The sequence below is a fragment of the Stenella coeruleoalba genome, assembly GCF_951394435.1.
Source record: "Stenella coeruleoalba genome assembly, chromosome: 7".
NCBI lineage: Eukaryota > Metazoa > Chordata > Mammalia > Artiodactyla > Delphinidae > Stenella > Stenella coeruleoalba.
Window position 1 is genome coordinate 114,150,538 of NC_137153.1, and position 71,921 is coordinate 114,222,458.

At 44.5% G+C, this 71,921-nt stretch overlaps 2 protein-coding genes across 3 annotated transcripts in view; both read left to right on the top strand.

Moving 5' to 3' along the window:
* The first annotated feature begins 25,702 nt into the window (after positions 1–25,702).
* On the top strand, positions 25,703–49,181 carry ZBTB43 (zinc finger and BTB domain containing 43). Of its 2 annotated transcripts, XM_079927345.1 has the most exons (3): positions 25,703–25,798; positions 29,499–29,622; positions 43,774–49,181. In XM_079927345.1, the coding sequence occupies exon 3, from the start codon at positions 43,797–43,799 to the stop codon at positions 45,198–45,200; it is 1,404 nt and encodes a 467-aa protein (XP_079783471.1). In that variant the 5' UTR covers positions 25,703–25,798; positions 29,499–29,622; positions 43,774–43,796; the 3' UTR covers positions 45,201–49,181. The 2 variants fall into 2 exon arrangements, with proteins under 2 accessions (XP_079783471.1, XP_079783472.1); XM_079927346.1 differs by lacking the exon at positions 25,703–25,798 and having other exon boundaries at positions 29,125–29,622.
* An 18,794-nt stretch (positions 49,182–67,975) lies between these two features.
* ZBTB34 (zinc finger and BTB domain containing 34) overlaps positions 67,976–71,921 on the top strand; it is a 21,396-nt gene continuing 17,450 nt past the window's right edge. The window contains exon 1 of the mRNA XM_079928063.1: positions 67,976–68,152. The gene's annotated coding sequence lies outside the window, so the exon portion shown is untranslated. The remainder of the gene's footprint in view (positions 68,153–71,921) is intronic.

The window sequence follows — 71,921 nt, forward strand, 5'->3', positions numbered from 1 at the left end:
TGGCTATACAGATGAGAAGTTCAAGAGAACTATCTAGGCTAGGAGTAAAGATTTGGGAATGGTCAATGTAGATGGTAGCCCAGGTCATGGGAGTGGATGACCTCATCAGAGAGCATGTAGCATGAGAAGAAAAGATGGTGCAGGGCAGACTCTTGGAACACTGAAGGGTGCCCAGCCAGAAGAAGAGGCACAATAGTGAAATTAACTGTTAACCTAGCATTAACATTTAGGTTGTATCTAGTTTGGTTTTTTTTTTGTCACTGTTGTTGGTTGCTTTGTTTTTTGCTAATATAAACAACACCATCAGGAATATCTGTGCAGAAAGCTTTTTCTGAGTATAGGATTATTTTCTCAGGATATATGCTTAGAAGAAGAATAATTAGATTAAAGGATAAGAACATTTATGACTATTGATGTATTCTGCTACATTGCCTTCCAAAAGGTTATCAATGTGCTTTCTTGTCACCAAAGTGTGAGAGCGTTCTCTCATGGACACAGGTAGTCTTCAGTCTTGTTCTTTTTAATCTGTGTTAATTTGACAGGAAAAAAAGGAAGGGTGGGAGGGAGGGAGGGAGGGGGCAGGTGATGGAATCCACAAGATTTAGTGACCGATGAGACGTGGAGGGTGGTAGCCACAGAGAAGTCAAGGATGAGTCTTAGATTGTCCATTTGGGCCCCTGGGTGGATGCTGGGATGGACAATTAGGAGGAAAAACAGGCCGGCATAAAGGTGATGCGTTCCGTTTTGGCTTCTTTGAGTTTGAGGTACGTGTGGGGCATCCAGAAGGTCAGAGGTTAGAGGGTCAATTGTGTTTGCAGAGCTGAAGCTCAGAAGAGAGGCTCTGGTTCCAGAAGGGAAGAGCTGCAACTGCAGTTCCTGATCCTGAAGCGGAGGCAGCGCTGCAGTGTGGAGGACACATTTTGGGGAGCCCCCAGGATCCTGCATCTCGTGCTCTCGGCTCACTTCTGATTTCAGCTGCTGCTGCGGTGGACAGTTCCATACAAGCTCAGACTCCCCTGGCTGGCAGGGTCCTACCTCAAGCACACAGCACGTCTTTTCCCCTCTCCTGTACCATGGCTGTGTGCTCATCCTGTACTCAAGTGCCCCCTGGAAATGCAGGGACTTAGTGCCCTTGTGTATATCCTCCCCCCAGTGGAGGCAGGAGTCAATGGATCTGTGAGCAGGGGGACTCTGCCTTTAACAGGCTGAGCAAGGTTTATCTGCACAGTCCTGGAATCCTGACCCTAAACCCTCTCCATGGAGCCTGGATCTTTGTAAAACAGTCTCCTGGACGATGTGCAGTCTGGCTCCTCCTAATGGGAGGGAGTGAAGGATGGAAGGCAGGTTTCCAGTCCAGGATGACACTCTACCCTCTGGCCGTCAACGCCCTGCCTTCTTCCCTGATCTGTACTGCCTCCGGAGCTGGTGAGCAGGACCTCCCCACAAACCTAGGATGGCCCTCTATCATCCTCTGAATGTTCTCCCACCCCCACCTCGCAGGCTCAAGCGGCTCACCTGTCCTGGATCAACTGCAACAGCGCCACCTTCAGGTCACCCTGGAGTATTTACCGAACCCCACAGGGAGCCTGGATTACAATCCTTTTGGCTGGGAGGTGGGATGGCAGGGGCAGATGGTTTGGAGCAACTCACTTCCCCTCTCTGAGCCCTGTTGTAAAATGGGCACGACAGTACCTCAAGGGGAGGCTCTGAGGATAAAGCGAGATAATCGCATAACACACAGAGAATGGGCCTGGTGTCCAGCAAGAGTGCAGTGACCATTTCCATTATAAGGTTGGATGACATGCTTGTTAGCCTGGTTTGGAAAATCCCCAAACAACCAACAACCTCTGGGTTTTATAAAAAAAACAAAAACAAAACCAAAAAACTTATAGAAGCCCTTGGCCCCTTTTTCTTTGATTCTTTGCTTTTTCGCTTTGGACCTCAGAGGTACAGGATTCAATTGCTCACAATTGTCAGCTCGGCTCAGTCATCGTCAGCCACTCACAGGTCCTCTTGTGTTTTTGTTTGCTTTGCTTTTATCTCTTCCATCCTCCTTCTCGAACTCCCCTTCCCTCGCCCCTTTCCCTACAGGCAAACATTCTTATATTGTCAATGTGTGAGCGCGTGCAACCATGAGAATATATACTGCAGCATATATAAGTAGTACCTGCCAGGCACCTTGTTCGGCATTACCTTTTTACGATCTGCCCACGTTAATACACATCATTCTCATTCAGTCCATTGAACCCTGCGTGGTGTTCATCATTTGCATATGCACCCTGTGATTTATCTGCTCCCTTAGGAGTAGGCATTACGGCTGTTTCCAGCCCTTGGCTATTACCAGTAGATGCTCTGAGCAATATCCCTGGGCAAGTCTCTTTGTCTACCTGTGTGAGAGGTGCGCTGGAGGATGTGCCCAGAGGTGGAATTGCTGGAGTGTGGGGTATATGCCCTCCACACCAGCCCCACAGCTCACACTCCTGCCAGGACAAGGGTTCCTGTGTCCCCCCCAGCACATGCCCATCCAATGGCTATCAAGTGGAGCTCAGTGTCACCTTCCTCTCCTCGTCTACCCTGGCTGTCCCTTCTGGAGGTGCTGCAGAAGGAATCGATGATGCCATGTATTCTGTTACCTTTTAAGACAAGTGGCTCCAACTGCTGGATGTCCCCATTCCCTATCACTTGCTATCATCCACTCACAAAAAACCAACTTGGTCTCAGCCAGCTGGACAAGGGATGGTGCAGGAGCCTAAAGATGTACCAACCTTGTATGTGGCCGGCCCCAAGGTGGCCCTGAAAACTCTATCCATACCGAGAGTCCCAAATCAACCCATCAAATGCAGCTTGTGTGCCCACCACCTCTCTCTAGGAAGTAGAAATTCGGGGCAAACAATAGCGGTGTGGGTGATTTTGTTAGGGCTGCTGTCCTGAGCCCCCATTAGCAATTTTCTTGGTCGTCTCTGAAGCATGAGGGGCCATGCAGCTTGGATAAGCTAGGGTCTGGGACCAGGTGGCGGTGAGCCCTTCAAGCCCACATTTCTCCAGATCTCTGCAGTACATTTGCCTAGAAGATTTCAGAGTCACAGGCTGTGGAATCAGAATGTCCTGGGTTCCAGTCCCAACGCAGCCACCTCACAGGGCCACTGCAGATGACAAAGGCATAGTACCTGTGAAGTGCTGAGCTGGGCTCCAGGCACATCCTAAGCCTCGAAAATGGCCATCCATATTTGTAACAATCCGTAACACAGCAAATACATTCTCCACTTTGCAAACTATAAAAGCGACTCCCAGAGAGGCTGAGCCACTTGCAGGAGAGCAGAATTCAGACTCAGGTCTGTCTGTCTCTGTTCGTTTCCATCTTCTCAGGAAACTTCACTGATTCCCGTCCTCTGGCAGGACCTTGGGCTAAGTCCAGTGCTAGACAGAACTCCAGGTCCTGGATTCAGTGGGGAACAGGCCTCCTGGGCCGTCTTGGCAGGAGTCCCTCAGGCAGTGGGTGGCCCAGGGCAAGCCTGGGCCCCGGCCAGGCTGCAGGAGGCCCCCAGGTGTGGGGGAGGGCAGCAGCCTGGCCCATCTCCAAGCACATTCAGAGCCAACCCAAGGGAAACCCTGATTCTGTCAGTGCCGGCATGCCTGGGGCACAAGCATTGGAGACATTAAATATTAAATGTGTCGGCTGGCTTCCAAGCTTGGTAATTAAAACTCTTATTTCATATTTTACACAGGATGGACAGGAAGGTCATGGGGCTGTTCTAAGAGGTTTCATAGCTCCCTTGTTCACAGATGAAGTGGCTCTTCTGAGGAAAACCTCGCTCTCATCCGGGACCCACACTGCCCTATTTATAAAGTTATTTCCTGGGAGGGCAGGGAGTGGAGGTCGGGAGGTCTCCCAGAGTGTAGAGCCCATTCAGGGCTCCCAGCAGTGTCTCAGGCTTTCTACTTCTCCAAAATGCGTCTGCGCTCCCGGGAGCCTGCAGAGGGCCTGGCCTCGGGCCCCTCACCTCTGCTGCAATGGCAGCCTGGGAGCTGGAGCTGGCTCTGGAAATGGGGACAGAGAAGGAGTTCCAAGGCAGGTCTGGAAGGAGGACAGGAGGGAGGGGGGAGCCTTCCCTTAGCCTCCAGCGCCATCTGCTGACCATATGCTGAACTGCAGCTTCCCCAGAGACCAGCTGGAGACCACATTTGAGCTCTAGGCTGGGGTGAGAACAGGGGATCAAGGAAAATCAGGACTGATGCTTCCGGGAACACTTTAAAAACACAATTTAGGTTGGTGAAATTTCCACTCTGTCATTCTCGGGGGTCAAGAGATAAAGAAGACTCAGACTTGGATCTCTGGGGACCCAACCCAGCATGATAACCAGGATGTGTGTGATAATTAACACGCAGTGAGCCCGGGCCTCCACGATTTATGGTAGGTATCTCATTGTGGGTGCCTTTCTCATGCTGCAGGCCCATTTGACAGATGAAAACATTCAGGCTGCAAAAAGACCGCAAAGCCAGATGACTTCCCTGCCCTCACCCCCATCGTCAATCTTTCTGCAAGGCCTACCATTTTCACCTCCAAAACATACCACGAGTTTTCTTCGTTGCCCCCATCGTCATTGCTACCTTCTCAGTCCAAGCCATTCTCACCTCTTCCCTGGACAAAAGCTTTCCACCAGGATCTTCCCAAGAGGATCTTGTCACCTCCAGCCTCGCCCTCTACCATCTATTCTTCACAAATAGCCAATGGGATCTTAGGACACGAATCAGATCACATCCAACCCTTGCTCAAAATCTCTGATGGCTCCCATTGCCTTTAAAATAAAATCTAAGCTTCTTGCCAGACTCAGAAGAGCCCTGTGGGGTCTGGCTCTGGGGTTCTCACCAGCCTCATCTCATGCCCCTCTCTCCACCCTCCATGCTGCAGCCATGTGGGCTTCCCCAAACATGCCGAGTTCTTCCTGAGCTCAGCTCTTTTGCAGAGGCTGTTCACTCTACCCAGAATACTGTTTCCTTTACCTCTTCTCTCCTAATTAAAAGTTCTCCGTGTCACAGAATGCCTCAGGCTTTTCTTGACCACCCTCTCTAAAGAACACCTGCCCTGCCATTTTCTAACCTAGTCTTTCATTTGTTTTCTTCCTAGAACTTCTTGGCGCTTGCAACAATTGTTTTTATTTGCTCATAAACTTTTTTTTTTTTTAATTTTTTGGCTGCGTTGGATCTTCACTGCTGTGCGTGGGCTTTCTCTAGGTGTGGTGAGCGGGGGCTACTCTTCATTGCGGTGCGCGGGCTTCTCATTGCTGTAGCTTCTATTGTTGCGGAGCACGGGCTCTAGGTGCACAGGCTTCAGTAGTTGCAGCACGCAGTCTCAGTAGTTGTAGTGCATGGGCTTAGCTGCTCTGCGGCATGTCATGTGGGATCTTCCCAGACCAGGGATTGAACCAGAGTCCCCGGCATTGGCAGGTGTATTCTTAACCACTGTGCCACCAGGGAAGTCCTTTGCTCACTAACTTTTAAAAATTGTTCCCCCAACTGGAGTAAATTCTGAGCAGGCTGGGAGCATGTCAATTTTGTTCATCACAGCACAGGGCCTGCCAAATAGTAGACACCAAAATGAATATCTGGCACCAGATGCAGATATAAAGCATCAGAGAAGGTTTCCTGAGAAAGTGACGTCTGCCCTGAGACCTGAAAAATGTATAGGAGGAGCTCTGGAGAAAGGGGAGGCGGCAGGCAGGAGCAATCCAGGCAGAGGGTGGAGCAGGTGAAAGTGTTGTAAGGCAGGAAGATGCTTGGCACCTTCCAGAAATTAAAAATGGAAAGAAAGCTGGCATCACTGGAGAGGAGTGAGAATGAGGAGAGCCTGAGAGTAGGCTACGGCAGAAGGCTGGGGGCGAACGGGCTTGGATCTTCTGCCTCAGAACCTGGGACACCATTGAGAGATGACAGGAGAGGGGGGAGGTGAGCAGAGTTGTGTTTTTACGATATCCCCCAGGCTGTACTGTGAAGCATGCAGGGGGCAGGCTGGAAGCAGGGAGACCAATTGGGAGGCCATTGTAGCAGTCAGGTGGGGGATGGGAGGAGGTGTGTTCCAAACTAGGGCAGAGGAGACCGCGGTGGAAGTAAATGGATAAGTCCAGAGGCCTCGGGAACATATCAGATAGAGAGTTGTGAAGGAAAGAGAAGTATTCACCGACCTACATGTTTCTACAAAACTGGACCTAAGGAAGTAGCATTCATTGAGATGAGGCACAGGTTGATGTGTGGGGAGATAAATCAGCTGTGATTTTCTTTACATTACAGATCACAGAAAACCCAATTTAAATTGGCTTAGGGACTTCCCTGGTGGCGCAGTGGTTAAGAATCTGCCTGACAATGCAGGGGACACGGGGTTCGAGCCCTGGTCCGGGAAGATCCCACATGCCGCGGAGCAACTAAGCCCGTGCGCCACAACCACTGAGCCTGCACTCTAGAGCCCGTGAGCCACAACTACTGAGCCCGTGTGCCACAACCACTGAAGCCCACGCGCCTAGAGCCTGTGCTCCACAGCAAGAGAAGCCACCGCAGTGAGAAGCCCGCGCACCGCAACAAAAGAGTAGCCCCCGCACGCAGAGAAAGCCCGCACGCAGCAACTAAGACCCAACACAGCCAAAAATAAATAAATTAATTAATTTAAAAAAATTGGCTTAAATTGCTGCAAAGTCCAGAGATAAGGGGAGCTTCAGGGTTTGTTTTGTTCAGAGGCCAATGATGTCATCAGGTACCCTATTCCTTTTTTTCTTTTGGTTTTGCCTTCCACAGTGTCAGTGTCTCCCTGAGGCTGCTCCCCCTGTGGTGACAGAATGGCTGCAGAAGCTCCAGTCTTCACATTTGTACCTACCCAGCCCAGAAGAAGAGAAAGGGCCAGCTGTGACTCCCTTGGGAGAATAGGAATAGTCTTTCCCTAAGGTGTCAGTAAACTTACCCTCATGTTGCATTGGTCTAAAGTGGGCTTTGTGCCCAATTCTGTACCAGTGGCTGTGGCCTGGGGAATGTCACAGCTTTATTACTTCAGACCTGGCTGCTTGAATTAATTGCTCTGGCCAAGGAGAGATGACTTCCTTGAGTGGATTAGACCAGGTTCTCCATCCCGTTTGCACATTCGAGTCTCTTGGGCTGAAGCCTAGGCCAGGGCATTTGGAGAGCTCCCCTAGGTGATTCTAATGTGCAGATAGGGTTGAAATCCACCAGAGCCTGTTCCTAGAGCCCGGAGTGGTGTCAATCCCACCCTCTCCAAATCTATGCAATGGAGGAAGATTTTGGCCATGTTGAATTCGAGTTGTCTTGGGTACCCATGGCAGGTGTTGTGTTGGGCACAGGATTCAGGGCTGGGATGTTTAGCCCATGATTTGACATCTCATAACCACAGATCATTAGCTATTAATACTTTAAAGCTTTTTCAATGACCATAACCTTATCTTATATTTGAATCAATACTGTGTTTGCATGCCCCCACCCACCTGCACTCACGGTCTGGTTTTTTGGTTCTGACTGTTGACAGAAGGAAATAATTTTGTATGAATGGCTGTTTGGGGATCAAGGTATCACAGAGCCCTGAACATTAAATTCACCTGTGGCCCCAGGTTGGTGAGGCACATTCCCACGATGCAGACTGGGCCAGCAACCCCCGTGGTGATATCCTCCCACATCCAGTCCATTGCACATTTTCCATTTTATCCTGTACCAGTTTGTCACTGCTCCTTAACAGACCACCCTAAAATCTTGTGGCTTTAAACAACAGTTGTTCGTTATCACTCACACACCCACAGGTCGGCTGGGTCTGGCTGAGTGAGGCTGGGCTCCCCTGGGCTGCTCTGCTTGAGGCTGAAGGGGCCTCTGTGGTCCCTCCACATGCCTCTCATCCTCCTTGTTTTTTGTTTTTTGGGTTTTTTTTTTGCGGTACGCGGGCCTCTGTTGTGGCCTCTCCCGTTGCGGAGCACAGGCTCCGGACGCGCAGGCTCAGCGGCCATGGCTCACGGACCCAGCCGCTCCGCGGCATGTGGGATCTTCCCGGACCGGGGCACGAACCCGCGTCCCCTACATTGGCAGGCGGACTCGCAACTACTGCGCCACCAGGGAAGCCCTCTCTCATCCTCCTTGGACCAGCAGGCTATGGCTGCCGAGCACAACAGGGTAAGGGGAAACACAAGAGGCGTCTTCCACCCTCGTATCACGTGGCCAAGACCAGGCAAGGATGGAGAGTAATCTCTCCCCTTAGTGCGAAGGACTACAAGTTAAATGGCAAAGGGTATGGATACGGGGGGGAGGGCAGGATTGGAGCCAATGAAGCATGGTTTTATTTATTCTAAGTAATGAACAGTGTCCCAGGATAAAATGATTGATGTTTGTGAAGATAATCCCTCCCACACACCCCCCCTCTGAAAGGGGGAGGAGTCTTGCTTGCTGGGTCAGCTCCTGGCTGCCCTTTTCTTGTGGAGGTTCTGAGTAATCGGCAAATCTCACAGAAAGTAGCCAGAGGGGGAAGTTGATCTCTATAATAAAGACAGGAGAAAGAGGGGAAGCTGGAGAGAGTGGAGCTGCTTGGGTGTGGAGAAAGAACACCGCCGGGTTCCAGCAGCAACTCGGGCCCTTTTCCCGTGCTTCCTGACACCCGGCTCAATCCCCGGCCTCAGTTCCTTTTAAGGAGCCATCGAAGGAGTCAAGGCTGTGAGTGACAAGATTTGACCTGCATTTTCTGAAAACCAAGACCAAGAATAGCTAAGACACTCAAGAACAGCAGGCATCAGCTGTCAGGACTTATGACAAAGCTTTTATTAATTATTATTATTTATTATTATATTATTAATTTTATCATTTAATCATTATTAATTTTATTTAATTATTTTATTAATTAATTAGGACGGCATGGTTTCAGCCCAAGGACAAAGACAGCAGAAGGAGGGCCCAGTAACAGATCCACACACACACACACACACACACACACACACACAGGCATGTGATAAATGACAAGGTGGCCCTGCAGAGCAGTGGGAAAAGGAGCAAGTTTTCAATAAGTGATTTTGAGGCAATTGGGTCTCCATAGGGGAAAAAATGAAACGGGACCTCTAATTCCACCATTTACAGCCATACGCATGGTGTGCAGGCCTCAGAAGGATCTGGAACCAGGAACTGGAGGACTTTGGGGAACCTTGGTGGCTCCTCTGCCCCAACCCCCCTCTCCTCCCCTCCTGATGTTTACTGAGCACATTTTAGGCGCTGGGCACTGTACTGAGGGCTTTACAGGCTCCCTTGTTGAGTCCCTGAAACATTGCTCTGAAGCCTGTGTTATTATCCCCATTTTACAGCTGAGGAAACTGAGGCTGGGGAATCAAGCTGTTTGTCCAAGGATACATGATGCATGTGCAGCAAGGCTGGGATTTGAACCCAAGTAGGGCAATTCCAGAGCTCACTGTTCATTCTTCCTCCTAAATAGCCCTTGAATCTGCCCCTTCCTCTAAATCTCCACAGCCATCCCTTAAACATCTCTCACGTGGACAATTGCAGTAGGTGGAGACCTCATAGGTCTCTCCCCCCTCAGTCTTAAAATACAAAATAGGTGTGTCACTCCTTTGTCTAAAATCCTTCAGTTACTGGTACACAGATAGACATACAGTTCAATGGCATAGAATTGAGAGCCCAGAAGTAAACTTATATATTTATGGTCAACTAATTCTCAACAGGGTGCCAAGACATTTCAATGGGGGAAAGTTTAATTTTTTCAACAAATGGTGCTGGGATAACTGGATATCCACATGCAAAAGAATATCTCACACCATATACAAAAATTAACTCAGAGTTGATCTAAGACCTAAATGGAAGAGACCTAACACTCTTAGAACACACATAGGTGTAAATCTTCATGAACTTGAATTAGGCAATGGGTTCTTAGATATGACACCAAAGCATGAGAAACCAAAGGAAAAATAGATAAATTGCACTTTGTCGAAATTAAAACCTCTGTGCTTCAAAGGACACTATCAAGAAAGTGAAAATATTTGCAAATCACATATTTATTATGTGTCTAGTATTCAGAATATAAAGAATTATTATTACAACTCAACAATAAAAAGGCGAATAAACCAATTTCATAATAGCCAAGGATCTGAACAGACACTTCTCCAAAGAAGTCTACAAATGGCCAAAAAGGCTATGAAAAGATGCTCAATATCATTCATCACTAGGGGAATGCAAACCAAAAACACAATGAGACATTTTACGCCCACAAGTCCGGCTATAATAAAAAGGACAAATGTTGGCGAGGTTGTAGAGGAATTAGATCTCTTATACATTGCTGGTAGGAACGTGAAATGGTGCAGCCACTGCAGAAAAGGTTGGCAGTTCCTCAAAAAGCTAAACACAGAGCTACCACACAACCTAGTAATTTCACTTCTAGGTATATACCCAAGAGATCTGAAAACATATGTTGCCCACACAAAAACTTGTACACAAATGTTCATGGCAGCATTATTCATAATAGCCAAAAGGTAACAAAATGTCCATCAAGAGATGAATGGATACACAAAATGTAATATTCCATACAATGGAATATTACTCAGCAATAAAAAAGAAACACCAGTACATGTGACAACATGGATGAACCCTGGAAACATTATGCTAAGTGAAAGAAGACAGACACAAAACGCCTTCATGTGTATGAAATGTCCAGAACAGGCAAATCCAAAGAGACAGAAAATAGGTTAGTGGTTTCCAGGGGCTCAAGGGAGGAAAGAATGGAGAATGATTGCTAACGGTACAGAGTTTCTTTTGGCGGTGATGAAAATGTTCTGGAATTATATAGCAGTGATGGTTGCACAACCTCATGAAAATGTTAAAAATAACGAGACTGTACACTTTAAAAGGATAAAGTTTATGGTACGTGAATTATATCTCAACTTTTTTTTTTTTGGCTGTACCGTGTGGCTTGTGGGGATCTTGGTTCCCCCACCAGGGATTGAACCTGGGGCCACGGCAGTGAAAGCACCGAGTCCTAATCACTGGACTGCCAGGGAATTCCCTATCTCAACTTTTGAAAAAGCAAACACATCGATGACCCCAGGACTTTTCACCATCTAACTAACCCCTGCCTACCCTTCCAGCCCTATCTCTTGCTCAGAGAAGCATTAATGACTTTGCTCAGAGAAGCAGAGATTCTAGGAGCAATTTTATTTTAATTACTTTGCTCAGAGAAGCAGAGATTCTAGGAGCAATTTTATTTTAAGGGATTTAACATAGAGATTTGACCTTGACCGTAGGAGCTGGGCAAGCAGTTTTTCTAAGTCTGTTGCCCCTGCGTCTACATGTGTGAGCTGCAACAGCTCCTGACTAGCCAAGGCTGCTGCTTCATCTCTGCCTTCCTAACCTCACCTAAAGCTCCCATGGAGCCAACCCCATCCCAGGGCACATGGGGAAGGGCATTCTGGGAAATGTAGTTCCAGCCTAGCTACGTTGGCACAGCACAAAGCCATCCATGGCTCTTCTCACATGCCCCTCCCTCCGCCTAGAGCACAGTCCCCACTCCTCACCCACTCATTCCTACTCAACCTTTGAATCTCAACCTCAAGCAGGAAGTCGCTCTGGCAGTTTTTCCAGATTTGGGCGGGCACTCCCCCTAACCTCTGGCCACCATGGCTCACTTTATGTGGCCCATCACATACAGTTGTGAAGGTGGTGCACAGCTTGGAGGGCAAGTTCGAATTAACAGTTATTATAGATGCGCATCTTTTTTTTTTTTTTGGCCACACTACGCAGCTTGCAATCTTTTAGTTCCCAGACCAGGGATCAAACCTGTGCCCCCTGCAGTGGAAGTGTGGAGTCCTAACCACTGGACTGCAGGGAATTCCCATAGATGCGCATCTTCATATAACTGTTTTCCCACAGATGGCGGTAAAGCGACTGGAGCAAGGAGCATCTTTTTCTAATTCTAACAGCGGTGTTCATAGGCTGTCTCAGGGCTGTATGCACTTCCTTTATCTCAAGGGCTACTTGGCTGCTGGGCTGTGTCCCTTTCTACACTGTGAACCCCACTTGGCAGGGGCTATATTGGGACAACTCAGTGTGGGGTCCCCAACATTTAGCACAGGACCTGACACACAGCAGACACTCAGTGTCCATAAAACAAAAGAGTAAATGAATATCTAAGGGATGAGAGATGGGGAGCAGGGGAGAGCAGAAAGATGAATAAGCTGAGGGCTTCAGGAGCTGGTCCAGAGGCAGAAAGAAGTGACACAGCTGGGTAGTTCAGAGTATGGACTCGGGAGCCAGGCTCCATCTCCATCACTTACCAGCTGTGTGACCTCCCACAAGTTACTTCACCTGTCTGTGCCTCGATTTGCTCATCTGTAAAAATAGAGATAAGAATAGCACCTCCTGCAGGGAGTTGGTAGGAGAATTTGTGGGACTAATGTTTGCAAAGCACTAACATAGCAATATACAACAGTTTGTTGAATAAATAGATTGATAGATAGAGGATAGATAAAATGAAGGAAAGATGAATCATTTTGTTTCTCTCTCAAAGCCAGGGTGAAAGGCAGTCCCTGTAGAGAAGCTGCTGCCGGGGTTCCCCATTTGAGTGGCTGGAAGGTAGTGTAACATTTCTACTCTGAAAACATATAGGTTTAAGAGCATCAAGACAAACACCCCGGCTGGTAAGGACATCTAGACTAGAGGGTAGTGCATTAGCATACTGTTAGTTAAGGAATTACAGCTTGTAGGATACCAGCTTCTGCACAATAAAATGATTTTTAAAACAACATTTTAAAAACCCGATTAAAACATAATGCTCTGTTTAGTTACGGCCACAAAATATTTCATTTGCAAATTACAGCCTAGTGGATTTAATCTATTTTCTGCTTACACCGTATTAGACATGATGGACCAGGCAGGCACTGCAAGGCTGTAAGCTCCAGAACTTAGAAGCTTTTGGGCTCCTCTGCTAAGCCTTTTTGGTGGACGGGGCATGGCCAGGCTTCCTGCACACCCCCTGGGCCCTGAGGGTCTCCTGATGGCCTGCAGGTAGCGCTTCTCCCCATCGTCTCTTCTTATCAAGTAGGGCTTGGGACTTGGCAGGATGCTGTGTGCTGAGTACAGACTGAAAATTGGTGCTTCTTAGGGCCAAGTTCAGCCTATTGATTGTCTACCTGCCTCACATCATGATTTCTAAATATTCAAGCCAACATTTAAAAGTCAAGAGATCTCACTTAAAATCCAGATGCTTTGCTACTTTTGAAAAATGGAAAAGGTGGCACAGTGGTTAAGAATCCACCTGCAAATGCAGGGGACACAGGTTCAAGCCCCGGTCCAGGAAGATCCCACATGCCATGGAGAGACTAAGCCCATGCGCCACAACTACAGAGCCTGTGCTCTAGAGCCCGTGAGCCACAACTACTGAAACCTGCTCACCTAGACCCTGTGCTCTGCAACAAAAGCCACCGCAATGAGAAGCCTGCGCACCGCAACAAAGAGTAGCCGCCGCTCGCCACAAGAAGAGAAAGCCCGTGCACAGCAACGAAGACCCAGTACAGCCAAAAATAAATAAATTTATTTTAAAAAAAAAAGAAAAGAAAAATGGGAAGAATTGACCACATGGAACTGTCGTTGTCACGGAAATAGAAGACTGGAATTTTGAGAGGTCACGTGCTTTCCAGTTTGTCACAATGCCTACCATTCCCTACTGTCTCCCTCACAGTCAGGAGTTTGAGACTTACTCAAATCCTGTTTACTGTTGCAGGTGAGCTGTTGCTTTCTTTCTTTCTTTCTTTTTCTTTTTTTTTTTTTGGTAGAGAAACATTCCCTGATTCCATGTGCATCTTTTTGTGTACCAGCTGGAAACAGATGACACACTCAAAGCTGGGTAGTTGAGGAGAGTTTAGTAATGGGATTATTTACAAAGGTATGGACAGAGTTTAGGAAAAGCAACAGAGAGTGCTACAGCACCCAGTGCTACGAACACTGGGGAGTGTTACAACCCTAAGTCTGAAGGGATGTGGGGAGGGGGCCTGGAGAGAAAGCGCTGCTGATGGAGCTGAGGCTGGATCACGGGCTGCAGTCAGCCCAGGGTTACTCCACATAGACAGAGCCTGGAAAAGACTCCTCCAGTGTCTGTCCTCCCTGCCTCCATTCTCCTCTGGTGCTCCCCATAGGCCACACCATCTGGAAGCCAGAAGACAAAGGAGTCCTCCCAGACCTCCCATATAGCTCAGCCTCCTGGACACAGAGTTGGGGAGCATGGGAGGCAAAGAGAGGATCTGCAGGAAGGACCAAATGGAAGAGAGCCAGCATGCCATGTGTCCATCAAAAGCAGCAAAACAAAACATACACAGAGGAGACCAAATATTTAAGGAAAAATAAGAGGGTGTATACATCTGTGTGGAAGTTAAGAATATGTATTCTTATACATTTAATGTGTGAATGCCTAGCCCGCTTCTGTTGTCTGCATCATCCTCCTGGTCCCCATAGGTACCCAACTTTGCATCACTGACCCTGGGAAAGTTATCCCTGTCCCTGCCCCCTCCCACCCCACCACAATTTCTTTTGGCTTTATTTCCATTAGGGGAAGGAGATTCCCATCCATTCCCCAAGGAGGTAACAGCATTAGAAACAAGACCCTTCCCATTCTCCTCTCCACTCCCTCATCTGTGTGGTGAGGCAGGGTCCAGGTCAAGTTCAGACACAGCCCTCCCCCTGGCCCTGCCCTCAAGAACAGCTCATCCTTGTTTCTGCTCCTGTTGCCATGTGGTATCTCAGCAAGGCGGAACATCCCTGCCCTTGGGAAAGGGCTGCCTGGTCTAAACACTCCCCCACAGCTGGGAGAGACAATTAGTCAGTTGAGGGAGGGAGGAGTCAGAAGCCCCATTTTGACCCCAGGATGGAGCTGCCTTCTCCAACTCAGATTTGCCACTAATGTAGCTAGAGCTATTGTTCCCATTTGATCTCAGTTCCTTATGCCCCATATTGAACATTTGGCCTATTTTTTGACTGCCCAGCATGGACCCCCATCCTTTCTGTTCGAAGAATTCCCCACTTTATGAGGCTTGGAGGAAAAAAGATCCCATTTCCCACTCAAGAAGCCCCAAAGGCCAGGTAGTCACTTTCCCGGCCTCCCTTGCAGATAGGAAACAGCCACAGGACCAGGCTCAGACAGCCAGAGGACTCTGAATCGGTCACTAGTGGCTCAGGTGAGGCAGCGGCAGCCATTGTAGCAAGATCGGCTTCCAAGGCAGCAAGGGCAGCAACAGCACAGACTGGGGTGTCAGTCAGCAGTGGCCATGGTGGTGGCCTTGGGGGGTGGCAGCAGCATCCTAGCCATTCCAGTTCTGTGATCTGATTGTGGGCACAGCTGCGTAGTCACCGAGCCTGATTTTCCAGCCCTCCCAGGGACTGTGTGAGCCGCCCATACACTTTTGGTGAATTCCTTTTCTGCTGAAATCAGCCAGACTCCATTTCTGTTCCTTGTGACTTTGAATTCCTGCTGATACATGTGCACACAGAACCCTGGAGGAAAGAAGAGATAAATGGCACCTCCAGCAGCTGCCCCCAGCAGCTCCCTTCCAGTCTGTGTGTCAGTTAAGACTATCTTGATTCCCTCCCAGTCTGTGTGTCAATTAAGACTATCTTGATTGTAAAAAAGCAAAACAAAATAAAAGCAAAGCCTCAAGCTGACAAAGAATAAAGAGAACGTATGAGTCCACAGGAGCCTGATCCCGTGAGGCTAAAAACAGGCTCTCACTAAGAAACTGATTTGTCTCTGGCTCTCTTGTATGTCTTTCTTGCTGTCAAGTTCATTTTCAGCCCCCTCACAGGGGCCCCTGCAACTACAGGCCCTCCTTTCATAGCAATAAAATGGCTACAATAGTTCTCGACCTCTCCTCCTCCCATACCACCCCACAGAAGAGAGTCTCTTCTGGGAACTCCCCCACAAGTACAGGGGTGTCCAGATAAGGTCACAGGCTTGCCCCTGCACACACCATGGTGGCAGGAAAATAGGATAAGCTGATTGACTTAAGGTAATCAAGGTGCATCTCTGGAGCTGAATCCCCTCAAACCATCGGGTGAGAATGGGGCAGGTGGTGAAGTCCCCAAGGAAAGTCAGCTTCCTGTTGGTGGGAAATGGGGGCATGGGTGCTGGGCACCTTTGGGAGACTCAGATATCTGGGTCGCATCTCAGCTCTGCTCCTGCCTGTCGGTGTGAACCTGGCTAGTCCCTTTTCCTCTTCATGTCTCAGTGGCCAGATCTGTACCACGGTGGAGTGGGCCACATTCTACAGGTCTGTGGGTCTTGGAGGCAGGGTTAGGTAGCATTACCTTGAGGCAGTGGTTAGATGGACTGAATTGTGTCCACCCAAAATTCATATGTTGAAGCCCTAGCCCCCAGGACTCAGAATATGACTGTATTTGGAGATAGGGCTTTAAAGAGGTGATTAAGCTAAAATGAGGCCCTTAGAGTAGGCTCTTCATATAATGTCCTTATAAGAAGAGGACGATAGGATATACAGACACACCAGGAGCACTTGCCTATGAGGACATAGCCAGAAGGTGGCCATTAGCAAAGCCAAAGAGAGAGGCATCAGGCGAAACTAAACCCGCTGACACCATGATCTTGGACTTCCAGCCTTCAGAACTGTGAGAAGATAAATCTCTGTTGTTTCAGCCACCAGTCTGTGGTAGTTTGTTATGGCAGCCCCAGCTGACTAATACAGAGCTCATGAACTTGGAAGGGGAGGTCCATCTGGCCAAGTTCCCATATCCACTCTGCCTCATACCAGTTGTGTAACCCTGGGCAAGTTCCTTCACTTCTCTGAGCCCAGCAGCCTAGCTGGGGGAACACATTCTCCAAAAGAGGATACTATTTCAAAGTTTTTAGTGGACACTTGCAGACACGGTGACTGTTAAGAGCATAATGAAAAGATATTAGAGGGAGGGCTTCCCTGGTGGCGCAGTGGTTGAGAGTGCGCCTGCCAATGCAGGGGCCACGGGTTCGGGCCCCGGTCCGCGAGGATCCCATATGCCACGGAGCGGCTGGGCCCATGAGCCATGGCCGCTGAGCCTGTGCATCCGGAGCCTGTGCTCCACAACGGGAGAGGTCACAACAGTGAGAGGCCCGCGTACCGCAGAAAAAAAAAATAAAAGATATTAGAGGGTGCAGGGGGAGAGCTGGGGCAGTCTGTTTATCAGGCTACTAAAGCATCAGTGGTCCGACCTTGAGCCTTACGAGAAGTAGTCAAAGGGCAGTACGCCCCCCACTGACCAGTGCCGGGGTCCCCTCTCAGCTCCACATGCCCCACCTCCAGACCCTGCCCTCAGTACCTAGGGGCAGAACTTTGGGGGGCTCCCTCTCCCAGATGATAAAAGGCTTGTGCTTCTGCCAGAGCTCCAGATTCCTCATGTGTAGAATGAGATAAGAGCATCACCTACCGCATGGAATTGTAAATATTTAATAGGATAATAAAGGTGACGTGCTTAGCACAGCGCCTCCTACAGAGGAAATGCCTGAAGAGTGAGTGTGAAGGCTATTGCAGGTGCTATTCCACTTCCCTTGGACTAGATATTGATCCTCCCAGTTATAACCCAGATTTCAGCTAGACTCCTAGGCCTTTAAAAGACAAATATGATCAGCTAAAACCACCACCTCTTCTCCTGTGGAGATCTCAGTGTGTTTCCAAGATGCCTGAAAGTACCCAGGGTGTACCTTTCCTAGTTACCCCTGGATCTAAATGCCAGCCTATGCTGAATTTGTTCTATTTCTGTCGTTGTCTCCAAAGGAACTTGACCCTTCCTTTGATGTACACACACACACACACACACACACACACACACACACACCACTCCTGCAGGGCTTTTGTGGGTCTAACAGCCATTATTGAAAGTCTAGGATGACAGGGGGTGGGGTTAACATCACAAGCATCCAAGCAAAAAACTTAAATTCACATATTAAATATCCTTTATCTTAAATGAACTTTCACGCTTCCTGCACCAGAGATTTTTTCACTGGCCACATCATAAAGCTCCCTGGACTCTCATCAACTTGCAGACCTCTCTATCCCTTTCATCCTTCCTCTTTACCCCCTCTTTCCTGGATAGGCCCCTCTGAGCTCTTCTCATTCCAGTATCAGAGTAACGATGATATATTGAGTTATCAGTCTTAATTCTTCACCCCTCCCTGTGTCCTTTTTCCATGTGACTTTGCATGTCTCCCTCACTAGAACTGGAGTACACCTTCCTACCCCTTGACTGTGGCTCAGCCATGTGACTTGTATGGCCAGTGTGATGTTAACAGAAATAACAGAAGCAAAAGCATGAAATATGCTTGCACAGTGAGGCTTCATCTCTTACATCTCTGTATTCCATGAGAAGAGCTTCCCCTGGGTAGCTACCGTCACTTCAGCTGGGCCGCAAAATGAAAACACATGGGCAGACCTGAGCCCAACCTGTCATGAGGAGCCAGACCCAGCTGGACCCACAGCTTGAAGCAGAGCTGCCCAGCTGAGTGCAGCTTAGCTGACCTGCAGACACGAGTGAAGATAAATCATTGTTGTTTCAGGACTTCCCTGGTGGTCTGTAGGTAAGACTCTGTACTCCCACTGCAGGGGGCCCAGGTTCGATCCCTGGTCGGGGAACTAGATACCACATGTCGCAACTAAGAAGTCGGCATGCCGCAACTGAAAAAAAAGATCCCGCATGCTGCAACGAAGACCCGGTGCAGCCAAAGTAAACAAATAATATATAAAATAAAATAAAATATTTTTTAAAAATCACTTTAAGAAATCATAGTTGTTTTAAGCTACTGAGTTTTGGGGTGAGTCGTTTTGCAGTAATAGCAGACCAATACAGTAATCGGTGCTGAAAGTGGGAGGTTGCAATACAAGTCACTGAATAAGCAGCAAGGAAACATTTACAGGAGGCTGGGAAACAGGGGGGAAACTGTTGTAGGAGACAAGAAAAGGCAGCCTGTGTTAAGTAGTGAGAAACATTTAACAAAAGAGTTGTGTATGAAGATATAAATAGCAGAAAATGTGTCTAATGAACTTTTAGAGTTGGGGGAAGACATCTAAAGACAAAATGTCAAAAATATGACTTTCTTGCTGCTGGATAAAGTTGAAATGTTACTACTACAGGAAAGAGATGTGCTCAGAAAAGAACTGGCCAGTTTTGGAAGCAAGAGTTAGGGGGAATACAGAGTCCAGAGCTTGCTAAGTTGAAAAATAAAACTCTATCTCCAACCTCTCCAGCCAATAAAAGATTAAAAAAATTAAGAATCTTAAATCAATATACAGTTTGTGGGCAATAATCAAATCAAGAACATGGATCATTTCACCTGACAAAAATGTTCCTAGAAAGAGTCAGGGTGCAACGCCACAAAATCATGATGTCCCAAAGTACCAGAAGTTAATTGAGTCTATAGAAAGAGGCACATGTCAGAAAGCATTGTGAGTAAGCATTTGCCACATGGAATTGACTAGAAACACACAAATTGAAAATCCAAAATGTTTTTGAGAGCTATGTATTGGCAAAAGTGTCATCATTCTAGGCAGAGATTTTCCCGACTATGTATGGGAAAGAGAAAGCTGATCGGCCACCAAAAAGCGTATATTCCTCAATACTCTCTGCAAGATGCTCTTCAAATTAACCCAGGGAGCTGTTGGAAAAGGAAGAATTTCCCAGAGAGCAGAATCAAGAACTGTAGAGAACAGACTGAGAGCCACTTCTAGAGAGGAGCCAGGAGCCTAATCAAGGAACACACTAATCCCAGGATGGGGATTTTTTTAAAAGGGGCAAAAGATTTGAACAAACTCTGCACCACAGAAGAGATGAATATGGCAAACATGCACATGAAAAGATGCTCAACATTGTTACTCATTAGGAGAATGTAAAATAAAACCACATGAGATATCACTACATGTCTGTTAAAATGACTTTTAAAAACTGTTAATACCAAGTATAAAAGGAAGGATGTGGAGCAATGGAATTCTCCTACATTGCTTGTGGGACTGTAAAAGGATATACTGAACAGTGTAAAATGAATCACTGTGGAAAACAGTTTGACAGTTTCTTTAAAAGTTAAACATATATTTAGGATACAACCCAGTAATCCCACTCATACGTATTCATACAAATGAGATGAAAACTTAAAACCTGTACATGAATACTTATAGTGGCTTTATGCATGATTACCAAAAACTGGAAATAATTCAAATGTTCTTCGATTGGAAAATGGATAAACAAACTGCGGTATATCCATATAATGGAATATCACGCAGCAATAAAAAGGAATAAACTACTAATACCACAGCAACATGCATTACTCTCAAATGCATTATGCTAAGGAAAGGAAGCCAGACTCAAAATGCTACATACTGTATTACGTACGATTCTTTCTGGAAAAGGCAAAACTACAGGGACAGAAAACAGATTGGTGGTTGCCAGGGGTAAGGGGTTGGCTACGAAGGGACACTGGGGAGTTTCTGGAGCTAATGGAACCGTCCTACGTCTTGATTGTGGTTATAGTTACATGACTGCATGTGTTTGTCAAAAATCATAGAACTATACACCAAAAAGGGTGAATTCTACTGTATGTAAATTGTACCTTAATTTAAAAATGGAAAAAAAACTGCACTAGTCATTTTAAACTATGTTATGCTAAAATAACAAACACTAACTTCAAACTCTAAGAAGCTTATAGCATCAAAAGCATATGTATTTATTACCCTATATTTTTATCTCTGGTCAGCTTAGGGCTCTGCTACATGCAATCTTCACTCTAGGACTCATTTTGATGGGGAGCCACTTTCTGGAACATTGCTGGTCTCCATGGCAGAGAGAAAGTAGAGAGAGGGAAATTACACATTGGCTCTTAAAGCTTTCACCTGAAAGTGACACGTATCATTTCAATTCCTTTTACATTGGTCAAAGAAAGCCACAAGGCCACATCTGTGTTCAAGGGCAGGCCTACCACGTATCCAGGAGAAAGACAGGAAATATTTGGTGGACAGCACTCATGAATTCCACAGTCTCCACTCTGATGGTGAATTTGTCGATTTCTCTTAATAATTCTATCAATTTTTACTCTATACCATAGTTTGAGGCTATTATAATATTACGTGGATACAATATAGACTTATTATGTACTCCTGCTGAGTTGAACCTTTCTCATTAAAAACTAGCCTATTTGTATTAGTCATCTTTTGTTAACTTATGCTGCAGTAGCAACATGATAGCATGAATCATGCACTCGCTCAAAAAGTACCCACTTGGAAGTGACACATTTCATATTACATTAGTCAAAGAAGCCACATGACCACACCTAGCTTCAAAATCTCAGTGGCTTATAAGAAGCAGAGTTGTAATACATCCTTTGTGGGTCATTTGTGGAACTACCCACTCTTCATTCTATCTTATTTTCATTCAAGGACTCAAGCAGAAGGAGCGGTCCCATCTGGGACATGATCTGCTTCCGGCAGAGGGAAAGAACAGTGGTTCTTAAGGCTCTGCTCAGGAGGGCACACATAATTTCATTCACGTTTCAGTGACCAAGCCTGAAGTCCATGGGGTGGGAAGTAGAGGCCTCTTACAGGGAGGAGTAACAAATTACTGAGCACAATAATAAAATTCACCACACTATTTTTAGCAGTGCTTTTTGCCTTAAAGTCTATGTCATCCAGTGTTAATACAGCTAACAGACCCAGCATGGAATCTCTTTTACCATTCTTTTACTTCAAATTTTCTTTGTGTTTTAAACAGTGTACAGCTAGGAAACTCCCTGGCAGTCAAGTGGTTAGGACTCAGCCCTTTAACTGCCGTGGGCCTGGGTTCAATTCCTGCTCGGGAGGCTAAGATCCCGCAAGCTGCACGGCAAAAAATAAAATAAAATCAATTAATTAATTTTAAAAATAAAGAGTGTACAGCTAAAAATTTTTTTAAAGCTGGTGCTATAATTTTTCTTTTAACTCGAAGGTTTAGGTTTTTTAAAATATACTTACTGTGATTACTGAAATATTTAAATTTATTTTTCCACTTTATTTCATGCTTTATATTTTTCCACTTTTTATGTTCTTTTGTTTCTGCCTTTATTTCCTTCCCCTTTTTTCCTTTCCTTCTTTTTAACAATATTACTTTTCTTCCTCTGGTTTGGTCTATAACTATTTTTATTCTTTCAATAGTAAGCCTTGAAATTTTAACATTCATATTTAATTAGAAGTCTAATGTTAATCAGTATTTTTATGGACAGTGGAACCAGTCAATTAGAGTGATTGAACTAATGGCTCCAATTCCTCACTTTCTCTGTATGCAAACCCTTTGCCATAATCCTTCACAGCTCCTTCCTACTACAGCCTTGGACTCAGTCATGTGACCTGCTCTGGCCAATGAGATGCTTAAAAAAAGTCTTGAAAAATGTGGTTGTACATTTCCATTGCTCTGTTTTGTGTCCCTGCCATTGCCATGAGAATTTATCCCAACATCCTGGCTGGTGGGTAAGAGACTCATGGAGAAGAGTCAAGGCTCCCAGTCAAAACCATACTAGATCAGCTGACCCCAGACATATAGGCAAGCCCAGGCAAGCTCAGCAAAGCTTTCTAACCAACCCCCAGCAGACACTAGACATGTGAGCAATAAACAAATACAGCTGCATCCCTCTAGGTTTTGTGGCTGTTTGTTATGCAACAGTTAACTAACACACACTTCATAATATTTTAACTTCAGTAATCCTCTTATACTTTATTACTATCGTTCCATTATTTTGGTTTTGCCGTTTTTAATCACACAAATTATAATTGTTCTTGTTTTTTGTCTCTGATGTTTGTTTATCTTTAACCATGTTTGCCATTTCATTTGCTCACTAATCCTTATTAGTCCTCAGATCTTCCTCCTGGGATCATTTTACTTCTTCCTGAAATATATCTTCTATATTAGCAGTTCCCAAATTTCTGGCACCAGGGACCGGTTTTGCGGAAGACAATTTTTCCACGGACCAGGGGTAGGGGGTGGGAGGAGTGGTTTCAGGATGATTCAAGCACATTACATTTATTGTGCACTTTATTTCTATGATTATTACATTGTAATATATAATGGAATAATTATACAACTCACCATAATGCTGACAGCAGGCAGAGCTCAGGCGGTAGTGTGAGCGATGGGGAGTGGCTGTAAATACAGGTGAAGCTTCGCTCCCTCGCACGCCGCTCACCTCCTGCTATGTGGTCCAGTTCCTAACAGGCTGTGGACTGGTACCAGTCCATGGCCCGGGGGTTGGGGACCCCTGTTCTAGATCCTTCAGTTAAGTTCTGTTGGTAGTAACTCTTAGTTTTTGTTGATCCAAAAAGTACTATGTTTTCATTTTTGAAAGATTGTTTGCTAAGTATGCAGTTCTAGGTATAAGATTATTTTCTCTCATCACAGTAAGGCTATTATATCATTAATGATATTATTTCATGCTATTATTGTTATCATTGTTCCCGTTATTGTACAGTCAGGAGTTAGTATCACTGTTATTCCATGGTGGTTTATCTGACTTCTGTCTGCTTTTAAATTTTTTTTTAATTTAGTTTTGGCTGCTTTGGGTCTTTCTTGCTGTTTTCTCTAGTTGCAGAGATCAGGGGCTACTCTTCGTTGCGGTGCACAGGCTTCTTATTGGGGTGGCTTCTCTTGTTGTGAAGCACAGGCTCTAGGCACATGGGCTTCAGTAGTTGTGGCATGCAGGCTCACTAGTTGCGGCGCACGGGCTTAGTTGCTCTGCAGCATGTGGGATCTTCCTGGACCAGGGCTTGAACCGATGTTCCCTGCATTGGCAGGCAGATTCTTAACCACTGCGCCACCAGGGAACTTCCCTGTCTGCTTTTAAAATCATCTCATGCTTTGGTGTTCTGCAGTTTCACCAGACTGAATCTAGGTTTTTTTTCCCCCCTATCCTGCTTGGTATTCACTGTGTTTCCTGAGGATGCTTATCTTTCATCGAATCTGGAAAATTCTCAGCCATCATTATTTGACAATTGCCTGGCTCATATTCAGTTTATTATCTTCTAACATAACTGATAAGCATGTGATAGACGTCACTTTTTTTCATTTCCTTGTCTCTGGGATGCTTTTGGGTAATTTTCTTCAAATCTATTTTTTAAATCACTAATTTCTCTTCAGCTGTATCTGTTATTTAACCTTTCCAATGAGCTATACACTTAAAATGTATCTGACTCTGCCACTTGTCTTCTCAGTTCATGGGTTTCTGTTTTTTGATTGTGGGTTCATATTCATTTGGAAGCCTATCCGTGGGAATTCTTTGAGACCTGGGTTGACAGTGAGTTCTTCTCAAGAGGACTTTGCTTTGGCCAAGTACCATAGGTACTATCTACCCAGATCTATTTTAAATTGAGATGTTCGGCTTGTGGGCTTTTGGACCATGCAAATAGTGTGGCCATGTGATGGCCAGATTTTGGCCATGCATCCACTAGGAAAATGTTTTACCCTTCCACCCAGAACCAAGCAGAGTCAACTTTCCTTGCTGCCTGCCTCTGCAGGGCAGTATTTTGTTTTTTCTCTAGTCTATCCTTCCCCGAAGATATATTCCTTCTTGGGTTCCCAACCTGATGTTCCAGTTTGGCCGTCATCCTGCCTGGACCCACGTAGATGCCCCCATAGCTGGTAGTAGCATTATTGTTAACCTTCCTCCAGAGATGATTTTCAAAATATTTGTCAGTATGGCATATGCACCAAGCCAATCAGAAAAGATACAGACTGTACCTGTGCATAACTTCTGAACATTAATTCTAACTTCCTAGGCTTATGTTTCTGCTCCCTTTCTGGCCTCAGATGATTTTCCTGACTTTCTCGCAAGGTTATCTATACATTTAAAAAGTGTATTTTCAATACTTCTCCTAGCAATTTTATGTATTTTGTTGCCGTTATATTTGGAGATATGTAGTCTATAATATTGCTAGAAATAAAGTCCAAGTAAGTTTATTAGGCTCATGCAACAAACATCCAGGAGTAAGCAGTCCAAAGCTGAGACTGTAGCTTAACGTCATTTGAGACCTAGGCTCTCTCAATCTTTCTGCTTTGCAGGCCATGGCAAAGCACTTAAGGAGCACACTCAACTAGAAATCCTAGTGGACTCCGTAAAAACAAAAACAAAATAAGCAAACAAGAACTTTTCCAGAAGCCCCACTCAATGACTTCTATAATACGTAACATGGGCTAGAAGTTGGTCACACGCCTATGCCTAGTCCAACTACTGGCTAATGAAAATGAGTTTACCACGAAGAGTCTGGACCAATTATGTCATTCCCTCCAGTTGGGGTGGAGCTTCTCCTAGGGGTTCCCGGCATAGTGCTTGCCACACAGAGGGCACTGGTCCTTTCATTGAACACTTACTGAGCATCCACTACGAGCCAAAGGCTCTGTGGAGGCACAAAAGGATTTGACACAATCTCTGCTAGACAAACTGAGATAGGTCAAAGGGTTTAGGACTCGGTATCCGCTCAATTCTCAGCGGTGGCCCTAGAGTCCCTAATGCAGATTGACCTGCTCCAGGTTATACTGCGCAGCCGCCGGCTCTCTCTGAGCACGCTCCTGACGCCCCGCCCCAAACGCGAGTCCCGTATGCGCACATCGCTTTCTCTCTGACGCACCCCCGGAAGCACTGGCAGTTTTGGTGGGGGCTGGACCGGGAAGCGTTTCCGGGGGCGGGAGGCGCAGGCTGAGGCGGTTGCGGCGGCGACGGCTTGAACGGGCCTGGCGCCGGCGGCGGCGGAAACTATCCCACCGGTGGGCTATGTGAGCGTCGAGGACTTGGCAGGTATGTCGGAGTCTGGACAACGGGTACTAAGGGGGCAGGAAGGGAAACCGGAGAGGTATAAGGGCTTCTCTGCAGGTCGCGGCGCGCGCACCTCTGGCACCGCCAGGCCCATAACGCCGACCGGGATGCTGAAGCCGCGCGCGGGCCGTTGGAGTCCCGGCACCCCGGGTCCAACACCTACTGTCTCCGGCCAGCCCGGCGCGCGTACAGCGACCCGAAGGCCCCTGAGGCAGCATTTCGCCCAAGGTCACCCCGCGGCGGCGGACCTCAGCGGGCCAGAGCGCTTAGAGATCCTGCCCCCCCGTCAGTCCGCCCGCCGGCCTTTCGGGGGCGCCGGGTAGGCGCGGCTTGGCGGCCTCGGAATCGAGTCAAGGCCGGGAGAAAGACTACACCGGGACTTCGCTGATACCTGCCTCTGTTTACCTCTGTGTTTCACCTTTTTTGTTGTCTGTGTCACCTGTGGTCACCTGCCCTTTTTGCCTCTCAACTCGGCTCCTGTCAACTTTGTATTTCTCTCCACTTTGGCTCTCTCGAACCCATCTCGGAGTATCTGGACCCTGTCTTTATTTCTGTTTCCATCTTGCTTCTGTGTCTCCTGACCCTGTGTTTCCCTTTTAGTCCTTAACTTTCATTCATGGCCCGCTTGTCGGTCCAGCTCTTTGCCCACCTGTGTTTCTCTCTCTCTCTGCCAATCGTGTGTCCTTCTGTCTTGTTTTTGCCTCTCCTAACTGGGTTTTTCTGGGCGAGCCTGCCCTGACCTCTGAGCCATGGAAGGTGACTCATGAGCCTGTGAAGCTTCCTGCACGGGTGACAATGTCAGCGACTAGACTGCCGTCTGACCTCAACTCTGACAGGTGTCGCCCAACCTAAGTGTCAGGGTGCAGGAGCTCCTGGAGGACAGAGAGAAGGCCATCTCAGGGCCAAAGTAACTGGATGAATCCTTGCTTTTTCTTACCGTGGTTTTTCAGGCCTGCCCAGCTCCCTACTTCCCTTGCTCCATCCACATGGCCTCCAGGGTTCTAAAGAGCCTGCTTTCTGAGTTACAGCTGCTTAACCAGGCCTGTCTCCAGGCTAAGGAAGGGTCTGAGATCCTCTGCCCCTTGGGGCTCATGGAACAGTAGCAGAATTTCTGGGAGAGCTGTATGCTTAGTTCAGAGATTGTGTCACTGTGTACAGTTAAATTATGAGAAACATAATAATTTGGGGTTCTTCATTCTTTGCTTTACAAAAGTATTCACCGGAGAAATAAGCCAGACACAAAAGAACAAATATTGTATGAGTCCACTTATATGAGGTATCTAAAATAGGCAAATTCATGGAGACAGAAAGTGGAGTATAGTTTACCAAGGGCTGAGTGGGAGGAGGGAGTGGAGAGTTTAATGGATACAGAGTTTTAGTTTGGGATATGAAAAAGTTCTGCAAATGGATAATGGTGATGGTTCCACAACAACATAAATATACTTAATGCCACTAATTGTACACTTTAAATGGTTAAAATGGTAAATTTCATGTTAGGTATATTTTTACCAAAAAAAATTGCTAAGTGTAGATTCCTGGAACTAACAAGCGCTATGAAAAATGTGACTTTAAAAATTCATTCTGTAGCTTTTAGGAACATTTAGTTGAACTTAACGTTTCTTGATGCCTGCTCTCCACAGCCAAGGTCCTTAGAAAAGGAGTTTGGTTGAAAGAATTTAGTTAAAAATTTCTACTTGTAGCAGGTTCCCACCTTGGCTGTCCCTCCATATTCATTGGATTCAGTGCAGGAATCTGCTACACAAGCAGAAAATTTGAGGAAGATTTTAACTTTTCACATGAAGAAAACTCTTAGGGTTGGAAAAATAGTCTTTTTATTATAATAATGAAAAATTGTGTTATTTTCTTGTGTGTTTTCTGATGGGGAGGCCTTTGTTTTATGTTCTCTCATCTAAGTTATCGGTTTGTTTGTAAGCTAGTTTATCAAGGTTTCTTATAAGGTGTAGCAGCTGAATTACTACCATATTGAATCCTAGATACCATCGATTATTTTATGTACCACCAAAGGAAGAGAAAACACTGCCAATTAAGCTATTACATATGCTTCTTTACATTTTTTTTTTTTTTTTTTTTTTTTTGGCGGTACGCGGGCCTCTCACTGTTGTGGCCTCTCCTGCTGCGGAGCACAGGCTCCGGACGCGCAGGCTCAGCGGTCATGGCTCACGGGCCCAACCGCTCCGCAGCATGTGGGATCCTCCCGGACCGGGGCACGAACCCGCGTACCCTGCATCGGCAGGCGGACTCTTAACCACTGCGCCACCACGGAAGCCCGCTTCTTTACATTTTTAAACTTATTTAGACTTTATTTTTTTTGGTTGTGCCGGGTCTTAGTTGGGGTGGATGGGCTCCTTAGTTGCAGCATGCGAACTCTCAGCCACGGCATGCACGTGGGATCTAGTTCCCCCACCAAGGATTGAACCCAGGCCCCCTGCATTGGGAGCGCAGAGTCCAAATCACTGCACCACCAGGGAAGTCCCTAGACATTTAAAAATGATACTCTAGTGTATGTGTAAAAAGAAGAAAAGTGAAATAAATTGGTTAAAGTGTTCATTAACCTTCTTAACCTTCCTACTCTTGAATACTTTTCAATTCAGAGTTGCATCCGTGCTTTTCCACAGTGTCATCTTTTGTGCCATCAGAAACGTTGATGAGGCTCTCAGGAATGCTCTATCATTGTCTTAGGCAGAGACAACTGTTATAACTTCCACCTGGACATCACATCTTGATTTCAGAAATTTAAAAATGTGAAAAAAATGTGCCTCTTATAATCAGTTGAATATAGTGCTATATTATTTTCATGAACTTTTCCTTTTTACCTTATTTATGTTTGCAATTAGAATAGAAAGAGACTTTTGTCTTATTTGTAACATACTGAGGAAAAAACTTTTATTTTGTTCGTATGTAGAACATACATACCGGCAAGTGCTGTTTCTTCCTTCTGCTTTCTTGATTGAGCTTCTTATCCGGAATTCTAATGAATATGAGGGTGCAGTTAAAAACATTTCCTTGGCTTTATTGTAAGGTAATGGCAGGATGACTGATAAGTGGGGAGTTAGTGGTTAGAACAATAACTTCTCTTTTGAATCTCAAAGAATTTACCACAATGGACCTATTTGCCCTGATGTTCTTAAGTAAACATTCAGCTGTGGCATGAATCAAACTTCACAAAGTAGGTAGCTTGTTTTTTTAAAACCCTAAAATAGGTTTTACTAAGTTCTTTGGCTACAGTGTTCCAATTAGAAAATATAGGGGTATTGATTGATAATGGTCTGGAGGCCAAAAACACTTTTGCAAAGGATAGTTTAATTCTGCAAAATTACATAGGTATCGACCAGTGTTGGTTTCCTATTTTTGACAGATGTACCATGGTAATACAAGATGTTAACATTAAAGGAAAACTGGCTGACAGTCATATGGGAACTCAACATTTTTTGCAACTTTTATGTAAAACTAAAATTATCCCGTAATTAAAAGTTTATTTAAAAAATACAAAGGCAGAAGCTAAGAAGGTGCAGAAACAAAGCTAATATAACCAAAAAATATCAATCGTGATTAATTTTCTTTCTGCTACTCACCCACAAGTATAGTATTTATTAGCAAGGCACTGGTACACAGTGAATAGCATCAGCATCTCTTACATTTTCAACGTGATTTTTCTTTTCAGAAATCAATGTGATTTTAATTTGAAACAAAACTAAGAAATGGGTTCCTCTTCCTCGTTCATTCATACTGCTTTTTGATGGTCATGGCATAAGGAACTTTATCCCAGGAATACAACTTTGCATTAGGTAAGCTATAAACTTGCTAAAAATGCAGTGTTTTAAATTATTTACTAAAATGGTTTCTTTTTCAGTAAAAAATAATAATGTAGTTGTATTTAATTGCCCTAGACCGGAAAGGTTCTTTTACTTCTCTTCTGAGGAGTATATATTGCACATTTTAAGGCCAATCACTGCCATACTTTGTACTGTTAGAGCATTTAAATTCCAAGAAATTTTCTGCTAAGTGACATTTTTTTTTTAACTTAGAAAAATATTAGATTTGGAATTACGCTTCTGTTTAAATCCTGACATAACCACTTCTGAGATATGTGGCCTTGGACAGATCTTTTAACCTTCTTGAGCTTTAGTTTAACTCATGAGTGTGATGATACAGGGGTATTGCCAGACCCAAGTTTACATAGTCTGCTTTGTGAACTGTAAAGCATTTGACTTAAGTATTTTTGTACGCATGGGGTGTTGGTATTATTGTACATTTGTACCAGTCTAGAGATTTACTAAAGTAATATTTACTGTGTTAAAATGTGCTCTCTACAGTAAGCATGCAAATTACCATGTGCCGTGATTAAGAAATCTCTGGAGGGCTTCAAGAAAAGTCACTCATGGGTTGGCTTCCCTATTATATTGTTGTCCTCTGTGTTTTTAGGATATGTCATTGGTATTTAAATAGTGTATAAAACTTGACATACAATTCCTCAGCTGAATAATAAATACAGGCTGCTTTTAAACTTGTCAGAGTTGGAAGGGATCTTGGAGATCATCTAGTTCAGTGATTCTTTTTATTATTATTATTAATTTATTTTATTTTGGCTGCGTTGGTTCTTTGTTTCTGCGCACGGGCTTTTCTCTAGTTGCGGCGAGCGGGGCTACTCTTCATTGCAGTGTGCGGGCTTCTCATTGCAGTGGCTTCTCTTGTTGCTGAGCGCAGGGTCTAGGCACGTGGGCTTCAGTAGTTGTGGCATGCAGGCTCAGTAGTTGTGGTGCACCGGCTTAGTTGCTCCGCGGCATGTGGGATCTTCCCAGACCAGGGCTCAAACCCGTGTCCCCTGCATTGGCAGGTAGATTCTTAGCCACTGCACCACCAGGGAAGCCCTCGTTCAGTGAATCTTTAATATTTACCCTTTGTCCTCTGCTTTAAAAAAAAGCCAGATAATCTCAGTGAACAATGGAAGGAGTTAGCTGGGATTGGTATGTTTGTTTTAGAACTGTTACTATTGGATTTTTTTTTTTTAACTTTGCAAGGTGACATATAAAATTGCTAGTACTTCATTAAGTCTGAAGACGGTGAATAATTTGCCCTGGAGTTTATGAATGTGTTGTACATTGTAGATTGTTTCAGGTATTTATTTGTGAAAATACTCATCTTTACCTTCCATACTGTCTCATCTCTCAGACTGTATTGGGCCTGAGCAAGTGTTTTGAATTTAAATTCCAGGTTCACTGCTTACTGGTTATATGACCTTAGGCAAGTAGTTTAGCCTCTTTGTCTATTTCTTATTCTATATAATAGGAATAAAAAATACCTATCGAGTGGGTTGTTATGAGGATTAAATTAGAATACGAAAAGTGCTTTGCACAGTCTTTTACAATACATGCGTTAAATACATGTTAGATGCTGTTACCTCTCCTACTAATTATGACATTTTCCTAGTTACCCAGTTGGGATTGGTAACTACTTTACCTTGCATCCCTCTGTTTTTTAAAACTGCTTTAATGTGACATAATTCATAGGTAGTTAAGAGGTTTTTTTTAGTATATTTAATGGGTTGTATACCCATCACCACAACTTAATTTTAGAATTTTTGTCTCCCCTTTAAAAAAAAAACAATTTGCAGTCACTCCTCGCCCTGTAGTTCCTTGCAGCCGCTGATTTACTTTTTATCTCTGGATTTCCCTATTCTGGACATTTCATATAAATGAAATCACATAAGATTTAGCCTTTTGTGTCTAACTTCTTTCATTTGGCACAGTGTTTCAAGGCTCAGCCATGTTGTCGTATCTATCAATACTTCATTCTTTTTTATTGCCGAAAGAATGGCATAATACATATAGTATGTAATAAAATGGAATAATATTCCATTTTATAGGTATACCACATTCTGTTTATCCAGTCATCAGTTGAGGACATTTGAGTTGGTTCCACTTTTTGGCCATTATGTATAATGCTGTTATAGACATTCATGGATAAGTTTTCTGTGGACATTATATGTTTTCATTTCTCTTGGGTATATACCTAAGAGTAGAATTGTTGAGTTACGTGATAACTCTGTTTAACTTTTTGAGGAGCTGCCAAACTGTTTTCCAAAGTGGCTGCCCCATTTTACATTCCCACCAGTAATGTATAAGGGTTCTAATCCTTCCATATCCTCTCCAACACTTGTTAGTGTCTGTCTTATTTATCATAGCCATCCAAGTGGGTGAAAAGTGATGTCTCATTGTAGTTTCGATTTGCATTTCCCTAATGAATAATGATATTGAACGTCTTTTGTATGCTCTTTTGTATATCTTCTTTGGGGAAATGTCTATTCAAATCCTTTACCCATTTTTCAATTGGGTAGTCTTTTTATTATTGAATTTTAAGAGTTCTTTATGTATTCTGGATACAAGTTACTTATCAATTATACGATTTGAATATATTTTCTCCCATGTTGTAGGTTATCTTTTCATTTTCTTTTTTAATAGATCTTTATTGGAGTATAATTTCTTCACAGTACTGTGTTAGTTTCTGTTGTACACCAAAGTGAATCAGCCATATGCATGCATATATACCCATTGTCCCCTCCCTCTTGAGCCTCCCTCCCATCCTCCCTATCCCACCCCTCTAGGTCATTGCAGAGCACCGAGCTGATCTCCCTTTGCTATGCTGCTGCTTCCCACTAGCTAATTATTTTACATTCGGTAGTCTTTTCATTTTCTTGATAGTATTATGTGTACCTTGGGCTACTCTTGCATCTTTCTGCCTACCCAGTCAGTTAGTCCCATCAATTCTGTTTTCCATACCCACTGTTACTTTCATTGCCTCAAACCTAGAGCATATTTACTGAAATCTTAGAATTGACCTTTGTTTCAGACTTGCTCCTGCTTTAAGACCATCAACAGATTATCCTTTCTGAACATATTTCACAGCATGTCACACAGAAGTTTTCAGTGCTGCCTCCAGTGCCCACATTTAAAGCTCAAACTCAGCCTTCAGCAGGATAGTACCAGTCATTCCTTCCAGATTTATCTCTCACCACTCCCTGTCACTTGTAGAAGGAAGCACAGGTAATGATGTACATGCCACTAGCAGTGGTCTTGAATGGAAAAGAGCTTTTGAGAGGACCTTCTGGTGGTAATTTTATCATAAAATAGGATCTTGCCCTCAGTGTGATGGTACCAGTAACTCAATTTTTTCAGTGTGTCACACTCATAATACACTCAACCTACAAGAGATTAAAATAAACCAGAATGCCATGTGGTTTATAATGTTTCTTTCTGTGTTAATAAGTGAAATAGGTTTACAGTTTTTTCTTTGTTGTCCAGTTTTGATAGCACGGTTTTATAAAAAATAATTAGCAAGTTTTCTCCTATCTTTGTTCCCTTTCTCCCTTCTTCCCCCTCTGAAACAGTTTATATAGCATAGGAATTAGTTTCAAAGAATTTTCCCGTTGTGCTTTGGGCAGTCATTTGATTATGTTTTATCATTTCTCCATAGTTACTAATCTGTTAGATTTCTATATTTTTCTATAAAGTTTTTATCAGTGAGACTTTAAAATTTATTAGGGGAAAATTGTTTTCTATTTTAAAGTTTCTATCATGTGATTATATTTCATTTCTTATTCCTAATTTTGTGAATTTGACATTTCTAGATTTATTATTGTGTGATCACTTGTAATCAAATGAGCTCATGTATGCATTTCTGCTTTGGGGGATTTATTGATGCTCTCTGTGGCCACTTATGATCATTTATGTAAATGTCCTATGGAAACTGAAAAAGAAGATGTATTATTTGTAGGATACAGAGGTTGTATGTTTCAGTTAAATTAGCATTATTAATGATAACCAGTCTAAACCTCTAGATCCAAATTATCTTTTGCCTTATTGATTTATTAAATATTAAAAGAGGGACATTTATATTTCTTACTATAATTATGTTTCTGTCACTGTTGTGGGTTTTTTTTTGGAAACTGTACTACATTTACACATAGAAGTTCGCAAGTTAACCCTCATGTGAATTATAGAATTCATCAATTATCAATAAACTTTCACCTCATTTGATGCTTTTTTTAAAAGATTTATTTATTTATTTATTTTTGGCTGTGTTGGTTCTTCGTTGCTGTGCGCGGGCTCTTTCTAGTTGGCGGTGAGCAGGGGCCACTCCTCGTTGCACTGCGTGGGCTTCTCATTGCGGTGGCTTCTCTTTGTTGCTGAGCACGGGGTCTACGTGCATGGGCTTCAGTAGCTGTGGTTCACGGGCTCTAGAGCGCAGGCTCAATAGTTGTGGCGCACGGTCTTAGTTGCCCCGTGGCATGTGGGATCTTCCCGGACCAGGGCTCAAACCTGTGTCCCCTGCACTGGCAGGTGGATTCCTAACCACTGCACCACCAGGGAAGCCCCTCATTTGATGCTTTTTACATTGAATTTACTTTGATATTAATATTGTTGTCTGAAATTTTTTTGTTTTCATATACCTGTTCTTTTTACTTTTGACCTTTTTTTGTGATGGATTCTATTCACTTTCCTACATCTAAAAAAGTACTTCACCTTCATTTTGAAAGATATTTTGATTGGGTATAGAATTCTAGGTTGACAGTTTTTTCTTTCAGCACTTTAAAGATGTCTACTGTTCTTGCATTGTCTCCTTTCTTCTGGCTGGCATTGTTTCTGACAAGAAGCTTGCAACCTTTCTTACCTTTGGTCCTCTGTACACAATGAATCCTTTTTCTCTGGCTGCTTTTAAGATTTTCTCTTCGTTACTAGTTTTCAGTGATTTGATTATGATATGCCTTGGTATATAGTTTTCTTCATACTTCTTGTGCTTGGGGTTTGTCAAGCTTCTTGGATCTGTGGCTTTATAGTTTTTATCAACTTTAGGAAGATTTTGGCTGTTATTTAAATAAATTTTGGGCTTTATACCCTCCCACTCCTTCAGAGACTCCAATTTTGTGCCTTGAAGTTGTCCCACAACTCACTGATACTCTTTCCCCCCTTCCTGTTTTTTTTTTTTTCAGCTTTTTTCTATTTTAGGTTGTTTGTGTTGCTGTGTTTTCAAGTTCACTAATCTTTTCTTCATGTTAATTCTTTTGTTATTCTCATCCAGTGTTTGTAGAAGTTCAATTTGGGTTTTTTTGTTTTCCTGTCTACCTACTATGCTTAATTTTCCTCTATTTTCTTGAACACATGGGATGTAGAATTTTCTACCATTTGTATAAGTTTGTCATTTCTGGTTCTGTTTCTGTTGATCAGTTTTTTCTTTTTTCTCTCTCCTTAATATGGGTTATATTTTCTTGCTTCTTTGCATCCCAGGTGATTTTTTTTTTTTATTGAATGCTAGACATGAATTTTACCTTGTTGGGTTCTGGATTTTTTGTATTATGTAAATATCCTTAAGCTTTGTTCTGGAACACAATTAAGTTATTTGGAAATATTTTAATCCTTTTGAGGCTTTTTTTAAAATTTATTTTTAGTTGCGTTGGGTCTTCCTTGCTGCGCACGGGCTTTCTCTAGTTGTGGAGAGCCGGGGCTACTCTTCGTTGCAGTGTGCGGGCTTCTCATTGTGGTGGCTTCTCTTGTTGTGCAGCACAGGCTCTAGGCACATGGGCTTCAGTAGTTGTGGCACGCAGGCTCAGTAGTTGTGGCACATGGGCTTAGTTGCTCCGCGGCATGTGTGAGGCTTGTTTTTAAGCTTTGTTTAATGGGACCAGAACCGCATTTTGTCTAGGGCTAATTTGTCCCCACTGCTGAGGCACGACTCTTCTGAATACTCAAGGCTTTACACTCAGGCAAGTTTTCTTCTATTAAATATTTTATTTGATTATTCCTTCTACTCCATTCGTTTTGTTATTTCTTTCAAGGGTGCTAATTAGCCATATGTTGGATCTCTATTCTCTGTTCTCCTGTTCTGTTATCTTCTCCCTTGCTGTTTTCACATTTTTATCATCCTCCTGCATAAAAGTTCCTCAAAGTGCCTTCCCCATCATTGATTCCATTTTCTATAGTTGCAATTCTGCTCCTTATTGCCTGTTTAAATTTTTGCTCTATTTTAGTTTCCTTACATCTTGTCTTTAATTCAGTTGGCTCTTTTTTTCATATCATTTTACTGTATTGTCTTATCTTCCTTAAACTTCATTCATGGGGACTGCGTTTTCATGTTTGTGGAAATCAGTTTAAAAATGCTATCTAAACTGTACTCTTTGTTTACACTTTACTATTTTCTTGGTTATTGTAGAATCTATTTACAGACCCCATTTATTTACAGAATAAAACTATGTTGGGAAACATTTTGCTCAGGTCTGAAAATTTCCCCCTTTTTGGGAAGATTATTTTGGGGTCCTTCACTGTATACCTGAATGCTGTTATAATCAACTCTTAGCTCTTTTGCTGGAGGATGGGCTGACTATATGGACACCAGGGTTAGCTTGAGTAGAATGGCTGGGGCTGGAGGCTAGGTCTGAGGCACTGTTAAGAGAGTTTGAGCACTTCCTTCTGTGTTGGTGAAATTGTTTTACCAGGGGCCTATTTTTGTCTCTTTGGCCCTTGGCTGGCAAAGGATGGGCTATGTTTTTGCCTCCTTCCTGGAGCTACCCTCTCACGTCAAGTCTTTAAAAATTTTCTGCTGAGGCAGTGTGCAACCCTTGGTATCCCAATGCAGACATCTCTGAATGTTGCCAATATGCAAGACCTTTCCTGTGGTCTGCCTTGGCTTTTTAGCTGCAGGCCTTCCAGATAAACAGGTATCTGTTGGTCCTCTGTCAGGATTACTGCTACCAGAATTGCCTGGTTGCTAAACCAGGTGGAATTGCCAGGTCAGTGTCTCCCTTTATCCTGGCCCCATCTCCACGATATCCTTAATTAAAATTTGTTGCATATAGATAACTCTGATCCCAACTCTTCAGGCTAGCTTTTCTGTATTTCTTAGATTTTTTGGTTAGGATATAGTAGATGGGAAGAATTATATGCTGCTCTCAAGTCTTCCTCTTAACCTGGTGACACCAAAATTTATAGTGACAGGATGTATAACTTTAGAGTATACCAGGTTCCCGCCTCTGAATTCCTCTTGGATTTGTAATTCTTTTGTGGTACTTTTATCAGGCTTTGCATTGAATAACAGGGTTGTATGCGTGTTTTTTATCTCCCTACCAGATTATAAGCTCTGGACAGTGACATTCCTTCATTATCTTAGAAATCTCCCACGGTACTTTGCATATAGTGTTTTATGTTGTGGGGTTTTTAAAAAAATTTTTTTAGTGAGTTAATTACTTTTATGAAACTCTTTAACAATTGAAACGGCAACTGTACTATTAATATAGGTCACAACTGCCTGTGAGTTTGTAAATATTGCTTATATAGCAGGAAAACCTATAGGAGAGGGGGAATATGTAGAAATGCCACATTCACTCAAATTTAAGGGTAGAGGTCAGATACTTGCTAAATTACAAAGACTGTTAACCACCTTGACACAGTTAAAAATAAAGTTACATGACTTTTTTTCCAATTTTTTGTTTTTCATGTGTGGTAAAAAATAAATATCATTCAGGGGGCTTCCCTGGTGGCGCAGTGGTTGAGAATCTGCCTGCCAATGCAGGGGACACGGGTTTGAGCCCTGGCCTGGGAGGATCCCACATACTGTGGAGCAACTAGGCTCGTGAGCCACAACTACTGAGCCTGCGCGTCTGGAGCCTGTGCTCCACAACAAGAGAGGCCGCGATGGTGAGAGGCCAGCGCACCGCAATGAAGAGTGGCCCCCACTTGCCACAACTAGAGAAGGCCCTCGCACAGAAACGAAGACCCAACACAGCAAAAATAAAATAAATTAATTAATAAACTCCTACCCCCAACATCTAAAATAATAATAATAATAAATATCATTCAATTTGCCACTTTAACCATTTTCAGGTGTACAGTTTAGTGACATTAATTATACCCCAGTGTTGTGCAATCAGCACCACTTTCTAGTTCCAAAATATTTTCATCACCCTAAATAGAAACTCTATCCATTAAGCAATAACTCCCCATTTCTCACTCACCTGAGCCCCTGGTAACCTCTAATCTACTTTCTCTGAATTTGCCTATTCTAGATATTTCACGTAAGTAGAATTATACATTTGTACTTTTTGTCTGGCTTACATAAATGTTTAGCATGTTGTTTTAGTGTAACGTTTTCAGCGTTCATCCATGTTGCAGCATATATCAGAACTCATTCCTTTCTGTTTGTGCTCTCTATGTGTCTTTTCAGTATAATTGATTTATAATATTGTTAAAGTCCTCTATTTCCTTATAGATCTTCTGTCCTGTTTTTCTATCCATTATTGAAAGTGAGGTAATGAAGTCTCCACCTGTTTTATAGATGTGTATGTTTCTCTCTTCAATTCTGTTAATATATATTTCTTTTGTTAGGTGCATATATGTTTTGTTTTAAATTTTTATTTATTTATTTATTTATTTATTTATGGCTGTGTTGGGTCCTTGTTGCTGCGCGTGGGCTTTCTCTAGTTGTAGCGAGTGGGGGCTACTGTTCATTGCGGTGCGTGGGCTTCTCATTGCGGTGGTTTCTCTTGTTGTGGAGCATGGGCTCTAGGCACGCGGGCTTCAGCAGTTGTGGCTCCCAGGCTCTAGAGCGCAGGCTCAGTAGTTGTGACGCACCAGCTTAGTTGCTCAGTGGGATCTTCCCGGAACAGGGATTGAACCTGTGTCCCCTGCATTGGCAGGCAGATTCTTATACACTGCCACCAGGGAAGCCCTAGGTACATATATGTTTTTAATTGTCATGTATTCTTGATAGAGTGATCCTTTTTGACTTAAAATTTATTTTGTCTGATAATAATATAGTCACCACACCGCTCTTTCTGTTTCTCTTTGCACGACATACCTTTTCCATTATTTTACTTTCAACATCTTTGTGCCTTTGTATCTAAAGTGAGTCTCTTATAGACAACATACAGATAAACCATGTTTTTTTAATCCATTCTGCCAGTCTCTTGCCTTTTAATTGGAGAGCTAATCCATTTACATTTGAAGTAATTTACTGATGAAGGAGGATTTATTTCTACCATTTATTTCTAGCTATCTTCTGTGTATCTTACATGTTTTTTGTTCCTCAACTCCTCCCTTACTGCTTTTTAATTGAGATTTTTGTTTTGTTTTGTATACAGTTTTGATTCCCTTCTTTCCTTTTCCTGTATATTTTTAGTTATTTTCCTAGTAGTTACATTGAGGTTTACAATTAACATCTTAAATTTAGCTAGTTTCAATAGCATATGAACACTGTGCTCCTCTACATCTCCATCCCTCCCTCTTCATTATTGTTATTGTCACTGATTACATCTTAATACATTGTGTGCCTAATAACATAGATTTATAATTATTGTTTTATTCATTTGCCTTTTAAATCATTCAGGAAAAAAAGAGGAGTTGTAAACCAAAGGTATAATATCAGCTCTTACATTTACCTATGTTGTTACCTTTACCAGTAGTCTTTATTCCTTCCTATGGCTTTGAATTACTATCTAGTTTTATTTTGTTTGTTTGTTTTTGCGGTACACGGGCCTCTCACTGTTGTGGCCTCTCCCGTTGTGGAGCACAGGCTCCGGATGCGCAGGCTCAGCGGCCATGGCTCACGGGCCCAGCCACTCCACGGCATGTGGGATCTTCCCGGACCGGGGCACGAACCTGTGTCCCCTGCATCGGCAGGCGGACTCTCAACCACTGCGCCACCAGGGCAGCCCTCTAGTGTTCTTTTATCTCAGCCTGAAGGACACCTTTATCATTTCTTGTAGAGGAAACCTATTAGTAACAAACACCCTTAGCTTTTGTTTATCTGGGAATGTCTTAATTTCTCCTTCATTTTGAAAGGATAGTTTTGCGGGTGTAGAATTCCTGGTTGACAGATCCTTATCCTTGCACTTTAAATATGTCTAAATATGTCGTGCACTGCCTTCTGAGTGCCGTGGTTTCTGATGAGCAGTTAGCTGTTGGTCTTACTGAGGATCCCTTTTGTGTGATGAGTGGCTTCTTTCTTGCTGCTTTCAAGATTCTCCATTGTCTTTGGCTTTCCACTATTTGACTTACAGTGTATCTCATGTGGATCTCTTTAATTTTATCTCCTTGGAGTTAAGCTTCTTGGATGTGTGAGGTTTATGTCTTTCATCAAATTCAGGATGTTTTCAATCATTATGTCATTTAATATCTTTTCTATTCTTTTTTCTCCTGAGACTCTGATTTGCATGTTGGTGTATTTGGTTTTCCATAGGTACTTCAGATTGTGTTTCTTTTTCTTCATTCCTAATACTCCTCAGACTGGATATTTCAATTGCTTTACATTTGAGTTTGATGAATTTTTTTCCTTTTGCCTGCTTAAATCTGCCATTGGACTCCTTATTATGAATTTTTAATTTCAACTTGTATTTGTTTCCTTGGTCTGCCATAATAAAATACCACAGGCTAGGTGACCTAAGCAACAAAAATTTATTTTTTCAGAATTTTAGAGGCTAGAAGTCTGAGATCAAAATGTTGGCAGATTTGGTTCCTCCTGAGGCCTTTCTCTTTGGCTTGCAGGTGCCAACTTTTCACTGTCTTCACATTGCACGCATGCCTGATGTCTCTCTGTCCAAATTTCATTTCTTATAAGAATGCCAGTCAGCTTGGATTAGGTCCCAACCTAACAACCTCATTTTAATTTAATTACCTTTTTAAAGGCCCTAAATCCAAATATAGTCACATTCTGGAGTACTGGGGATTAGGGCTTTAACATAGCAATTTTGGAAGGGTACAACTCAGCCCATAATACAGCTGTTACACTTTTCAGCTCCAGAATTTCTATTTGGTTACATTTTATAATTTCTGTCTCTTTATTGCCATTGTTCTCCTGATTTTCTTTAGTTCATTGTCCATAGTTTTCTTTAACAATTTGAGCATATCCACGACAGTTGACTTTAACAGCTTTGACTAGCACTTAATAATGTCTGGAATTCTTCAAGGATAGTTTCTAATTCTTTTTTTCCTGTGAATGTACCGTATTTTCCTTTTTCTTTGTATACTTAGTAATTTTTGGTTCAGAACTGGATATTTTTAGTATTCTAATGTGGTAGCTCTTGGAATCAGATTCTTCCCCTCCTGGGGGATTTATTTTGTTTCTTGTTGATGGCTGCAGTTGTCTATATGGTGATTTTTTTCTAAACTGTTTTGCAAAGTCTGTATTCCTTGTTGCATGTAGTCACGGAAGTCTCTGTTGCTTTATCTATGTGATAGGCTGTGTCCTGACAGAGATTTCCTTAAATATTTGGGCCCAAAGAATGGGGAATGGTGTTTGTATTTTAAAATCTTCTGATGGATGCTACTGGGAAAACCACTGCAGCCTGAGGGGGCCAAGAAAAAGCTTGTGTGGGTTGGCCAAGATGCAAAACCCCAAATTTTTGGACAGTGTTGTTCTTGCCACCCTGGCATCAGCCAAGCACTCTTGGAAATTGGGCCACTGTCCTACAAATTGTGGCAGAGCTGAGGAATGGGGATTATTGCTGGTTTGCAGCATGCTGCTCTCTTAACGAGGTTTAGCAGCTTCTTCTTTCATCAAGCATTGCATTGGTTGCTGTAAGTGTCTGATCGGATTCCAGAGTTCAGAAATGGTTTATTCTGATCATTTTAACAGTTTACTAGTTGTTTTAGTGGAGGGATTGACACCTAAAGCTTCCTACTCCACCATTTTCTCTAACATCGCTTATGGCGTTTATTTTTATAGAACTGTTTTTAAAAGCCTTATCTCAGTCACATAAAATTCCACAACAGATATTTGAAATCTTGAGGAAAAGATGAGTTATTCAGTAAATAGTGTAGGAAAAACAGGCTTGCCATTTTGGAGGGGAAAGGAAAAACTGGATCCTAACCTTCTCCTTATACCAAAGTAAACTCTTTTTTTTTTTTTTTGTGGTACGCGGGCCTCTCACTGCTGTGGCCTCTCCCGTTGCGGAGCACAGGCTCCGGACGCAGAGGCTCAGCGGCCATGGCTCACGGGCGCAGCCGCTCCGCGGCATGTGGGATCTTCCCGGACTGGGGCACGAACCCGTGTCCCCTGCATCGGCAGGCGGATTCTCAACCACTGCGCCACCGGGGAAGCCCTGGGTAGGAATTTTTAAAGGATGTATATGATTTATTCTGATATATGTGCAGAGAAGTTTCTAGAATATACAGAAGTTTTTTAATGGTGATTTCCTTCCAGGGGAGGTGGGGGACTAGGAATAAATGATGGAGAGATTTTTTTTAACATCTTTTTTGTAAATTTTTTATGCGTGTGTTTTATTCCCCCCTTTTTTCAAATAGCTAAGATCAAAATTCTTTACTGATGAGATAAGAGAATCCAGATGTAGTTCTCAGAATTTACATACCTCTAGTCTCTATACATTTATGTAGTTAACTTTTCCTTTTGAAATTACAAATACCTAAATAATTTATTTCCTGGTCTTATTTTTTTGTTTGTTTTAAATTATTATGAAATGTTTTAAGAGCTATAAACCATAAATTAATACTTCATTCTAAAAACACTGCCTTACCTCTTAAAATTATTAATGACTTATCTGGTATTTTAGCATCTTCTTAGAAGAGGCAGTGATGTGATAGGAAAAATAGCATAGGCTTTGGAGTCATAGAGACCTAGATTTCAAATTCCAGCGTAATAAAAACTAGCTTTTATTTTAGCCTTAGGAAAGTTACTTGAAATAGTGAACTTAAGAATGTCAGTCCTCTACGTTTGCAGGATCGTTACAAAGATTAGGTGAAAAAAGATGTACAGTTCCTGGTATTGGGTTGGCCAAAAATTTCCATGTTACAGAGAAACCCAAACAAACTTCGGCCGACCCAATATATAGTAATTACTCAGGAAACATTAGTTTCTTCTCTTGGCATCTCTCCCTATCTCTGAAAGATAACTTTCAACCTTTGTTGGGTTATCTGCTTCTTTTATCTCATACTTAGAAAATCTGGTATTTAGCAATGTTTAGATATGGTATTAGACCTAGGTGACAAATAGCACCAATAAATCTTTTGAGTTTTCTGGTTTGTTTTAATTTACTATGGAATTATGGGGCCTGAGCATGCTGCAGAGTTCATCTCGTTGATCACTCTTGTTAGGAATTGTCTCTAATGCTTGACTCATCCCACAAAATATATTTACAGTAACGCCACAGGCAATCCCTTATTCTTTGTTATAACTTTATTTTCAGATTAAGTTCATTCAGTAACAGGGACAGTATTTACTATCCTCTTTGTTCTATAACTTTTTAAACAATTTGGAGATCAGCCGATAGAATACCTTGCCTTGCCATTTCGTTCTGCTTCACATTATGAGAAGCTCTTAAAGGGCTTAAATGCTGACAGCAACTAGAGAAACCCATATTGTTTGGGACCTAGGCGAGTTCACCCCTGTGGTGCTGAAGGACCAAAGGCCTGACTGTTCTGGCCCCACCTGTTCAGCCCCCTGACGCCTTAGTGGGTTCTAGCCTGGTGGTTTCCTTTCAGTTCCTTGCAGTTACCATGATCATTTCTGCCTGAGAGCCTTCACATGTGCTTTTCCTTTTTTCCACAATTCCTTCCTCACCCCAACTTGTCAAATATGGGTTGAACCTGAGCCCTCTTAAAAATTCTGTCGTTTGGAACAGGTATTGTGTTTGTTTTGACTAGAAATATTTACTTTGTTTTACTTGAGATTTATATAGCTTACAAATATCTCTGGATTCTATTTTCCCACTCATAGACACAGGCGGTATCAAGAGTTAATACCATAAAGAATGGTGGCTCGTTCCTGCTTTTGGCACACTCGCACCTGCAAGCCTTGCTCTGGGGAATGAATGCTCCACCCACCATGCCCACAGGCCAGGGGACTTTATGGAACTGTGGAACTTGTCTTAGTTTTCTTAGTGATCAATAAGTTTCTCTTTGGGCTGGAATTAGTACTAATTTTTCTTTCTCTTGTAGCACCAAACAAGATTTGTGATGAAATGGAGCCTGGAACAAACTCTTTTCGAGTAGAATTTCCTGATTTTTCCAGCACCATTCTGCAGAAACTGAACCAGCAGCGCCAGCAAGGACAATTATGTGATGTCTCCATTGTTGTCCAAGGCCACATTTTCCGAGCACACAAAGCCGTTCTTGCTGCCAGTTCACCCTACTTTTGTGACCAGGTACTCCTCAAAAACAGCAGGAGGATTGTTTTGCCTGATGTGATGAACCCCAGAGTGTTTGAGAACATTCTCCTATCAAGTTACACGGGACGTCTAGTAATGCCTGCTCCAGAAATTGTTAGTTACTTAACAGCTGCAAGCTTCCTCCAGATGTGGCATGTGGTAGACAAATGCACTGAGGTTTTAGAAGGAAACCCTACAGTCCTTTGTCAGAAGCTAAATCATGGCAGTGACCACCAGTCTCCCAGCAGCAGTAGTTACAATGGCCTGGTAGAGAGCTTTGAGCTGGGCTCTGGGGGCCATACGGATTTCCCCAAAGCCCAGGAACTGAGGGATGGAGAGAATGAAGAGGAGAGCACCAAAGACGAGCTGTCATCTCAGCTCACCGAGCATGAATACCTTCCTAGCAACTCGTCCACAGAGCATGACCGGCTAAGCACTGAGATGGCGAGCCAGGATGGGGAGGAGGGGGCCAGCGACAGTGCCGAATTCCACTACACCCGGCCCATGTACAGCAAGCCCAGCATAATGGCTCACAAACGCTGGATCCATGTGAAGCCTGAGCGCTTTGAGCAAGCGTGCGAGGGCATGGATGTGCATGCATCCTACGATGAGCACCAGGTCACAGAGTCCATCAACACCATGCAGACAGAGCACTCGGTCCAGCCCTCGGGAGTAGAGGAAGACTTTCACATCGGGGAAAAGAAAGTGGAAGCGGAGTTTGATGAACAGGCTGATGAAAGCAATTATGACGAGCAGGTGGATTTCTATGGCTCTTCCATGGAAGAGTTTTCTGGAGAGAGGTCGGATGGGAATCTCATTGGGCACAGACAGGAGGCTGCCCTAGCAACAGGCTACAGTGAGAATATTGAAATGGTAACAGGGATTAAAGAAGAAGCTTCCCACCTAGGATTCTCAGCCACCGACAAGCTGTATCCTTGTCAGTGTGGGAAAAGTTTCACTCACAAGAGTCAGAGAGATCGACACATGAGCATGCACCTTGGTCTTCGGCCTTATGGCTGTGGTGTCTGTGGTAAGAAATTCAAAATGAAGCATCATCTCGTGGGCCACATGAAAATTCACACAGGCATAAAGCCATATGAGTGTAATATCTGTGCAAAGAGATTTATGTGGAGGGACAGTTTCCACAGGCATGTGACTTCTTGTACCAAGTCCTACGAAGCTGCAAAGGCTGAGCAGAATACGACTGAGGCTAACTGAAAACAGGGTCTGGCCCTTGAGTGACAGGCACAAAAATACACTATGGTAATTATGCAAATCTGGGCACAGATGATGCGTGCTACTTGCTATTATGAGAGAAGCTTAAAAAAAAGGAAGATATTTCTGAAAGACCAGCTCTAAGTAGGCCAATTAAAAAATCTTAATTCTTCAAATTTGTATGTTCCAGGCCTGGAGTGGGTCATGGGGATAAGTTAGCCCACCTCACACCTGGCAAGGTAAACCTTCAGGCCCATTGTGAATGAGGCAGGTGGACTTGGTGATAGAGACACCTGCACTTTGAATTGGACTCCAACCCACCAGTTCCATTTCAGGTGGCAGCAGTTTTTGATCACTCATTATTACAAGGTCATATTGGAATTTTATTTTGCTCTTACTATAGATACTTAGGTAATGTGGGTTTGTTTTGGTAGCTGCTTCACTGAATGAAATGCTACTTATGTAATAGCTACAGATAATGTGATTCCTAGGATACTAAGTTGATTAACAGAGCTCTCTTACCTGGGTTTATTCTTTCTAAAGGGTATTTTAACCAAAACTATGGAGATACTAAGAGGGTGACATTCTAAGTAAGAAACAAATAACTTATGGTACAAGCTTCAAATTCTGTAAGATGCCACTGTCACAATGTGTTTCAGACTCTTGATAAGTCAGAGTTTTATATTTTAGTACTAACATTTAGTTTAAACAACTGTTTGTAATTGTAATTCTCTAGGGTGCCAGACATAGGTATTTCTAACTGGTTTGCTGTCCCAAATCCTGTTTAATTGTAGCATCCACACAGTGGGATCTGCTCTGTGGCTAGTAGACATCTAGCCTGCTTTGACTCTCCGACCACGGTACCATTGGCTGCTCCAGCCGATTCACTCTGTCTTAGATTACGGTGCTTCCTGAAGAGGTCAGTCAATGACCACAGTTACTGGGAAGGAGCCAGAAGTCACGGCTGAGAGTTACCTGTGAACTTCAGGAGCTAATAGAGTGCTACAGTGACACTCCAACTGAGAGTAGCCGAGTAGCAGAATTTTGAGTGTCAGGTTATACTTGGGTGGGGCAAGTTGTGGGGTACAATTACCCAAGAAAAGAGGAGTCTTGAAAATACACTGGTGGGGGAGATACTCGTAGAGGGGTACACTGAGCTAATCCTCCTGGCTCTTTAGGAGTGCTGGAATGTGTTTTAAAAGGCAGAAAGAAAGAGTCCTAATTTTAGGAAGTAGTCCACAGATTCATGCTCTCATATTATAGATAAAGCTGCGTAAGTTTACAAGTCCACATAGCTATATCTACCAAAAAAAACAAGAAAAGCAGCTATTCTGAGACCTTTTCTGAGGATCACTCAGAGGTTTTAGGTTAAAAAAGAAGCATGTTCAGGATGTTTTAAGCTGTGTAACATACCTGAAGTTGTCACCAGGGTAGGGACAGGGTGCTACTGTTATGTTAACTTTTCCGTAAACTTACCGGCTTATTATTTCTTAGTGGAAACTTTTTTCCTTAAAATAAAAATAACTTTTCTTGGATTTGGGGTGAAGTTTTGTTCTAAAAGTTTGGCTTTGCTCTAAAGTGAGAGACTCTGCTGGCAATGGCCTCCGATCCTCAAGCTCCTACCATCAAGGCATTTACTTGTTAAACGTTGTTTGGAAAGGGGAAAGGAAGACTTACTTACCAGTTAACTCTTGTAATCGGGTTACAAAACAGGGATGTATTCATTAACACTGTATCATTCTCGATATATAAAAAGCACTTTGTATTTAAAACTTTATTATAAATATATATATATATTGATTTTCTAACCTAGAAACTAGATATTACCTCTTGGTTGTTTGCCACATTAATATCTTCTTCTCTTAGTGTTGAAACTTCAGTTAACAGTCATCTCTGTGTACCTAACAGAGAATATAGAAGTGACTTACAATCAAGCTCAGTTGCTCCTTCTCTTTTTCTCACGTTAGAAGCAGTGGGTTTTAGGTAGGATCCTAGCCTTTATATGTGAGGAGAAATTGTTGTATTACTCCTACTAATTTCAGTACTAAGGCAGTGAAGTCATTTTGTTCTGCCAAAAGCTGATCACCCTCTCCCACGGTTATCAGCAAACCATTTTCTGCCTCTTAGGAAGGTTTGATGTGCTGGTTTCTGTTAAAGATTCTATTCAAATGAATGTTAGGACACTTGGGAAGAAGAGTCTGAGAGGTAAAATAAAAATATTCTGGAAAAATCATGGTCCTTCAATTATGTTGAGATCAGCACAGCACCCCGTCATGAGTAATGGTGAGGAAGAGCTCTTGTTCAGCCAGGACTACTGGGCAGCTCTTCGGTGGTAGTTTTGGAAGCAGTCAGTTGTGCTGGGACTTATTTAATGTGTTATGAAGAGAGGGATATCTTTTATTGAACTCCTTATATGTACATCAGCTACTAAATGTAGAATATAAAATGTAAGTTCCTCACATCTGCAGTTTTAAGCTTTTTATGATAGTGGGGTTTTTGTAAAAATTAGAGTTGCTAATCAGGTCAGCCAGAGCCTGTGAGGTGGCTGGGCATCTGAAGTGCTGGCCATGTTCAGAGAGGCGGGGGGAAGGGCATTGCCTTAGTTTGGATGTTAAAAGTGAATGTTTATAAACTTTGCTTTTAGGATTAGGAGATCATACTGTATTACTACCTTTTTTTTTTTTCCTGCCCACCCTGAGTTGGATAGATAGTCTCTCTCCTTACCCTCAGTACAGCTTTAGAAAATCTTTATCCTTCCCATTGAGTTTGGATAGCAGGGGGTTAACATTTCCAAACAGTCTTTCAGGGATCTTGTCAATGGCCTACAACCAAGGTATTTGTCCCCTACTTTGAGTCTTAACTGTGGTTTTTCTCCATTCCCAGTGGGACAGGGCTTCAAGGCACCACCAGTGGTATTTAATATTAGTACTTATGCTATGCCTTTAATTTTAGATACACACATTGCAATAATCCACTTGGTAAAGTAGTTATCACCGTCTAACTGAGGAAGGACTACGATAGCCTTTCCTCTACTGTGGAGGGTTGTCCTCTGGCACTCTCGGACCCCAGCCTGTTGATTCTGATTTCTAGATCTCACATTCCTCCAGTCTCTTCTTTTGGCCACTACTTTCAAAGAGTCTGCCCAAAAGGGTCTCCTCCGTTCTAGTGGGCATTTGCTGAACTAAATTGACCCTAAGCTGACTTCTAGCTGTTTGGGAAAGCTGCTTAGTCTCAGTGGTCTTCCCACGGAGGCACACACCTCCTCAAGCTGCTGTAGAAGTGAAGTTGGGGCAGAGCAGAAGCAACAACACTGTGCTTTCCCTGAGGAAGAGGATTTGCTGCAGCCCCCTGGGGGAGGGTGGAGAGATTGCCATCCCACCAAAGCCAGGTGTTTGCTTTTATAAGGTCTCCGATAATTAGGAATACTGAAAACCAAGCAACATATATCCACGGCCTCACCCTCAGCCGTCTGTGCCACACTAATTTTGTGATTTAGGTTGCTTTCATGGGTGACTAACTTTATTCAGTGAAACCAGGGTGTGTGTTTGTTTGGGTTTTTTCTTTGCTACTTATGTGTTTAAAGGTACATGTTTCTTATTTCAAATCTCTACTGATAGTGCCCTATGGGAAGATGCTGGAACACATTTTGCAAATGTGACTTTTTTTTTTTTTTTAGTTTTGCTTGAAGCCTGTGTCATAATGTCAGTTGCTGCTGCCTTCTTTCCTTTTATGAGGTTCCCAATGTTTCTTCTAGAAAATTACTTTATTTATGCAAGTCAGGTGACTCTTAGACCCAAAACCATTTGATGATAAATAGATTATCATTAGGTGCATATCTTATTGATATTTTGTGAAATGTTATGCCTGTGTTGCAAAAGTTGAATAGTTTTGTCTTTATATATTGCTGTCTTCAGTGTACAGCATGGTTTTACTTAATTGAATGTTACTGTTTAATATTTTCTTCTTATAGAAGAGACCACGGCCTTTTGTATGACATGTTTTAATAAATGTTATCTGTCAACTTTGTAAAAGTTTTGTTTTTCACTGTGGATATATGACCACATATCTTTGTTTTCATTCTGGCTTTTGCCACCTGAGAATAAAAGTTATATCGTGGCCTTTTGACAAGTAAATGCCAAATAGACAGCCCGATCAAATGGGTAGCGAGTGATCATTTGCTGTGTCAGGCATTTATGACGATTAACTCACTTAAACCCCCACCAGCCCCATCAGGGATTTAGGTGTGCTGGTTATTCTCTGTTTGCTCCTCCAGATTCCCTCCCCACCCTGTGCTTCGCTTTGGAGACTTGCCCCTATGGACCCGTCCTTCTGGCTTCTGGTTAGGATCTACCAGAGACACGCTGGGAGGAGCTAGGCGGATGGGAGGAGCAAAAAGGCAGGGCATTCACTCTCCCGGCTCCTTTCTGCCAGGTGTGGGTGGACAGCAGATGGGCTCCTCTGCCTAGGCCCCAGCTCCTGTCAGGCAGCTTCAGGGCTGGGTAGCAACACCCTTCTCTTGTCCTTTCAAGCTGAGGGTTGGTCTGACTCCCTGTTTTGCCGGCCCTCGGGGGCTTAAGTGTCCTCATAGGAGTTCCTTAACCCCCTGCCCGTACCCTTTGTAAATAGTCCCTTACGAAACTCTCCTCAGTCCCCCCAGCTGAGTATGGATCTGTTTTCCTGCCAGAACCCCAGATGATGCCTTGGGTATACTCGTTTCACATGTGAGCCTGCTGTGATTCAGAGGAGGTAGGTCTGTTACCAAACGTGGTTCTGCGACTGTGGGGTGGAGCTGAGATTCAAAAGCAGTATTTCTGGCTACAACACACGGAGGTGGTTTTTCCACTGCTCCGCAATGCCTCCATGCTCTTTAGTTGGGTCTCTGCTTCACCTCACTTTCCCCTCCCCTACCCCCCTCCCTCTCCCCCCCGCCCGCCAAGAAAACCCTCAAGAGGCAGCAATAGTGCTCTTTAAAAGTGCCGCAGGCACTGTGGGCCCCACGTATTTCCTAACAACAGCTCATTACCAGAGACACTGCTTGTTTTAGACCAAACTTAACCATCTTCCCACACAAACCTTCTGTTACCACTGTTTGTTGTGAGGGTTTTTTTTCCCCTCCCCACTGCTGATTTTGAAGCCAGCTACAGATTGCCTCAGCTAGCTTAGCCATTCTCTGTATGGGAAGAAGTCCAAAAGAACCATTTCTGCCCTTTTTTTGAGGTGGGGCTGGTCCACCCTGAGCAAGGGCAAGCAGTTCAGGCGCTGCAGCATGGTGACCCCTCCAACCCCTACTTTTACCCTTCCTGGGTACCCTGCTGAGGCCTCTGGTTACCTGCAGTCCAGCCCACCTAGGAAGCATGTTTTCCCATACAGCTCCTGCAGGGGCAGAGACCTCTGTGTGTGAAGATGAGAAGCACCGTTTCTTATTGAGAGAAAGGAAAAAGATGAAGTGGCTCATTTGTATTTGGGAACAGAAGTGGGGTGGAATGTGAGGGGTGTTATCCAGATGGAGCATGTAACACCTGTGCAGTTTATTTAGATTTCCTCATAGTTAGATCAGGGACTGCTTCCCACCAAACCACCGAAGCATTTCTTGAGAACAGTCTCCGCGCCTGGGCACCTTGGAGGGTGTACAGCTCCAGAATTTGCCCACAGTCAATGGACCAGTTAGCAGGTCAGCAACAGGAAATGAGGTAAGCTTGTTGAACTTATTCTTTCTCAGTGCAGAACATGAAAGATAAGAACTCTGTACCCTTCCATCTCTATCTTGTGTTCTTTTTAAGAAAACTTGCTCAGTGTCCTGTGTTTAGAGTATGGTGAATGAAGATAGGAACAAATGGCATTTTTTTCCCATAATGAGAAATCAGAAGGGGAGTGAAGGTGGAGAGAGAAGTCTTATAGTCTTTTTCTGAACTGGTTTTACTAGTTCGAATCAAAACAACCATCTGATTTTATAATCTTCCATCACTTTCTTGTCCCACTGCAAGTAACTTGATGCCATTACAGGAGAGTCACAGCTGTCCTTCAAGGGAGTATGTGGGCGCTATAAAACCAAGATAGTTCATAAGCAGTATTGTAGGTAAATGAACGTTATAAAAATAGTGGGTTTTAGACCGTAGAAATTGTGCGTTCTATTTTTTTCTTCCTCATATTCCAAAATAAAACAGTACTAAAGCCATTAAATGTTTTTATAACTTAATGAGATACTTGTTACTCCCCAGAGTATAATAGTCTGTCTAATATAATAGCTAACCTTTATTGATAGAGGCTAAAGGCTGCCTCTAGAACTGCCCCTGTCTTGTTAATTTGGGGTCATCCATGCTGGGATAAAATCTCACTTGTTAGGGTTCTTTGAAAAGCTCCTCAGCTGCACAGCACTCCACTCATGGTGAATGGACGCCAATCTGTAAACGCTCCTAGAATTCCTGCAGGATCTGGCTGAATAGAAATTGAAGGCTTTAAAATGATAGCAGTGACCTTGAACCAGACTAGAAAGGATTACTTTTTTACCTCATTTATATAGTGTGTCATGATGTGTGAAATATCTTTTGTCTGCTCACAATATGAAGATACAGAGAATTTTTCTTGGAGAGTTTTTTTTTTTTAATGCAGTTCTATGTATTTATTGGGCTCTGAACACCCACTCAACCCACTGAACACTGTACCTACTTCAATAGGTGTAAGAAGAATTGAGGTTGCAGACTATAAATAACAGCCCTAAGTGAAGGTCCATTGCATGCTTAACATATGCTAAGTATTTAACTTGCATTAACTCATTTATTCCTCATAACAGTCTGTTTCTCCCAGGCCACCTTATGTAGCAGGAAAGGATGACAGCTTCCTATTCTGCTGGGGAGATGCTTTTTCTTTCCTCCTCAGAAAAAACCCTCTCTAAGGCCTTACCTCCTGGGCCAGGAGGGATGTCTGTGTCTGAGATATGCACAGTTGTGCCTCTCCACCTGCGGGGCACTGAGCATGGCTTCTAACGTCGGGCAGCAAGGACCTAGGCCAGATTATCCTGGTACACTTAGGTGGTGGGTGACTCACTGGATGTCCCTTAGGTTCGTGCACTTTGCTGTCTTTGGAGAAATAGAGACTCCATCCAGAGACTACTCCAGGCCTGGCATCAGTAGCTCACCCTGCTTGAACTCCTAGGGTTCAGGAAATAATGTGAAGAAATTAACCCCAGGAATGGAGAGTCCAGTGATTTTCAAACTGGTAGAAAATTCCCCTCAAGGCCTATGCCAAGAAAAGGGGAGGGGAAAGGAGCATGACCCCCCTCCACCTTCCCACCAGAGCAGCTTTAATTTCACCTAGTACAATCAACCAACTGCTTGCTCCTTTTTTTTTTTCTTTTTGCGGTACGCAGGCCTCTCACTGTTGTGGCCTGTCCCATTGCGGAGCACAGGCTCCGGGCGCGCAGGCTCAGCGGCCATGGCTCACGGGCCCAGCCGCTCCGCGGCATGTGGGATCTTCCCGGACTGGGGCACGAACCCGTGTCCCCTGCATCGGCAGGCGGACTCTCAACCACTGCGCCACCAGGGAAGCCCTTTTTTTTCTTTTTTTTTTTTTTTTTGCATGCTTGCTCCTTAACAGAGTTTACATTTATGTGGGCCTACTGATTTCCGCACTGTTGTAAGCACTTTTCATGGGCTGACCCTTCACCTTCACACCCACCTTGTGAGGCAGGTGCTAATGCCATCGCTGTCCAGCAGGAGGACACTGACAACAGCCAGGATTCACACCCAGGCAGCCCGAGTCCTGGGCCACTAAGCTACACGTGCTCTGTTGGGTTCAGAATGTCCAGAGTAAACCCTATTCTGCCTGCTGGTGCCCTGGGTGTTAAATTTTGAATGTAAGTAACCTAGAGAGGGGTTCCAAAGGCCAAGGGCTTATCTGGGCCCCTTGACCACTGCTCTAGTGTTTATCTCCAGGAGACCGGGTCTTGGCACCAGCAGCACCTGCTTATCTCTGGGTTGGTGGGCCCCAAGCAGGCCCACTCTGTCCCCATCAGCCTCTGGGACAGGTACGCCCTCACAACAGCCCCCGCGCCTAACATGGTCTCCTACCACCTGACTGCTCCAAGCCCTCCTTCTCAAGCAGATCTAATCCTGTCACCTCCCATGATCCACCTGACAGGATCTTAACTCCTTAGCTTGCCATCCAAGGCCCTGATCTCACATTAGCCTACTTGTCCAGTCTTATCTGCTGATCTCCACTTGGGCCCTGGCTGCTCTCCTTGGGCTTTTCTTTGTCCTTGCATGAATGATTTTCCCTGCCTTGAATACTCATCCTTCTCTTTTCCATCCACATTCCCCTAACCTTTATTCTCCCGGAAAACTTTGTATTGTTCCAGGCTCTGCAAAAATAATCCCTGTGACGCCTTCCCTGAGCACGCCTGAAAACTATTCACACCACTCTTAGTGATTCCATTTTCATTTTGGACTTAATTCTGCTGTAGCGTTTGTCACTGTATTGTAATTTTATATATACCATCCATTCTTCACATAAACCCATGTCCCCTGCTAGACAGTGAGCTCCTCAGAAACAGGAACTATGTCTTAATTGTCTCTGAGTGGCCATTCCTGGCACAGTCCTGATTAACAGTCAGTAAATACTGCTGAATTTTAAAAATAATAATATATGCAGATTCACCGTTGAATCTTTATCCACCAGTTACAGCCATGGACTTTTTGCTTTGTCAGAGATCTTTCTTAGGAAGTATGGGCACCCAACAATCTTATGAAGGCCGTCTTCCCACTAAATGTCATCTAAATGTTGCTGAAATTGCCTGTTAGCTAAGAATTCTAAGATAAGTATACATCCTCTTTCCTAACCCAAATGAAAGATTTTGTATCTGAGCAGGTACTGAGCTATAATACTGGACACTTTAAGTCAGGCAGAAGAAGGCAATGGGATCTATCAAAAAATGATTTCTGGTAGAGAAAAGTCAGTGTCTGGCTCACACCAGAATGTCAGTAAACAGTTGACTACTTGCTTTGGAAGCAGAATAAACTGAATTGCCATACTCCTTATTAAATATACCAGCCCTGTAGTGAAGAAAAGTGATGAATTTTTTTTTGTCGTTAATTTCTGCTGAGCAGCTTGTTCTAGAAGAGGGCATATTTTCAGTGAGATTTTGGCACAGTCTAAAACAGATGGTTACATGTTATTTGGTGCTTCATCTAATACTAAAATTTGTGGCAATTGATTAAGGACCAAAAATTGCTTTTGGACAACATTCAGATTGTGATTGTGGCGATCTGAGCTTTAAGTAGCATTAGAATGTTATAGTTTGGAAACACAGGATCAGGCTAGACAATTGGGCGGGTTATAAGAAATAAACCACTCGTTTTGTGTGAATCGGCTCTGAGAGAGCATGGCATGAGACCTTTCTGACCATCTGAAAGTAGGGCAGCAGTGACCTTGTGACTCTCACAGCAGCTCTGTCTAGAAGGTGTTAAGCAGTTCTGCTAGAAACCGATACAGAAGCATCTCGGAGCAAATAAATGTTCCCAGTCCTTTCAAGTAGAAGGATCTTTTTTTTTTTTTTTTAACATTTTATTTATTTATTTAGCTGTGCTGCATGGCATGCAGGATCTTAGTTCCCCAACCAGGGATCAAACCTGTGTCCCCAGCAGTGGAAGCACGGAGTCCTAACCACTGGACCGCCAGGGAATTCCCAGCATCATTTTTTAATATTAGAAAAATTTTCTGAGCCCCCTCCCACCATGATAATTGTTGATCAAGAAAAATTCAAAATCGCAAATCACTATTGGGAATTCAGTAATACTTAGATGCATTTATATTTATTCTTCAAAAAGTATATAGTTGAAAAGTATTAATGCAAACATTTGGGATATCTCAAAAGTAGCTTTATATTCTTCCAGGGTCTATTCTTTGATTCATTCATTTGCTTATTTATTTACCAAATGTTTATCGACCACCAGCTTTGGCCCTGGGCTGGGCCTCCAGATGGTGATTCCCTGTCTTCAGAGGTTGTGAAAAGCACTCCAGGAGACAAAGAAATGGACATTTCAGGTTAGGTCCTTTGCTCTTTGTGTCATATAATTGGCTAAATCTTATGAATCCAGGCCTGTAAATAAGATTTAACCATCAACTTTAAGAGAATACTTCTCAAACAAAGCTAGCTGTGGATGTGGTGAAAGCCACTGAGCTTAATTCATCTGTAGGACCAGACCCCAGTTACAACCATTTCCTGTAATAACTACCCTCAATATCACCTGCTTTTCTGGGTTTTAACTCATCACTGTCATCCTGAGGGTGAAAGGGTGAATCCCTATCAGTAATTCCTAATTCTGCCTTCCAGGATTTTCTCACTCTCCCCCTTTTTTCTTCCTAAATTTTTAATTAATTAATTAATTTCTTTATTTTTGGCTGTGTTGGGTCTTCGTTGCTGCGCTCAGACTTTAGTTGCGGTGAGCGGGGACTACTCTTTGTTGCGATGCGTGGGCTTCTCATTGCAGTGGCTTCTCTTGTTGTGGAGCACGGGCTCTAGGCGCGTGGGCTTCAGTAGTTGTGGCACACAAGCTCAGTAGTTGTGGCTCGCGGGCTCTAGAGCGCAGGCTCGGTAGTTGTGGCGCACAGGCTTAGTTTCTCCGTGACATGTGGAATCTTCCCGGACCAGGGCTCAAACCCGTGTCCTCAGCAGTGGCAGGCAGATTCTTAACCACTGCGCCACCAGGGAAGTCCCCACTCTCCCCTTTTGAACAGAACCCTTTTCTCCTAATTTGTCTGCCATAGTTCAGCACATGGAATTCACAACGACAATATGGATGCTATAGAATAAATCATTAACAGGCTCTCAGAGAGCACACTATCTAGTAGGTAGAGTTATGCTTTCAAAAGGCCTAACACTATGTGCTGTTCTAGATGCTGGGGATATAGCAATAAATAAAATAGATAAAATTCTCAGCTCTCCTGGAGTTCACATTCTAGAGGCAGATAAGACTGGTAGCTCTCTAACACTAACGAGAATTACCACAAACTTCAACACAGGAACAGGATAACTAGAGAAATGCAAGAAGCCTTCCTAGTGCCATGAGCATCTGAGCAGGGCCTGAAAGGATGGGTAGAATTCTGACTTGCGGAACTGTGGATTGGAGTGAAGAAGAGAACAACCTACCCAGAGGGAAAATATGAAGAAAGGCATGGAGGTGGGGAAGCGTGAGAGGAGCTGTGGAAATACAGTAGGAAAGGTAGGTTTGGGGGCCAATGTGTTACTGTGGTAATGGATGTCAACTACCAAGCATTCATTGTATGCCAGACTCTGTGCTACATTCTTTACGTGCAATATCTCTTTAGGTCTTTATTGCAATCCCGCTTGAAAGGTAAGGGAAAACCAAGGCTCAGAGAGGTTAAGTAAGTAAGTGGCAGAGCCAGAATTCCAAACTAGGTCATCTGACTCTGGAGCCCAAGCTCGCGGCAATTACAACATGTTGGTGCTTGAGGTCATGAAGGACCGCAGATCCCAGGCTGAGGAGTAGGGATTTGATTTCAACTCCAAAGGGCGATGATCAGAGCTGTCAGGAAAATTAACCAAATGGAATGATACGACATGTTTGTGCTGCATTCCCTACATGGGCTGAGTGACAAATAACAGGCTTGCCAACGTGGTCTCCTGGGTGTGGAACAGGTGCCTGGTGGGAGGAGCCAATGTGAGCCCAGGTAGGTCAAGTTCAAAGTCAGTGTTGAAATGGGGCAAGCTGGACTCCTAGTAGCCTAATGGGGGGCTGTTGTTAACCTAGGTAGGGCCATCTGAGAACAATAATTGCAGAGGCTCCTTTTAAACTTGCTTTTCTCCATGGGATTTTTGCCTCTGGCACACTGATCATGTACCCTCCTGCCATGCATGCCAGTGAAATTCCAATTAGCAATTTCTTTCATGTAATTCAAGAATTGCTCACCAGTGTCCTCAAGAATGGACAGAGCAGGGACTTCCCTGGTGGCGCAGTGGTTAAGAATCCGCCTGCCGATGCAGGGGACATGGGTTCGAGCCCTGGTCCAGGAAGATCCCACATACCGCGGAGCAACTAAGCCTGTGCACCACAACTACTGAAGCCTGCGCACCTAGGGCCCGTACTCCGCAACAAGAGAAGCCACCGCGATGAGAAGCCCGCGCACTGCAACGAAGAGTAGCCCCCACTCGCGGCAACTAGGGAAAGCCTGCACGCAGCAAAGAAGACCAGCACAGCCAAAACAAAAAAAGAGAAAAGAAAAATGGGCAATACTCACCCTCTTCTTTACATGAAGGTCACGAGGGGAAGGGTGGTTGGCAAGGAATTTCAAGAACTCCATCCACACACACATTCAATTAAGTTCAATTTTTTTAAGGGACTTCCCTGGCGGTCCAGTGGTTGGGACTTGGCGCTTTCACTGCCATGGCCCCGGGCTCAATCCCTGGTCGGGGAACTAAGATTCCGCAAGCAGTGCAGAGCAGCCAAAAAAAAAAAGGTCAATTCTTTGAAGACCTGGAAGGTGGCTGTCACCACCGCTGTCGTCTTTATCTCACCTAGATGATTGCGCCAGCCTGATCTCCTCACTCCACTTCCTACACACACCTGTCAACCTCACTCTTCCATGTCACCAAGCTGCTCTGAAACCTCCAGAGGCTCCCCAATTCCTACCAAAGTCGGCCCAAACTCTCCAGACCATAGGATTAGACTTCCAGACTTCCTTTCTGGTTTGTTTTCACTATTTCTCCACCCTACCTATTCTACTTTCCAGCTAAATCCCATATTCCCTTGAAATTGCTCTCAGCTTCCCTCTAACCACGAGCGTTACTGAGATTCCCTCTGCCAAGCATGCTCATTATGTGCTCTCCTCCTGCCAGAATCCTGGCCATTAGTCCTGTCCCAAATAAAGGCCATTTCTAACGCCACCTCCTCAAAGAAGCTTTCACTTTTTCCCATCTCGGTATCATCTGTTCTTTCTTTAGAGCCCCTGAAAAATTTAGGACGTGTCACCCCTGCAGGCATCATTTGTATGCACATTGCTAAGCTCTGTGAGGACCAGAAGGGTGTAGAGACCTGCTTATGTCTGTTCACTACACGTCTGTGTTACAGCAGAGGGCCTGGCACCCAACCAGTTTGTTCAGTTGAAGTCAGAGCAGCCTCCTACAGTCTTTAGCAAGGCTTGGGTGGCAGTAGCAAGATGAGAAACTGGAGAGACCAAAATACTCACTGAGATAAAGAAATATCAAATTCTCGTTCTGAAGAGAGCTGAAAATGCATGACACTATACCGTTATTGGTGGTGTTTCCTCTTCTAAATGGTCGCCCTGCAAATGCAGATTTTTTGCAATCAGCCCCCCAACCCCCAAGCCAGGAACCGCCTCCGAAATTTCTGGGTATTGAAGGCTGGCTTTGTCACATTCAAGTTGCTCCCTTCCTGGAGGCTGATATGTGCTGACTCACTGAGAGGACCCTGCTGTACCTCCAGCAGCCCGTGAACAACAGTCACAGCCGCAGGAGAGCCGCTGCTCCTCGGGGGCCTCTCTCCCCTCTTCGCAAATGGAGGCTGATGATAATTCAGCTGTATTTTCTTTTTGAACTTAGGAAAATGACTAGCTTGTCTGACTTTAAGCACAGTCTCTTCCTTGTTCTGTGAGTGATCTTACCAGAGTCACAAACTGCTCCTTTTAGAAATCCAGACCCCAAAGAATCACCCTGCCTAGGGCAGGATGAACGTCAACTTGTTATTCTACAGAATGTGAATAACACAGTTATTCACATTATTATATTATATTATATTATATTATATTATATTATATTATAACTGTGTTATTATAATAACACAGTTATAATGTGAATAACACTACACACAGGCAGTGTGTCCTGTGATTAGAGTGGCACCTGAGGGGCGGGGATTCTGCAAGATGGAAGGGCAGCCTCAGAGTCTGTGGTTGGGAGCCCCTTCCCACATATGACCCTTATCCGCTCCAGGGGAAAGTGTTACATCTTAAAGATCTTTTCCAGACAACAGCTACACTTTCTAGCAGCTACTGACCCCTGGCCTCCATCAGAGGTCATGATGATAAAGAACTTGTGCAGACAGTGATCAAGGAAAAAAGCCTGGGTGAGAGGTCCTCCCCTGTTCACTAGGAAAGGGGAGTTTTCTCTTGGTAGAGTTTAATGACCCCTACGGACACAAGAAACCTGGGCAGGGTGTGCTAGTCTTTTCTTCGCTCTCTGAGTTGGTTTAAACTTATATTTACCCCAAAGCTTTGCATTATCATTGTGTGATTCAGTCCTGGACCTCAGGATTTCCTGCTGGCCACATGCACTTTTTTTTGGTAACTGAAATATGATCAAGCATAAAAATGCACAAATCATAAATGTACAACTCAATGAATTTTCACAGAATGAATGTACCCATGTCATCAAAAAACATGGGGCTCAAAACTCCCCTCATTCCTCTCTCCGTTTCCTGACTCTAAGCACTGTAGATTAGTCTTGCCTGTCTTTGAACTTTATATGAATGGGATCGTAGAGCACACATACTCTGTGACTAGCTTCTTTGGCTCAATGTTGTGTTTCGGAGCTTTATCCACATTGTTGGGTGTGATTGTAGTTCCCCATATTCATTTTTAATTCCTTTGTTCTGTAAATGGGATGGTCCCCAAAATTGCAACTCAAACTCCATCAGAGTACCGTACTGTATAGCAGACCATTTCAGCTGTGGACTAGATTGTCATACATAATCCTCATCCTACTAGAAACAGCATTCCCATCTGCAAGAATGTGACACAAGCAAGGGAAATGATGGGTATTTGGAGAGACTCCTGGGCCAACATTATGGCTTGAATTTGAACAAGAAAGGGCCATGCTTAAATTTTTTCCTCCAATTCTGACTTTCTGGGTCTCTCGATAGAGGGCTATGGTCAGGCTGTCTTTGGAGTGTGCTTTAGAATTCCAGAGGGTCTTTCTGCTGAGGATGTTTAACTGGGAGAGGGATCCAGAGGCTCAAATTATCAGCGAAACTTAAAGAAGAGCTCCACACATTTCATTGAAAGGAATGGCTGTCTAATGGGTGGGTTTCTGGGATACATTTTTGGTACAAGATTGCTGATGTGTTAATGGAAAAGAGGTTGTTTTAGGTGACCTCTCCCACTGGGAGAAGGAACTTCATCAGTTACACGCTTCCATTGGCACCTGGGGCTTGTTGTTCCTCACTTCTTAGAGGTAAATGCTGCCTGTTTTTCAGCTCTGTGGAAAGGCAGGGTGAACAGCAATTTTGAGAGGAGATTGAAGTGAGGACCAGGTGGGCTGGCATTGTAGGGGATGGCAGCTGGATGCTGCCCACTCAGGAGGGCTCTGTGAATCTATATTCCTACTTCTGAGCCATCTCATCCTAGTGGGAGCCAGCTAGAGCCTGCCATCTTTTTATCCTTCCTTAGTTCTTGGTTTTAAGACATTTATTGAGCTTGGTGCTAGGCACAGGGACCACAGTGGGGAACAAGACACAGCCCCTGCTCTCAAGTCACAGGAAGCCCCTGACAACAGGAAATGCTGGTAACTTCTAAGAATTGTGTGAGAGCCAGACAAGGTCCCTGTCGTTAAGCTGCTTAAGCCTGACAGACGAATCAGCAGATGCCTAGGGCTCAGCGTGATAGGTCCCAGGTAGTTGGACATGATAGAGAAGGCTTAGCAGGAAAATAAGACTTATCCTAACAAACCCCACTGTGGATGGACATAGGAGCTTCTGGCTTTTGCTTGTTTATCACACATAAGACACTTTGCAAAGTGCTTTACAATCATTATCTCATTGTACTACTCCTAACAACCCTTTGGGATCAGAACACTTATCTCCATTTCACAGATGGGGAAACAAGTTCAGAGAGGTTAAGCATCTTACCTTTGTTCAGGGACTTTTGACCAAAGAAACTGTGTTCTTAATTTTATTGCTTGACCGGAAGTTGAGCCACTCCTAACAAGACTTCAGGCCCCAAAGTTCTGCCTAAGACTCCAAAAAGATGAGCATGTCCAACTTGATCAAAATTCAGGGAACTCAAGGAAAAAGAAACAAGAAGAAGTTTAAAGGAAGAGAAGAATGGGTAGAGGTTACTTTTCTGTATGTCTTGTGAGTAAGGGGAGTGGGTTAAAAAATAAGAATTGTTACAGTGTAAATTGTCAGCTAGGCCAGGCTTCCATGCTGGGAGATAACAAAGGGGCTTTGATTCTCATCATGCAGAGATGAGATCCTCTCTGCAGAGGAGTACCCTGGACAAATGTAACCCACTGACTAGTTTGGCCGTGAGTGCATTTGAAGTAAAGAAGGGGCTAAGATTCCCCAAACTGCTTGAGTCTTGACTGACAAGGAAGGCATCATCCCCTTTGAACAGAGACTGTTCTTCAGGCGATGAGAGTGGGAGGGAGGGAGGGAGCAGATCTGCTGAAGAGTTTTTCTCATTAAGAGGCCAGAGGCGAAGATTCCACGGAGCTAAGCTCCATGATGAAAGGGGAGCCGAGAATGACAGTGGTTGGGGGAGGACAGGGGAGATCCAGAGGGGTTGGGGAGGGGGTACGGGAGACAAAGCCAGGGTGCACTCCCATGCTGCACCCTCCCCTGCATTGCTGCCATTAGCTCAGTCCCTCCTACGTGAACAGCTACTACTGATTCAGCATCCACTAAGTACAAGCCTTTGAAAACCACTTTATTTCAATTATCTCGTGGCATTCCCATAACAACCATCTGGGACAGGTGCACTACAACCACGTCCACCTTACAGATGAGAAACCGAGGTTCAGAGAGTCTGATTCACTTGCCCAGGGTCTCATGGTCTTTACCGTGTTGCCCAATCTTAGAAAGGTGGCGAAAAAAGTTAACTGTCTAGTAACAGTGGACGCACTGAATCTGAAAACAAAGCCAGCCCCATTCTGGGCCAGGGATAGTGGACAGGACCACAGGGATGAGACCAGGAGACAGAGGAGACACAGGAGCTGCCGAGGAGCAGATCCTCGGGGAGCCCAGCAGAAGAGGATTGATCAGAACAGGGCAGGTACACAGGCAAACCCCAGCTCAGTGTCAGCAGCCGGAAGAAGATTAAGGTCAGGAAGGCAGGTAAAGGTGCCATGAGCCCCTGCTCACCCAGCAGCTGTGAGCATCCTCTGGTTTGATACAGAAGTCAGGTAAGAATTTCAAACTGGTGTAAAACTTTGTCATCAGGTAATGTACTGTCTTCTCTCTTTTCCCCTTCCCTGTTTATTTTTTCCATAGCCCTTCTCACCATCTAACATACTATATATCTTGTTAGTTTATACCTCTCTTTCCCTGATAGCATGTACACTCCTGAAGGGTAGGGATTTTTTTTTTCCTGTCCACTGCTATATCCCCAGCACCTAGAGCAATGTTTGGCACTTAATTAGCACTCAAAAAATATTTGTTGAATGAATAAATATGCAACAGTCATGTCGCGACAGGGTTTCCCAGGCATTGTGTGCCTCCACTGCCCAGCTGATCTGCCCTGAGTGTGGTGATGTCACCTCCTCCTATCAGGGCTCCATCCTGCAGTCACTGATTCCTGCAGTGTGAACAGGCAGGGAGAGGATGCACGGGGACTCTAGGAGGCAGGATCAAAAACCAGATGCTGAGCACCTTGTTCGTGCTCAGCAAGTCAAAAAAGCAAAGGTCACGGTGGCAGATGTATACACTGACCAAAACTCAATTTACCTCATTAACGTTGATTAAAAGAACGAAAGATGGACTCTCCTCCCTCCTCCACAGTGCCTGGAACCATCCTGAAGCCCCAGGGACTCAGTTCCCAAAGGGCTCCCCTCCATTCTGATTCTGTTGTAAGAAGGAAAAAAAAAGAGGGATTAAAGAGACACCCCCTCTCCAGATCCTCATATTCGAAATCTTTAGTGAAGCCATCAAACAATCAGATGTCGTGACTTTTATTTTTCAACAGCTTTCAACTCAAGAAAGTGCTGAAGTCATGTCTAAGGTCAGTGGAACTATTTGTTGTGGGGAATTTTACTGAGGGGAAAAGTTTCCATCTCCCCGGGCATCTTTTTTAAAGAGTCTTGGTCATCAAAGTCATCCTGCAAAACCCTCTGACTTCTGAGGGAAGGCGAGCAATCCTTCTGGTCTCGTGTTTGATGGACAGGATGTTGGCTTTACATTAAACACATGTGGCAGCAAGAATGCTCTTCACGTGCAGCTTGCTCACTTCGTTGAAATCCAAGGCATGCCTGGCAGGTTTGTGCCTGGTTTAGAACACTTAGAGCTCAGTCACCTTTTGAAACCAGGCTGCATCTTTGCAGATGTCTTCACTTTACTGACTTTAGTCAGACATCTGCCTGTGAGAAAATGTGATGTGAGTTACAGCAGTCCACCTCAAGACATAGCTTTCAAGAATGCCATTGATTCTGAGATACACTCTGGATTTATTGACTGAGTTTGGGGCAAAAAACACAACCAGATTAAATATACTCATTGATTGTAAAATGTCTTTCCAGGAATGTTTAAATGTGAACAAGAATGTTTATTAAAAGAGGAAATTCGGGAATGTTAGGCCCCATTGTCAGATGGGTAAGAAAGGGTAAAAAAGATTAAGTGATTCACCCAAAGCAACTCTGAAGTCTCCACTATTCTCTTGACCAGAAGACAATACTGCCTACCACGGTTTGTATGAGCGTTAAGTATGAAACTTTGCGATTAATGGCTTTGATGGAAATTAGGAGGTAAATGCACTGGGCCAAAAAGTGTTATGTATCTGTGTACCCTCTCCTGGAGGGTAGCCACCCTTTTTGATGAGGTAGATGTGTTCTCTGCAGGGACTGGGGTGGATTTCCTGAAAACCTTATTTTTCAAATGAGAACACCCTACAAATGTGGAAGATCTTTCTCTTCTTGCCCATCATCCTTGTGAGTCAAAGGAAGCTGCAAGACAGAGGCTGTTCAGGACCAAGAGACAATTTTCACAGATGGGGGGACTCGGTCATAAGCCGTGATGCAGGGAAAAGGGGAAGAGAGGTGTGGGTTCAGTCTCTCAGTTCATCCACTCATTTACTCCTGCTTTGTTTCCCTCGGCAAATATTCACTGCTGCTCATTTAGTACCAGGTTCTCTGCAGGGTGCAGAGGAAATTAAACAGCCCCTACCCTCAAGGAACACAGACGTAGAAGCAAAAACTGGTTAGCCGTTCCTTATCTATTAATTCAACAAATATTTATTGAGTACCAAACACTGGAGAAACAGCAAGAAAGAAGTCAAACAAGGTCTCATCCTCATGGAGTTTACAGGCTAGTGGTAGGGGACACAGATATTAAACTCGTAATTGTACAGGTCATTAATTAATTGCCATTGTGGCTACTACACAGGAGAAGGAGAGAGTGCCAGCAGTCTATTACAGGGGTGGTGGTGGAGAATCAGCAGGAAACCAGGAGAGAGCAGATCAGGAAGAAAGTGACAGTGAGGAAGGACTCCAGAGGCAACACCTGAGCCCAGTGGGTGCCAGCAGGGCTCAGATCAGAGGCAAGCCAGGCCCACCCAGAGGCTGGGCAGGTGAGACAGGAGGACAGGAGAGAGCAAGCTCTCTCTCCAGGAAGTGAGAAAAGGCTTCTCGAAAATGGGTGGAGGCTCTTGAAGCCATCTTTCCTCCCTTGCTTTCTTGCTAACCAAGAATAATTATTGTGTGTGCCGTGCTCTATGATGGTCATATTTACCACTGAGGTCGGTGTCATCACCCTCTATACAGATGACGAGGCCAAAGCTCAGCAGGGCGAGTGCCTGGCCCCACTTCAGATCACGGAGCCCTTGTGAGGCTGAGTTACGGCAGTCCACCTTGTGGGGCTGAGTTACGGCAGTCCACCTTGTGGGGCTGAGTTACGGCAGTCCACCTTGTGGGGCTGAGTTACGGCAGTCCACCTTGTGGGGCTGAGTTACGGCAGTCCACCTTGTGTGGCTGAGTGGGGACGGGGACCCGGATCCGCCTCACTGCTTAGCCATAGCACTCTACTGCCCACCCTTGGCTGTGGGAGGGGAGGCCACACATCGCACCCCTCAGCCTAATTGCCCTTTAACAGATGAAGAAGAAAGGCTCCCATCACACAGGCAGTGAGGACCAGAGGAGTCTCCCAGGAAGACTGCTCTTCCCGGACTGGGTGGAACACCTACTCTACTCTGCAGAGCTGGCCAGGTGGAAACCTGACCCACTAGGATGTTCTATAATAGAAGTCATTGGACAGCGTGGGACTGTTTGGAGAGGCTGACTCCCCCTGCTGGCCCCACACTACTCAGGTAGTGAGACATGTGGAAGGGGCACACCAGTGGGTCCTGGTGAGGGGACCAAGAGTGAGAAAATCCCAGATAATTCACATAATTTTTTTGTTTAAAGGATATTCGTGACTTACGTGTGTCAAGACTCTGACAGATGCCAACAGACAATAAGCTTTGCCAGACTCTGGGGATTTCAAAGTGGATCTGAGCTTTGGCAGAAAGGGTCCCCTTGTGGAAGCCAGAAGAAGGAGAGGCTGGGATCAGATAACCTGGCTATCTTGACTCTCTAAGTGCTCAGGAATCTGGAATAGATGAGAAGTGGAGATTTGGGCCCTATCTGTCCAAGAAAGGGAAGAAGAGGAAAGGAGGGGAAAGGAATTAACTTTTACAAGCACTTCTACACTATCTCAGTTAACACATGATGTGGAGGGGAGGCTGGAAGATGTGTTTAGCCATGTACCTTGGAAGAAGAGAAGGCAGAACACAGATATTGGCTTAACACCAGCCGCCAATGTTGCATACCTCCATTATGGCAAAACCCCTCCTTGACTGGATGAAATATGACTTTTATCATTTCATAAATACCGCTAGGGAAACTGGGTAACTGTGGAATGAGGCCCATACATCACCCTCTAGACTCTTTTTTGTTTGTTTGTTTTTTGCAGTACGCCGGCCTCTCACTGTTGTGGCCTCTCCCGTTGCGGAGCACAGGCTCGGACCCGCAGGCTCAGCGGCCATGGCTCACGGGCGCAGCCGCTCCGCGGCATGTGGGATCTTCCCAGACCGGGGCACGAACCCATGTCCCCTGTATCGGCAGGAGGACTCTCAACCACTGTGCCACCAGGGAAGCCCATCTAGACTCTTTTTGATTTCAAATAGGCAAAGTTAAATCATTTAAAAATGCCACAAACATCATGGGAAAACACAAACACATGCACCCTAATTGTGAAGTGACAATTTTCTAACTAAAATAAGTTAGTAGAGATTATGACACATAATCAGCTAAATGACAACAACAAAAGCGGGGCACTGGAAAAATATATGAGTTGAGTGACCCAGTGAGGTGGGGGAATAAATATAAAGCTATGAGGGAAATACCCAGTGTCCAATGGACGGATAGCTAATAACTTTGAGACACGTGGCACTAAGTTTAAATACTAAGGAACATTTCAGTCTTTATAATCCTTAATGACACGCAAATATGATTATTACAGCCAAGAAGATCCCAATTCTTACCAACAAATTTAGCAAAAATCAGTTAAAATGATGAAGCCCACAGCTGGTCTGTGGGGAAACAGGAACTCACTCATGTGGGGTGTGAATCAGCCCAGTGGTCCTGAGGAAACCTGGCCTGACAAGACGATGTCTTCCTATGCCTTTGGGTTCACAGACTTCACTCTGGGGTCAGATCTCAAGGAAATAGCTCAAGAAGAATAGTAATTATAGAGTGAGACTCTCTGCCCAGGTGCCTGCAGTTAGGTTACCTAAAGTTCTCTTCGCAACATTCCATTGCCACAAAAAGTTCCTGTCTAGAGTCAGGCAGACAAGGGAGCTCATCCCAAGTCTGCCATTTAGCTGTGTGACTTTAGATGACACTTAACTTCTCTGAACCTCAGTTCACTCCTTGATAAAATGGGGATATTAACAGTCCTGGGGTTGTATATTAAAGGAGGTCATGTCTATAAAGTGTCTACACAGCGCCCTGCCCAGTGTCCAACAAAAGGTGGCCCTTGTTATTGTAAGGTGAGTACTGGACGGAGCCTGGAGAGAGTTCCCGCTTGCGGAGGATGAGGTGAAGTCTCAGCTTTCTAACTTGAAGAGGAGCTGATATCTTTGACTCCTAGTTTATTTTTATTACAAAGTCAGAAAAAGGAAAATAAACTTCTGCCACAACTTCGCAGGAGTCCACCAAAATGTAAAGGGAAGGTCTTCAAAGGGTGTTAAATTCGCCTGAAACAGAGAGGAAAATGCTGAGCGAGGCTCCCACTCCCACCCGAGTGTCAAGATTGGGTGCCTCCAAGGATCTGGAAATGCACATTTTTTTTGAGACTTGGTCTGTGACAGGAGTTTCACATCCCCAAGTTCGTTATTTTTATCTCGGCTTTGAGGGAGAGGGAATCTGCCCAAGGTCCTAAGTTAGGTGACCCTGTCTGGCAAGGTAACCACCGCACAGGTAACTGCTGTGCAGCCTGGGTGAGGGGTAAGCATCCGAAGGGCTGTGAGAGCGAGGGTCTCGGAAGCGGAAGGCTGGGCGCACGGTGGGTGCAGGCCCCGGGTGATGGCAAGTCGAAAGTCCTGGCCTCTCACCCATTCCGCTCCGGGAGCCCCGGGCGCGCCCCGCGGAGCAGCCCTCCTCCCGCCAGCAGGGGGAGCCGAGGAGAAGGCGGGCGGGAGGCCGTGATGCGCGGAGCTGCCGCCGCTCCCTCCCGGAGTCGGGACCAAGGCTGCCGCTCGCCCATTCGTCCGCGGCGAGACTCCCGGACACAGCCAGAGCGGGATCCCGGACTCGGAGTCCCGGAGAGAGGCCAGTCCCGGGTCGCCAACACCCCGGTCCGCGCCTGCCCGGAAGTGCCGGCGCTGAGGGGGCGGGGCCGAGAAGCGCTTCCGGGGGCGGGGGGCGCGGGCTGGGGCGGCAGCCGGAGCGGCGGGGACGGGCCTGGCGCCGGCGGCGGCGGAGGGGGCGCCGCGGGCGGGCGATGTGAGCGCGGCGCTCTCCGCAGGTGAGGCGCGCCGGCGGGGGGCGGTGGGCGGCGGGCGAGGCGCGGGCGGAGCCAGCGGAGTCGGTGGCAGCCCCTGGCCGCTGTCCGGTTCCCTCTGGGCGCGGCGGGGCGGGAGCCTCCGCGCCTGGTCAGCCCCGCGGGCCGGCGGGTGGGCGGGTGGTGCGGGTTGGAGCCGAGGCCGGGCGGGGTCCGGACGCTCTGGGCACCTGCTCTGGTCCGGCGCGCGCCCCCAAGGGGCCAACCCTGCTTGGCCCCGGAGTCCGGGCGCTGCTGGCGGGTCTGAGGGCAGCGCTCGGCCAGCTGCCCCGGGCTCCCCAGCCTCCGCCCGGGCGTCTCGGGATCCCCTGCTTCCGGGCCCCTCGGCCCCGGGGGCGCTCCCCCTTTGTACGGGGAGGCCGGATGGTTAAGTCCCCGGGAGAGCCGGGCCGGGCCGCGGGGTCGGCCCTGCTGGTGGCTGCAACCGAGCTCTTGCCCCACGCCACGGCTTTTCTCCAGGTAAACAGGCGGCGGCGCGTCCTGCTTGGCCCTGGACGTCTCCATGGTCACTCTCGCCCTCAGACGGTCCTGCCATTACGGAGGGCTGGGCTGGCCTGGGTGTGTAAACAGTGTCCTTCTAGGCTAGGCGGCTGTGCCTTGGGGCATGAATAGTCTGGGAGTCTCAGTCTTGAGGCTTTCAGCAAGCCTTTTCCATGCTGGGTCTCAGTTTCCCCACCTGATCAGTGAGGGTTTTAGATAAGCTCTCTAAAGACCCTTCCAGGTCTACCATTCTGTGTATGTCTGAAATTGGAATGGCTGTCCCTGGTTCAAGATACTGGGCAGCTTCACCGAAGACTTTTTGCAAATGTGGACTTTTTAGCCGCTTAATACACTTGTTTTCAGACAGGGTTTAAAATGAATCCAAGAAGCGTTTCTAAACCTAACCTTATCCTAATTCATTCCTTGCTTTTGTTCCTAGTAGTAGTCAATCACATCCTGCTGAGTTTTTGCGTGCAAAATTTTTTTTTGTTGTTTATATCTGCCCATTTTCTCTTTGTTCCCTAGTCAGGCCCTCTTTACCTCACATCTGGATTATCGCAGCAGCTTCTTAGCTAGTCTCTGACTTCAGAAGTCCCCCCACCTCTCCCATCCTTCCTTTATGCTAATGCTAAACTTAATATAGGAAGTCAAAAAAAGAGTTGAGTGTTTGCTTGCTTATTAAATGTCAAGATGCTGTTCCATGTGGTGGGGTAAAGTCGTAGGAGGCACACTTCCAGCCTCCAAGCAGCTTTACACTGGGTGCTGAGACTTTACCTGTGGAAAGGTAATTGATGAGACAAGCCTGTGTGCTGTAGAATTAAGAGGAAGGAGAGATGGAGGTTACTATAGGCCAAGTGGTCAGGAAAGGCTTTAGTGAGGGGGTGGGGTTTGAGCTGGCTGTTAAAGGATGAGTAGGACTCTGATAGGAAAAGAAGAATCAGACCCAGTGATCCCGTGGAGTTAGTGAATAGACCAGTTTCCTTGTAGAGAAGGGTGCTTAAAGGAAGGGAATAAGGAAAGATTGGCTGGGCTAGTTTCTGAAAGAACTTGAACACTAGGCCAAAGTTGAAACTATTCTAAAGGCAGTGGTGAGAGGCAAGAGACTAGGGGTGGCTCATGATCATTTACAGGAGGGGAGGGGAGAGGCTGGGGGCCAGGAAATCAGCTAAAAGGCCACAGGTATTTATACCACTATTCAAAGCTGAGTACATCCTCTGCCTGCCACACTGCATCCAGTCAGTGCCCGCCGTGTCTTTTCAAGGCTCTCCTCACCTTCTTGGACCTTATTTGCTGCTTCTCCTCCCCGACTGTCTCCTGCAGAAGTGAGTTTGTGACTGCTTCGAGGGCGTTGCGCCTCTTGTTCCCCCTTCTGAAGTCCTGGCCTCCTTTTTCTTCTCCTCTGTGTAAATTCTCCATTTCACTTCCTTCAAGCCCCTGCTGAAGATATACTTCCTCCAGAGGGTGTTCCCTGACTGCCCTACCCCCATGCCTTTGTGGCACTCAGAATCTAAAGCACAGGATTCAGCACTTGTTCCTCGGTTACTGAACTTGCTCTTGTCCCAGCTGAAGTGGGTGTTTTTTTTGAGGGCATTTTGTCTTAATACTTCTCTTGCAGCCCTTGTAATATCTAATACTGTAGCTGGGCTTTTGTAATAGGTATGCAAATACTTCCTAATTTTTGTTGGTAAATGACTTAAATTTTTTTGAACCGCCCCTTTTTAAAGGAGAAGCTTTTATTAGTTATCAGTTTTCTCTGTCATATATCATTTACGTCTAATGCTGCCATTCAAGGTGGATGTTTTCAGCTTTCATTCTTCAAGTGCAGATAACATAAAATGAATCTTTGAAACATTAAAATGTTTACTCTTGATTATGGGAAAGGAAAACATCATGTAATTCTTCAGTTGGAGGCTGTGGGGAAAGTACATCAGCTTTGGAATCAGACCAGTCTGGGTTTGAATCCCAGCAAGGCTACTTACTAGCCATGTGAACTTGGACAATTTATATAATGTCTCTGATCCTCTGTTTTCTCATCTGTAGTATGGGGATAATAAAATCCATTTCCTAGGGTTTTGTGAGTTTTAAAGTGAAAAAAAGTATATGAAGGAGGTAGCAACGTTTATAGCACCTAGTAACTGCTTAATATTTACATTTTCATCATCATCATCATCATTATTAGGTGTAAATTTATCAAGGTGGAGAAATGATAGGCTGCCGAACCTCGGTGTATTTACTGAGCTGTGTATTTCTACATGTCTGTGGATCCTACTTTTACCTTCCAGCTGAAGCACTTGTCAAAAATGTCAGTATCACAAATCTATAATGTGTCATTATGTTTTATTCCCATTAATTTTCATCTTTCTCTAGTTTAAATTCTGCTTAATGGTTTTCAAACTTCTTAATTGTGTCCGTTTAATGTTTTGTAGCTGACAAACTGCTGAATTTAGCTTAGTGAAGGTCATCAACTGAAGGCAGTTTAATTTCTAATGGTTATTTTCTGGTTGTATTGATGGCATGGAAAACTTCATGGAAGAAAGCAATTCAAGGTGAGCTTTTCGAATCCTTTTATCTTTCGAGGTGGGACTTAATATATTTCCCAGGTCTGGTGTCCCCTGAAATGCCAGCAGTAAGCAGATAAGATGTTACTCCTTGACTTTTTTGAGTTCTTTGCCTTAAGAAAGCTTATTCATTCCTTTAACTGAAACAAATCTTTCTATTTCATGATAGAATTTTAAGCATCTAATTGCCCACTTCATAGACAGAAGTAAAAAGAATGGACATTATGCAGAGAAATGGCTGCAAAGTACAAGGAATTGTAACCCCTTAATTATCACTGTGTTGGTGTAATGATACACCCTTAAATGAGAAATTTTTTTTCCACTCAAAGGTGATCAGTAAGACACTAGCACCAATAAAACCCCTACTTCTCACCACTGTGCCTGGATTAAAATCTTATTCTTACGGGAGATAAGAATTCTGGCTCTGAAGACTGTCAAATCCAGGTTCAAATCCTGGCTCAGCCAGTCATTAATGAGTTTGGGAAAGGTTCTTAGTCTCTCTGAGTGTTTTCTCATCTGTAGAATGGGGATAGCTGCCGTGTCTATCTCATAGTGTTGTCATGAAGATTCAGTGAGCAGGTAGAGAGCTTACTTAGTGTACAGAACGCAGTTGGAGCTCAGTAACTGTTACTGCCAGTCAGGTTAAAGAGTCCATTCCTGCTCTGCTAGGAAAGCTCAGAAGAAGCTTCTGATGT

What these genes read in the sequence shown, in the direction of transcription:
- ZBTB43 (XM_079927345.1), top strand. Translation starts at nt 43,797, where the DNA reads ATGGAGCCTGGAACAAACTCTTTTCGAGTAGAATTTCCTGATTTTTCC.